This window comes from Oxyura jamaicensis, chromosome 1 (genome assembly GCF_011077185.1).
Source record: "Oxyura jamaicensis isolate SHBP4307 breed ruddy duck chromosome 1, BPBGC_Ojam_1.0, whole genome shotgun sequence".
Taxonomy (NCBI): Eukaryota; Metazoa; Chordata; class Aves; order Anseriformes; family Anatidae; genus Oxyura; species Oxyura jamaicensis.
In genome coordinates, this window is record NC_048893.1 from 90,416,522 (window position 1) to 90,488,242 (window position 71,721).

The 71,721-nt window shown below is 44.2% G+C and overlaps 1 protein-coding gene and 1 long non-coding RNA gene across 14 annotated transcripts in view; both read left to right on the forward strand.

Moving 5' to 3' along the window:
- Positions 1 to 7,004: 7,004 nt before the first annotated feature.
- LOC118160403 lies at positions 7,005 to 38,599 on the forward strand. Of its 3 annotated transcripts, XR_004747467.1 has the most exons (5): positions 7,005 to 7,436; positions 14,185 to 14,368; positions 32,296 to 32,414; positions 34,062 to 34,311; positions 35,611 to 38,599. It is a non-coding gene; the product is annotated as an uncharacterized LOC118160403 (long non-coding RNA). The 3 variants fall into 3 exon arrangements; XR_004747466.1 differs by having other exon boundaries at positions 34,062 to 38,599; XR_004747468.1 differs by lacking the exon at positions 7,005 to 7,436 and adding an exon at positions 8,737 to 9,527 and having other exon boundaries at positions 34,062 to 38,599.
- Positions 38,600 to 46,281: 7,682 nt separating this feature from the next.
- Positions 46,282 to 71,721, forward strand: part of BBX (BBX high mobility group box domain containing) — a 139,796-nt gene continuing 114,356 nt past the window's right edge. For 2 of the 11 annotated variants that reach the window (XM_035315074.1, XM_035315076.1), the window contains exons 1-3: positions 46,282 to 46,407; positions 47,655 to 47,657; positions 48,991 to 49,063. In XM_035315074.1, the coding sequence (XP_035170965.1) occupies positions 46,292 to 46,407; positions 47,655 to 47,657; positions 48,991 to 49,063 (192 nt within the window). In that variant the 5' untranslated portion in view covers positions 46,282 to 46,291. Of the gene's footprint in view, positions 46,408 to 46,803; positions 46,905 to 47,147; positions 47,273 to 47,487; positions 47,658 to 48,990; positions 49,085 to 61,930; positions 62,020 to 71,721 lie in introns of those variants that run through there. The other 9 variants (XM_035315082.1, XM_035315094.1, XM_035315080.1 and 6 more) reach the window with 7 other exon arrangements.

The following is a 71,721-nucleotide window of genomic DNA, read 5'->3' on the forward strand; positions in this document are numbered from 1 at the left end:
AAAAGACCACCACCTTTTTAGTTTCTCAGGGTAAAGGATACAGAATTACTCTGACCACAATCACCACTGAGGAAAAAAGGGCTAATTGCATGACTTGTTGCTGATAAATGTGTCTTAACTACCTGTACGCCTTCAGACTTTTTCCTTCAAAGAGGCAGAAAACACGAAAATTTTCTCATACAGCCCAGAATCCAAAACCTGACTGCTGTGGCTATGGGGGCACCCCGTCACGCAACCCACTCCAGCCAGCCCCGTGCTTTTTATTTAGGTTTTAGTCAGCAGTCCCATAACGTTCTGGCTGCTGTTCCAACATGTCCGCTTCTTAGCAGGATCTGAGAAGGTTCCGATGGCACTTAGGACTTGGAGCTCGAGATAATTCACAGAGGGAATTTCTGCCTGGTGCGTTTAAAGGCCGAGTTCTGCCAAACTGAAGTAGTTTTCCCTCCAACTCACGCACACTGCGGATGTTCTGACCTCTGGTGGCAGCACACGGGAATTACTGGAATTCCGATAATGGGTGTAAAAGACCAGAAAAAGAAACCCAGCAGCCGGTATCGGTGTGAGTGTAGGCAAAAATAACGTTTTAAAGCAGCTGGGTAAATGGACAGCTTGAATACCCCACCTTTTTAAAAAAAAAAAAAAAAAAAATAGAAAAGAAAATTAAAAAAAAAAAAGATCAAGAAAATAAATTTTCTGTGAATTTTGAAGAAGGAGGGTATGAAGAGTGAAAGATAAGGGAAACAGGCCTGAAATTTCCTTTGAAACTTGGATGCTTCAGGAGCACTGCGCTGATGAGGGACATGACCTCCGGGAGGAGAAGTGTAAGCAAGCCCACAGTCCCTCATCTGGGTTTTGTCCCCAGCAGCTTAAAATGACTACCTTTATTAAATATTTCAGCAAATTCTAATCTGGATCATGATAATGAACATTTGGCCTTTTTCTCCCCTGGGAAGGCCAGCTGACACCAGCTCTTGCTGGGGCTCCTGCTGCCCACGCAACCCTTCGCAGCCCTCGCCCAGCTCCTTGCCCGGCCTCCACTGCTTTGGGATGGCTTTGGGGGCATTTGCCCGCAATAGCTCCTGCCTGGGGGTGCTGTGACCCCCAGGGCCCCCCTTTGCCCAAGAACTTGTTCTTCCTAAAGGAAAAGAGCTTGCTCCAGAAAAAAAAACACGTCATAAATGCTGTTTGAACTATCCTGAGCTCTGGGCGCTGCCAGGCTGGTCTACAGGTTGCTGATGTTAATGTGTACAATTTCCTATATCTGCATGAGCTGACTCTTTAATCTGCTGGATCAGGCCTGCCTTGTCGCGGTGAAGCAGATACGCGTAGTAGGCTGACGAGAAACAGCTGAAATTTCATTGTTTGTGCCTAGTGGGCCTAAATGTAGGTTTCTGTAAGAGTTTCCAGAAAATTTTTAGCGATTTAATTGATGACGCTTTGTTAAAATCACTAACCAACGTTTTCTGCTTATCATAAATGCAAGGTAAAAATGCTTCAGATGCTCTCTCAGTTTCAGAACAAATCTACAGGGATAATGATTTGTCTGGCACCGCTACAAAATGCTGAAAATGTCAAATGCAATGACTTGTGTGTGCACGTGAAAAGTCTGCAATTACGAAGCAGGGTCATTTTTCGCTGGAAAGCACCAATTGCCTCTGAATAAATAGAAGGCATTCCTTCACCTTCTCTGTAGCACTGGGTAGCATCCATACCTTTATTAAAAAGTGTGTTAAAAAAATAATTTAAAATCTACAAGTTTTAAAATATGTGGATGCTTGTGGATATTTGGATAGAAGTAACAAAGACCTTTGCGGAAATGACTTAGAGACTACAGAGAACAGAGCTGTAAGTTACTGGCTGGCTTCTGGAGGTGTGCTCCTACTTCTCTGAACTTCCCAATCTTCTCATGGAGCTTAAATAGCTGGCAAGTCTGCCTCAGGCCCAGTGACCATAGAAGTGGCTAGTAAATAAACAAAGTGCTTGCATTTTGCCAGATTTGGGACTGCAAGAAGCCATCCTTGGCTTTTGGCAAGTCTGTCAGGTGACACTTGGACATACAACGAAATTGAGCAAATGCTGCTTCTATTGTCTGGCTTTTCCTTTGATTCCCTGAACTTGAATAAATGAATTATTATTTTTCTTCAGAAAACAGAACAAAAACTAAATAAGAGGCAAGTGGGGGTGCTTCCTTGGTAATGAAGTCTTCCTTTTGTGTTTTTTAGAGCAGTTCTATTTCCAAATACCCGTTCTGCAGAAGCTTTAAAGGCCTCATCTTCCAACAATGCAGTGTCCTCATTGATGCTGACCTGCAGCGGACCTCTATTTACCAAATAGAAAGATGCTAATTATTTCGTGTAGAGGCCTTAACGTGATTACAGCGAGCATGGACACTGTTTGTTGTTATAGCAATCTGAATTAAATTATGCTTGTGCCAGCACAATTAGGATCACCCCACGAGTTTACTGGGCTGGTATTTTAGCGTGGCATTTCAGAAGCTTGGTAAAAACAATGACAATTTCACTTTTGCACTGGCTAGAGCATGCAGGCTGACTGACTGAAAAGAAAAATTTCTTTAACAAATCCAGAGAAGGGCGTGCTGGTTTTTATGTAAATCCCAAAGATGATTTTCCTACCCCTCTGAGCATTATAATGCATACTCATAAAAAAAAAAAAAAAAAAAAAAAAAAAGCAACTGGAGTTAAAAAATCTAAGCTTACACCATGCCTTCCTTATTAAATGAATGCCTTTGCACCGTGGAAACTCTCATCATATTCAAGCCTTTCAACAGCAACGAGGTAATGAAGTAAAAGAGCCATGGCCAGGCACTCTGGTGGCTAGCATATGGGTGCCCCTCTGAGGCAGGGGCTGCAAGGGTCCCCCCAGGTGGCAGGGCATTTGGGGAAGGCAGATGAAAAGACAAATCTTGCAGGGTGGCCAGACCTGCCCTGCCTGGTCAGTGGTGCTGCCCAGGCCTGGTTCCTGCCCTGAAGAGCCCCAGCTACTTCCCGCAGACACCTTCCCAAAGGTCATTTTAGCACGACCCACTAAAGCAGCATATTGCATCAGAAGGGACTGATGCCAGCCTCAGCCAAAAGCTGCGAGCTACCCCAGCTGCCCGGTCATCCAGATCAGTGGAGTCTGGTGGTGCTACGCTGTGGTGGGTTGACCTTGGTGGGACCTCAGGTGCCCACCATGCTGCTTTCCCACTCTACCTTCTCAGCAGGACTGGGGGGAGAAAATATGATGAAACAGCTTGTGGATTGAAATAAGGACAGGGAGATCCTTCACCAGTTGCCATCATGGGCAAAACAGACTTGGATTGGGGAAGATTAATTCAATTTATTGCCAATTAATAATAGAGTAAGTAAGAGGCGTTGCAGCTCTTCAAGAACTGCTCCCACACGGCTCCGTACCACGGGGTCCATCCCCCAGGAGCAAACTGCTCCATCACAGGTCCCCCACGGGCGGCAGCTCCCCCCAGACCCCTGCTCCTGCGTGGGCTCCTCTCCACGGGCTGCAGCTCTGGCCTGGGGCCTGCTCCTGCGGGGGCTCTCCATGGGCCGCAGCCTCCTCCAGGCCACATCCACCTGCTCCAGCAGGGGCTCCTCCACGGGCTGCAGCGTGGAGATCTGCTCCGTGTGGGACCCATGGGCTGCAGGGGGACAGCCTGCTCCACCAGGGGCCTCTCCACAGGCCGCAGGGGAACTGCTGCTGCCTGCCTGGAGCCCCTCCTGCCCTCCTGCTGCACTGACCTTGGGGGCTGCAGGGCTGCTTCTCACTCCTCTCTCCCAGCTGCTGTTGGGCAGTGTTTTTTACCTTTTCTTACTCTCACAGAGGCACAACCAGCATCGCTCACTGGCTCAGCTCTGGCCAGTGACATTTTATTTTTGGAGCCTTTTGGAGCTGGCTCTGGTCTAATATGGGGCAGCTTCTGGGCTCTGCTCACAGAGACCTTCACTGCAGCCACCCCACTGCCAAAACCTTGCCCCGTAAGGACAATATATATGTATATGTGCACCTCTAACCAACAGGGGCCATAAACTCTTTTATTTTGCTGTACTTTCCTCAGAGATGCTAAGTAGCCTGGGCTCTCCTGGCTGGAACAGAACAGCAGCAGCATGACGATGCTTGAGCTGTGCCAGAAATGAGGCCAGCAGTGCACTTTCGGCCAGAAGCCATGACCTTGGGCCCTTGGTGGGAAGCAGGGCATGCCCAGCATTGGAAACCCTCTGCCAAACCTCATCAGACCTCCAGGTCGTCCGCTACCACCCCCATTCAGCATCACAGATGTGCAGATGTCTCGGCTCCACTCAGCCTGCACTCGTGAGGCTGTCCTCAGCGAGGATTTCTGAGAGGGCACCTCTACCAGCAGGTGCAGAGCAAGTGCTTCCCCCGCCTCCATCCTGCAACGAGACACCTACGCTGCCTCCAGGTTTTGTTAGTGATTGTTGGCACCGTGGCTGTGCGACAGTCTTTGTGTCTCCGTCTTGGGAGGCAATGCTGCACTATCAATAGCTTTATTACACACATGTTTTGGGAACAGCCAGCGGAGGTGAAGGAGCGTATTCTGCCTCCTTTCTGCTGTTCTGAAGGAAATTTTGTCAGAAGCTTCCTGAGGGGCCAGCAGTGCGTGCAGGAGCTGGAGCTCCCAAAGGAGGAGATGTGCCTGCACGCTGCTCGTGGCTGGCTGTGCTCCCAGATGGCTGTCCCGCGGGATGAGAGCCAGGAGGGCATCCCTGCCACGCGGCCCCACACCCAGCCCCTGATCACCGGCGGGGAGACCCAGGGCAGCCCTGACAAGTGATGGCAGGGGAGGGACGTGCGGGGCTGTAACAAATGATGTGCAGCTTGCCGAATCATAGAAATTCTCCATGCGCTCCGGGGAAAAGGTGTTCGTTTTTCACAGGAACTCCAGCGTGAATATCTCAGACATGAGGTTCGGCTTCTAAAAATGATGTTAGGCCTTCAGAGGTGCGATTCTCTTGGTGGCAGCAGCAAAGCAAGTGATGCGTTTAAAGCCTGCGTGGTCAGTACGACAGGAGTCTCACCGTAGCAGAAAATCACTCTGTCAGATACTTAGTGGGATGCCTGGCTGCCAGAAACACACAGTGAAGCAAAATGAACTGAAATCTAGGCAAATGCATTGCAGCCAGCAGGATGACACACACGTTTTGAATAATGCAGGTGCTTAAGGAATTTGTGTAACCAGGGATGGTAGTTTGCTTGTATTTCTAGCACTTTGCATAATTTGGTTTTCTTTATATATTCTGAAGGCAGAAATGAGCAATAGGGTCAATTCTACTGCACAGGCAAGAATCGCACATCTATCACATCGTTTCCAGAAGTCCTCTTGGAAATTTCCTGAACGTATGACCTTGTTAGCCAGGCCTTATATTCTCTAGGATCGTGGTAATCCACGAATGTAAAACAGCCTGTGAGGGAACCAGTTCATGGGGAAATTCCCACTCAGCTGAGCTCACTGATTTAAATGGTCTGAGATTGTCTTCAAAACTGGGAAAGACTGCAATAACAACAGAGCAGCAAACACAGCTTCCCTGGTTCCACCCCCCTCACAAACAGTAAATCGGACAAGGAAACATATTTAAATCATGCAATTGTAACGTAACCACCAGCATTAATTAACCTTTGTGAACTTTGAAAACTTTGTGATCATTAAGTAATATTTGCAGTTGGTTGTATTGGGGCTGGCTCGATGTGCTTAATCAAGTCTCTTCCCCAGACTGTCCACCTGGACAGTTTTTGCTGAAAAACAGTCGGGAGAAATCTTTTATAAGAAATGGGATCACAGCTTAAATGCATTCATGCAATCAGCTGTCAGTAAGCATCCTCTTCCATCCTCCTCTCTCTGTTTCACCCATGTGAATGGTGCCTGCCCTGCTACAGGGCACACCCATCGCTGGCTGGAGGCTCAGACCTGCTCCAGGAGGCTGCCCTACCACACGGGAAGCCCATACATCCCAGGAGAGCATCAGCAGCACTAACAAAACTGATTTTGCCCTTCACGGGAGTGATGACACCTACTCTGATATCTCCCCCCACCCTGGGTTAGTGGCACTACTCTCCTTGCAGTGCAGGGAGGGATCCTCCTGGACCCAAGCAGGCCCCAAACCCAGATTTCCAAGGTTTGCCTTCTCTGGATGATGGGTCCTCTCTGCATCCAGGCATTACCAACTTACAGCTGCCTGCTGTGCTTGGAGCAGGCGGTGGCCAAAGCCAGTCCTGTCCTTCAACAGCAGGAAGTCCAGGGAGGCTCCTTAATAATGACAGCAGCTGGAGAGAAGAGGGTTAGAACAATTATTCAAGCAAATAACATTTGTGGGGTTTGGGGTTATGTTTCTTTTTCCTTACACCCCAAAAGCAGCAGTCTCCCCTCCCTCCCAGCAGCAGCATTTCCCCCGCAGGTCTGCTCTCGGGGCGATGCAGTTGGGTGGCGGATCCACCTGCAGCGGGTGTCTCGGCACAGCAGCACAGGGGGGATATTCTTGCTGCCGGCAGCGGCGGTGACTGCATTTTGTCTAGATTCAATCTATGGATCTTAATATAGATCTTTGTTACGTTGGATTGAGTGCTGTTCCTGTGAAAGCTCTGCCTTTTGGAACGACGTTTCAATGAATTTATTATAAGAGCACTCATCAAATTGCGGGGGGGTGGGGAGGAGCTATTTTAGGAACCAAAACTGAACTCAAGAGATTTAGCGTAGAGCCGTCCTATAGGCACCTCCGAATTTAAAAACAAGAGATAAAAGTTAGGAATCGGGCTTCAATAAGAACAAATGCTAACCTCAGAGTGATGTTTGGCAGTTCCCTGTGGCCAGTGAAGACAACTCAGCGTAAACCCAGCCGTGTGAACTTTAGGAATAGCCCTTACAAGCTAAGCTTCTCTACAGGGCACGGGCTAAATGCAGTTGAAGATTTTATGGAATTAACATGACACAGCACAGAAAAGGTACGCATAACAGCCTGGCTTCCTTTTCACATCAGCAGGGCAATTTGTTTGAAGCTAAGGAACAAAACCAGGTTATTTCTGCAAAGGCCTCCTGATAGCAGTGTGGTCTAAATGCCAGCACCGTTAGTACAGCTGGGTGTTTTACACCAACTGGACTTTTCCTGTTCCATCCTGAAAGTGAGACGAATTATTTACCTGCAATTCTCGCACTGTCGGCAGGCACGGAGGCCGTGTCTCGGAAACAGGAGCTTCCCTTGGCTGTTAACTCTTCTCCCCACTAGATGGCCTGGATCCCCACCCATGGGTAGGAAAGATTTCTTCTCCGCACATCGCTCAGCTGCACCCAGCGAGCCCTGGCGCAGCAGGATCCAGCCCACCGTGGGGAAATGTGCTCGCTGCCAGCCCTGGGGGCACCACCGAGGGCGGTCGGCTAGAAACCCATCCTCTGCCTCCCGACCCCCCACCCTACGGTACGTGTCGTTCCACCTACGGCTGTCTGCTGACAAAGCGGTGCCAATCCAGAGGGTGTTTTGTTTGGTTTTGCTTTGTTTTCCAGGAAATTGTGTTGGGAAACTCGTATTCTGCACTTAAAGGCAAGGTTTTGTAGCACGCGGATATTTCACCCACACATTGCTGTTCCTTTAGTCACTGCGCAGGACTTCACGCAGCTTTAAGCAGATCTGCCACGCTGCGCAACAGAAAGCAGGGTGCGTTCTCTCTGTGTGTATGTACACGTACCCGTAGGTACCTAATGCAGGGGACGGTTGGACCAGGCGATCTTGGGGGTCTTTTCCAACCTTGATGATTCTATGATTCTAATGCCCTCCTTGCATGAAAGAGGACAAAAATATACGTGCACATACAAAAAGTATTCTCCTGCTACATTAATCTGTGAAAATAAGAACAAGAGATGTGAGCTCCTCTTCGTGCCCCAGTCAGAATAGGAGAAAACAGCCCCTTGTAAACATGCAGTGAGAGAGCAGGAAGAACTGGCACGTTTCAGAGAAAAAATGTCAGCTGTTCAGGAGTCCAGGACCTCTGATGTAAAAATGGGAGCAAAACAGCACGACAGCAAAATCAATGTTTGTTTTAGCTCAAAGAACTTGATTCCAGGTAACTTAGAAAAACTCACATTCCTGCATTAAAAGCAGAGACTTCGTGCCTAGGAGAGGAATCAAGCACTGAATGAAGGGAAAACTCTCCCGTTACAGATTTACAGCATGACCATCTCTTTGCATTACATCTGCGCTGCTCTCAACTATGTCAAAATCATATAGCCTAAGGAATCCATGTCCTTATGGTGGAGACATAAAATATGCATATGCATTATTAAAGTTGCATTACTTTTGTTCAATCTTCAACACAAGACCTTGGAGGCATTGTTGCATGGAAGAGCAAACACCAGTTTTGGTAGTTAAGGAGCATGAATGCTAATTCCCTCTCTGATACTCACCTAGCTTGAAACTTCAGCTATGTCACTTACACTGCAGTTTCCTTCCTTGTGAAGCAAGGAGGAAATAGTGGTGTGTTTGCCTCGCAGGGGTATATCTTGAATTGTTAATGGTTGAACCCTGCTTTGAATGCACAAGGTTGGATGCTCAATGGCTCTGCGTTTTTAAAACCCATGTCTTTTTCAAGAAGTCAGAGGTCTTTTTAGTGATTCATCTGGTTTTCCCTTGGTCACCAGTGTGACAGACTGTGGAGCTGTTCCCGGTGGACAGGAGGAAGGCAGCACACGGGCGCAGAGCATGCTGCCTTTCAGAGGCACACCGCGAGCACCCGTGCAGAACAGACCAGTGATGCATCCCGCCCAGCGCACATCGCAGGCAGTGGGCCTTGCACCATGCTTCGGAGGAAAAGGTGGACGTCCCCTCACAATTCAACCCATCAGGTGGTCAATATTATACTGTGGGGACAAGCTCTGCATTCCTGACCTCCTCTGTCACGCATGCCAAGACAGAAGATTAATGACCCCTGGAAGGACCAGAATAGAAGTGGTTCCAGCAAATATCAGTATTCCTCCTTCCCGTACTATATGGATCTGTACCTTAGCACAGACCAAAGCCACTTCTGAAACTTCCTAGAAGTGCTATCCAGAAGTATCAAAATCCTCATGCCAGGCTGCACTGTCAATGCAATGTGCTCCCATCTCCCTTCAGTGCTCTGGAGAGCTTTGTCCCTCTTCTTCATGGTTAGCATGCCGATGCCTTGTCTGACTCACATGTCCTGACAGAGCCATGGTGAAGTGTACTTCATGATGGTTAAGGAAGAATTGTACTTCATGATGGTTAAGGAAGAATAACCACCATCTGCAACCACCACACATCCACAGCACTTTACCCTGACCATTTCTATAGGCTCTTTGTCTCTTAAGCTGCTGAAGAGATGAATATCTCAGGTCCATCCAAGATGGGCAGCTGAGAGGTTGATGTATCCTATCATGGCCATGCTGTGGAAAGGCTCAAGACTAGGAATAAAACGTTGTATATGAAGGCAACAAAACAGACTGTCTAATGTGAGCTGTCTGCTGTTAACCAGTGCACAAGGAGCCTGAACGCAAGGTGAGTTGTTTTATAACCTCTGTGGAGCTGGTGCAGGACTGCAGCCTTTCACCCTCTCTAGCATGTGTGGCAGAGATCTCTTTTCTTCTTCAGTAATTAGAAGTGAGGCCTCAGAATAAAAAGCAATCAGGATAATACAGTTGTGGTACTGATGTCAGATGGGCATAACCCAGAGCACAAAGAAAGAAAGCAAGAGCACATTGCATATGAAGAACAGCAGTTCTCTGTGAAGTCATAGGACCGGTCAGTTGGTGGATTAACAATTTAACAACTTTAGCATCTGGTCCCACCAAACTGACTCTCCTGAGGGAAAGCAAAAAATAAAAGCTTGTGGTTTTTTTTTGCCTTTTTTTTTTTTTCTTTCCTGAGAGAGACACACTCTGCGATGGGGGAGTTCTTAGTATCAACTGAAGTATTGAACTATAAATGAATTATTGCTTTTCATGATCTCTCCCACACAACAAGAAATCCTCCAAGGCACCAAAATGTGGTCACCGGAGAAATGCAGTCTGAGATAATACACATGTATGGATCAGGGTGAATGACTGACACAATTGTTTCCCACATTCTCACGGTGCTAGGCTGTTGGAGTTTGGTATACCCATCCATACAGAAACAGAGTTGCGTGCAAGCACTCGGAGGAAAAGCAAATTTAATCTTTGACCTTTCTTTCTGAGATCATCAAAAGGTCAGCTTTTTTAAGTCTGGTTTCAAACACTGAGGTTCCTTTTAGGCTGAGAATTTAAAATTCATCCTGGTCCTCAGATTATACGGGAGAAAAAAAAAAAAAAAAGAAAAACAACTTTAAAATTTAATATTTCTGTCACAAAAAGGTCATTAGTCTAATAATTTATCATTCTACTTCATTTTCCATCTGTGGGACATGTAAGACATGAAACTTCTAATTTGGAGAAATAAGGGTCATTTTAGGTCACTAGTTCAATTTATTGAGCTTTAGGCAAGACATCTCTCAAAGGGGAGCAAGCACATTGGAGTCACTGATGCTGATTGTTGTCGTAAGTTAACAGGTCAGCTGCAGTCAATTAATAAAATATGAGCAGGCCCTGAGGTCCATGCAAACAGGAACCTCATCTTGAATGTGTCTGAGCACACATACGCTGAAGCTTCCACAGTAAATAAAGATTTGACATTTACATTACCATTTTATGTTAGGTTCCTCCGTAATAACACTAATTCAACAGCGTGCTAGGACCCAGAACCTGAAAATCAGAGTTGTCTAATGAAGACTAAAATCATTGGAAGAAAAGTGTCTTAAGGCACCACAGAAGGTGCTCTAGATGTCACATTTTCATAGAAATTTCCATTTGCTGAGTATCCAGTATTATCATCCCTTTCTCTTTCAAAAGCACACAAAGATCTTTTCCAAATGCAGTCCTTCTAAGAAGAGTTCCCACATTCAGAAACAAGAATCCCATGAAGTTTGTGAGGAATTTTGTTCCTGTAAACAACCTTAACAGGACAGGTGCTCAGAGGCTATGGCTAGTGATTAGGAGTTAGGCATAAGTACTGAAGTCTCCAGTGCTGTTAAGTCTCCTGCAAAGTAAAACTGGTATCAATCAGAGGACAAGACAGAGCTGATGAAATGCCTCTGTAATGCTGAGGAACAGCACAGTGATTGTGAAGCTGGTTTGGGTCAATGATTATGAAGTTCTGCACCCAGAAGTACATACAAATAATCGACATAAATCTTTAAAGCCCTCACAGGATCAAATTTGAAGTGGCCTAATATCAGGCTGACGCTTTCCTCTTGAAGAAGAGAATGCACTGGTTCTGAGCAGAAGCTGTAGGAGAATGCACTGGTTCTGAGCAGAAGCTGTAGGTGAGCCTCAAGTCATCTCTTTCCAGCCAGTCACAACGGAGCGGGTCACCATCAAAGCTTTTTGTTTCCCTTCCTCAAGTGTCCACCTAAAAAAGGCTATTTCTAGAACAGAGAAATGGAAAGACCAGATGAATGTAAGTGTTCAGCATCTTTTATCTTCTGCAAATTCTCAGGCAGAACAAAAATGTCATAGACAGGTCGAAACCCCCTCAGAAACTGGTACTTGAGTCAAAAGCCTGATATGTAACTCAGGTGAATTATCCTCAGCACACCTTGACAGAAAGTTGTCATTTCTCTCTCACCTACTGAATTATTTCTGATTAGAAGTTGGATTCACAGGCTGGAAAAGCAAAACTTACTGAAGAAAAAGCTGGGAGGCCAAACATCCTCTTCATCAGAACCTATGAAGTGTCCTTCTCTCATCCTAGCAGACGTTCTCTGTTGGCTTCCTAAAATATTCCTCCCAAAATATCAAAATGCTATGCATTTGCTCTTGCAGCAGCTACTCCACAAAGGGCATCACATCATCTGGCTTTCCTCTAAATTATCTCTACATGTTTGTCCTTTGACTGGGAGCCTCTCTGATCAGAGAGTGCTTGGCACATTTCTAACGTACTACTGATTAATTAATTGTAATCAAAGAGAGACCTGTAGGTACAGGCAGATTGCTCGCCTCCTTGGAGAAAACATTTCCTTTCTCACATCCAGTATCTGCAAATGAAACAAACCCCACAACGCCACCCTGCCTTTGTCATCGTTCTGTTAGAAAATTTACATCCAGGGGCTAAATGATGGGAAAGGCAGCGACGTGTCCCACCCAAGAGCCCTAACTCCCACCCCCTTCTCTGTTTCCAGCTGCGACTAGACAGAGCCTCACATCTGGACAGCCACCTGGATAGCCTAATCCAAGTGCAGAGAAAAGATCCATCTCTGAGCTATCGGGGATGCATCCTGGCGAGTTCCCTGCCATCTGTGGGCAGCACCAGCCGGGTGCTCCCCAGGAGCAACCAAGAGCACTTGACTCAAAAACAATTTCCCTCCCTAAAAACCTCTCTACACAAATAGCAGAAAAACAAAATCTAGTAGGAAGGAACAAAAGGAAAGAGGCTGAGGGGATGGGTTTAGAGGAGACTCCTTCACAAGCTTATTTTGGTACCGATGTTAGCACAGAGTGCTTCACAGGAGAAACTTAGGAAATGAAACTCGACGAGTATTACCTCTCTTGGAAGGTTTTTGGTGCAAAGGTACAATGTGGACGAATGTTGATGTTCTTCAGAATCTGCCTACTTCTGAGGCAAGCCAATAAAAAAAAAAAAAAAGGAAAAGGAAAAAGGGAAAAAGAAAAAAAAGAACCATCCTCCCACCTGTTGTAGCAAAGATTTTGACAAGATGGCAGGTATAGGAAGCTACTCATGGGAAAATGCTAACAACTGATCTGTGACCAGAACTATCCTGCATGACTTGGCCACAGCGGGCAGTGAAGCATGCTAATATGACACACTCGGCTGTGTGTCTTTTCTGCCCTTTGTGAATACTGAGTGTAACAAGGATATCTGGGGGGAACGGGGGAGAATCTAGTTTATTCAGATGAAGCAGCCTTAACATGCAGAAAGGCTGATGACTAATGCCGGACAAATTAATTTTGTTGCAAGATTTGTTTTATGAAAAGCCCCAAATGAACCTTTTAGTTTACTTCCAAAAAGTGGTGTTCTTTACTGACGGCGGGCTCTTACTCAGGGCATTCTTAGAAACCCCCAAATGATCAGTTTGGGGTTTATCAGTGTGGTTATTTTGCAGGTGTGGAAGAAAGGAAGTAAATAAAAATATGATTTGACATTTCATTAGTAATGCTAGAGATGGCTGTGCTCCTAGCAGAGGCAATGAATATTGCACCTGCTGGAGTGCAAGCAATAAAGGCAAATGCATAGCCTGCTCTGACCTCTAGCCTTCATTACCCAGAACAATATGCTGTTCCCTGTATCTGAAATCATACCAAGCTTGTGATAGCAGCAACCAGTGGCTGGATTTACATCCACCCAGCCAGAGTTAAATTGCTATGATTCAGCCACCTCCTTCCTTTCTCTCTTGAATATAACCTGTCTTCTAGCTAGACTGCTGCCTTTCCAGTTGGGAATAAGCCACTGTTTTAAAGAAAAAGAACTGTGTGGGTGGAGTGAAATGCTTGGAGGATATATGCTCTGCCATTTAGATTTTTTCTCCCTATTAAAGAACGGGTGCAAGAAAGATGCCAGAATCCAAAGCACAAACTCAAGTGTGCAACGGCATCTCTGAGCTTCTTTCTTGGTCTTTCAGATAACCAGACAGAAAGGGCAGAAGGCAAGGTTCTGGTTTCCAGACCAACTCCAAGCAGTCAGCGGTCACTAGTCCAAATATTTTAATGATAGCATATATTAACATTAAAGTAATATTCCTCTATAAAGAATGTAGCAAATCATCTAATTTACAGTGGTACAAATAAGATCAGACTTTGACCCCTGTATGAACATGTAATCAATTGGTGAGCTACCCTGTGAACAAAAAGCCATATCCCTGTACTTGATATTTTAAGAGATGATGAGAAAATGTTTTGTTTTGTATAAAACATAGTGCACGGGCTTGTGCAACTGTAGCTTGAAGGAAAGGTTACATTCACAGCACTTTATTAATAAGAACTTAATTTTTCTTCTGGTGTCTAGTTCTTCGCTTCAAAATAAGAGCACCTAGAAAACACTGTGTTGGTTGTGCATCTGGTGTGAGTGATAGAAGCTATTTCCCAGCTCCTGCCTCACTCAAGGTGCCCATATTTGTCTCTAACAGGACCAATGGTCAGCCTCAGTGAGAAGTGCACTGGGAAAAGCCAACGTTTGAGCCCACTGAACAGCCTCCATCCCTGGTTTCTCCTGGCAGAGAGAGTTAAACGCAGCTGAGTTATACTGTCTCTCTGCCCCTCTCAGACTGCTGCTCCTGTCCACACAACAGCACTACAGGATGTACCGTGATGGTAAGTCAAAAGGTGTTCATGATATGGCTGTCCAATGATATGGCTGAGCTTGTCTGGACAGGAAAACCAGCTTATATATGTGGAAATCTATCTATAGAGATACATAGTGAACGATAATACTCTGTGTCCAGTGATCCCTGTATCCCTTTGGAGATCCGACCACTCTCTGCTGGTCTCTGCTTGCAGGGCTTGCCCTCTCTCTGCTCCTCTCCTGGCCACCTCCCTCCAAAGAACAAAGCTTAGACTGCTGTGCCTGCCTGCCTGAATTAGTGCCAGTTGTGGGTGGAAACAGTTATCTCATTGACTTGGCTGCTCACACGCACACACTCATATGCACACACCTTTCCAGGATGCAATTCAATGTTCAGTGTCACAGAGGAAACTCGGATTAAGATGTGACTTGAGAGTGATGTCAGCTCTCTGGTCACGAAGCTAGTGAGGAGTAACCATCCTGGTGGAAACACTCCCTAGGTGCTGCACAGACGGCAGAGCCCTTCCTAGAGACATAAGGCATAAGCTTTGCTACCTGGCCATGAATTCAGATCCAAAGTTATTCTATCAGTATTCTGCTTTTGGCTTGACCTTGCTCTCTAATTCAGAATGGTATTGCGGGCAGTGAGGAACAGGGCTACCAATAATTATCGACAAGGCTGCACCTGAGGGTACCCTGCAGCATCACATTTATGGCATTCATCAGATGGGTGGGAGACATGAGCAAATGTGCTCAGCTATGAAGAGGAGTTGGACCATGATCCCTGTAAGCATGTATGTATGAGCTATGACCAGAGTCTGAGATGTGCCAGCAGCTGTCCCACCTCTCTCCCAGCCTCTTCCCTGCACAACAAATGGGTGGTGAAAGATGTTCAGTCAATGTGAACAACATTTTTGATGGTAAAACCTACCTAAAACAAACAAACAAACAAAAATAATGCTCAGCTTTACTCCTGAATCACTTAGCCATTTATGAAACTGTTAGCCTAACCAAACAGAACTCCTCATCAGGTTCCAGTTTATAACAGAAACAAAACAAAAATGTAAATAAAGAAAAAGAACCCCTTCCAAGTGCATAATGAATTATTTAGTTTTAGAGTGCAAAATGCAGGTGGGACATCTAATTTGTGGTGATTTTCAGTGGAAGTCAGCATTTCAGTGCCTTTTGAAATTTTCCCTCATAATTTGTAACTAAGAGCCTAGACTGTGAGAAAAGAAGTGTCACGATCATCTGGATAAGTGAACTAAATGGTCCGTCTTACTTCGGCACCTCTGCCGAAATTAGTCTGAGAAGGCTGGTTTGGGATCCCTTGCGAATAACACCTTTACTCTACAAAGCAGGAATAATGACAGTGCCTAGTCTTACATATCACTTACAATCTGTAGCACTCAAAGTACTTTACAAAGTACAGGAGTAATCCTTTGAATGACCTACTCAAATATGGAGCCAGGAGTTCACGATTTGTTCTCAAAAGAGGGAAATGGAAGTAGCAGCAATGTTCTTGTTTCGTCCAATTGAAATGAAAACTTTCCATTACACTGAGTAACCCTTATGTGCAGGCCTCGATGTTGCTCAAAATATGGTCAAGGTGGCAATCGCTGAGTCTGGGGGCAGCACTTAAGTACATGCTTAAAACCAGAATGCTCCCTTCACTGCTATGTTCACCGAAGGTGAATGTCCAGCATGTTTGAAGTGCTTTTTTGAACCATAAACCTCTGGGCCAAGAGAGAAACAAATTCCTGTCTCAAGTGAGCTTTGCAACCTGCTTTCAGATATATAAATCTCAAGGCACCTCATGTAATTACAGTTTCAAGAGCAAAATATAGGAGAAAATATCTTTAAAAAATGTTGCCGTCACTTCTGCCACATAGGTATTTATGATCTCATCTCTATCTGCAGGGTCAATACTTCCACCTAGAGGTGGCTTTCCATAAGAGTGTCAAATTTATGTTGATGCTTTTGTAAAGCCATTCATCAGAAATGAATGGTGTGGAGGCTGGGGAAAGCTCATGTCTGAAGCCGATTATTCCTGTCTGGCAGGAGTCCTTCCTTCCATTTTTTAAGTCGTGACCTATCATTTCCCACTGATTCAGTGACACTTCAGTGTTAAACCGGTGTACAGAATCAGTGCAAAACTTAGACGCAGATGCAAGTCTCTGGTGGCTTACCCAGTGAAACCAGCTGGCGGTTCAGAGGAACTAGAATTCTGACTGGTTTACTTTTAAGATCAAACCCTGTCTTTCTTGGCTTGCTGGAAGGCTAGGGAGCATTCTCACTCTTCTGTTGGTGATCACTCCTAAAGTCTCTGCTTGGAGGAGATGAAGTCGTCCCTCCAGCTTAATAGAAGACATCTGCAAAACTTTATCCTCAAAAAGCTCTTTAAAAGTGTCACATAAGGCCCTCTGCACAAACGTGAATTTTACAGAATGGTGTCACATTAATTCCTTTAGTGCACACACATCTCATCTCTAAAATGTCGTCTTCTTACTTCAGAAATTGTTAACAAAACATTTTTGCATTCAGGAGCCCTGAATCTGTTTTTGCATGTGTGTCTTGTACCCTGGTATAACTTTAACCATACTCAGATACAGTTACTTTAATTGCTGGCAGCTGAAGACCTACAATGGTTCACATTTATGTAATACTTCTTCATTTTTAATTCTTATTTAATGTATTTTATTTTTTAATAATTTAATAATGCATTTAAGAGTTGTGTTTTAGTACAGAGGCAAACTGGTGAGTGTGTTTAACAAATATCATTTTTTTCAGCTTATAACTTCCTTTTTGTTTTTGGAATGCAATTGACATTATATTATTCTGAATTATGAAAACCTTCAACAATTACATGGTTCTTGGAATATCAGGAAAGTTAAGTCTGTCAAAACCAAGAATGATGCCTTAGAGACAGTGAATGAAATCTTGATCATTGAAATCAAATGTACAATCTTATTTGATATCAGGGAAGCCAAGCATTTATTATGAATGACAATTACTCAGAAACTAGATGTGCTACCTTTGCAGAGGCATTCTACAGAAAGCTTCACATCTGGGCTTTACAGAATTTAATTGTAAGGTTTCTGAAAAACCTTGTTGGGAAATGTGCTACTGTTAGGTCCCTACACGTAAATCACCATTCACTTCACCCGAACGTACCTAGCGAAACGAGACGGGTTCCTGCCATTCTGTTTGCACACTTAAAATAAATTTCTGTCTTTGTGTTGGCTTCGCTGCTCGTGTTTCAGAGCTGCTGAGCTGGTTGATGAGCGGGTGGACCCGCTGCCACCCCCTAAGGCCCAACCGGTCTCAGCCCCAGGTGGAGCAGGGAGGCCCAGCCCCTTGGGGCTGCCAGAGCCAGGGCACACTCAGCTGAGGTGCCAGGAGTCCCCGCTCAGCCTCGTTTCAGAGATCAGGGTTTGGTTACTGCTTTCCTTCAGGATTCCTGGGTGAGTAAGTGCAGAGGATGTGGTCTGTTATCATCCTGATGTCTGATCTGTAAACTGGGAATAACACATTGCTTCTGCACCTTACGCTGTGCACCTGCCTGCACTGGCACACCTTGTTAGTTAGCAGCACAACATTAAAATCGACATCCTAAGATAGTTCGTGGCCCCTACACATTCATCATTTTAAAAGCATGGTGAAGCTGTGTGTGGAGAATCATTCTTCATATCTAAAGACGCTGCATTATTTCATCAGTACTAATCAGTGTTAATCAGACCTATCCATTAAATTAACAGATAAGTAACGCCCAGCTGAAAAGCTCAGCAGGCACTGGGGCTTTTTCCTCAGGCAGCAGAAGTCTGTGTATCGCAGCTCTGCTCTTGCTACTCTACTGCTGCAAGCTGCTACCAGCACCAAAGCTGCTCACCGCACCCAAGGCCAATGCAACACGCTCCCAAGCCACTGATGTAAGGTGGGTGAAAATGATGGGGCAGCCTGCAGCTGGGTGACTGGCTGTTTTCTGAGCACCCCAGCGGGGTCTTTCTGCCCTGGCAGGTTAACCTGCCATCGCTGACCTCAGCACTAGGAAATGAAGCTCTCCATATGAATACCAAGTGAAATCCAGGGAAAACTCCAGAAAAAAAAATCTTAGGGGTATCTGATACTACCTTTTGCACCTGCTGGCAGTTTGTCACTCCTCATCCATTAGACTTTACCTCAACCCAGTGACAGCAACAAACATTGGTAGATAAGCCATGGTTGATGTTCCACACTATTACACTGAGCACTGATGGGTACCACGGCCAAGTGACACAAGCCCTACAGACAGCAAGGGTGGATGCTAAGAACAGTATAGAAGGAAGATCAGTGCCAAAGAAATAGAGCAATTATGTTGTTCTCTGTGTCCCTGAGGCCTGTAGTGAGACAACTGAAGAGCCAAAACATTGTCAAGTCGAAGCCACCACCCAGGACTTAGATTTTTGTAGTGGTGGAAGGAGGGCCTCCTTATATAAAATATCTAACTGGATAGTCCATCTTGGGAGGAAAAAAAAGTATGATCACATGCTAAAAGGTTGCTACTATATAGGATTTTAAAATATTCTGTTATGTGAAAAGTAAGTTAATAGTTAACCAGCTAGGCCCACATGGTATGTTTGATAGTAGGGAAGGCATGAGTGAGGAAGATTAAGGGTTGTAGAAACACAGTCGTGCAACTATTCAGCTGATTTGTATGAATGTCCTGGTGTTTTTACCCATGCTTCTTCCTCTATTTTTCTGTTTCATTTTTTTTAAGAAAACATGTTGGATGCAATCCTGGTCTCTCTGAGATGAATGGAAAAGAACATTGACTCACTTTGTGTGGGCACTGTGGAAGAAAGTTTTTTTGGTTGTTTTTCTTTTTTTTTTTTTCATTTTCCTTCTTTTTTTTTTTTTTTTTTTTTTTCAGTAGGAACTTAAATAACAGGCTGGATGGACCAGTGTAGTGAAAGACGACCGAGACTGCCATGCAAAAAGTGGTTGGCGGTGTTGCGATTTTTTTATTTGTTTTAAGAAACTAGGGCAGAAAAAAATCGTAGGTGGCTTGCTACTTCACAGGGGGTTGGGAGATGGTGATGCGAGAGCAGCCATTTTGTAAAGCTGAACAAATAGGACACCCTGTCATTGACTAGTCACCGTGCTGAGCTGGGAACCTGGAGGGCTATGTTTTACTCGTAGATTTAGTGCCAAATAATAGAGGTTCATACCAGGAAAACCATTTTGCCTGCCCTGCATTCTCTGAGCCCATTCTCTATGGCTCTCTCTTTGCTTTGCCTTCTGGGACAATTCCATGTTTCTGACTCTGCTTCTCAAAGTACGGTTTAGATAGGAAGTCCTAAACTATTCTAGACCCATTCTTTCTCCCCCTTGTGAGCACACCGGTGATGTTTTGTCTGCTGGCTCATGCCATGTAGTACCCAAACGGCCACCCAGATTTTGGTGCTGTCACCTCTGTTCAGCCGTGTTGCTCTGCATGCACCGTGCACACAGGCATCTGGGCTTTACTCCTGCTGGTGTTGACTTGGACAAGTCCTCAGCAACATCCTGCAGCTGGGCTTCTGGCAAAATTGTATGATGCATTAACTGTCCAGTTCTCACACCATCCCGTTGAAATACAAACAATAAATAATGAATAGAAATGGCAGACATTCACTATGACTAAATGTTATCCAGACCATAAAACCCAAACAGAAACTACAAATAAATGTTCCGTTGCATAATTACAACGGGAGATATTTCTAGCATTCAGTCATGTGAAGTAACATCAATAAAAAGAGAAAATGCACTCTAAAAAATAAATAAATATTTATTTGAAAACTGATAATTGAATAACAGTCTCTTCAAGAGAGGCTGAATATTTACTGGTTAAACCAACAACCATGACTTGGCTGAGCCACAAGCTAAGCTGCTGAGTAGGTGATGTGCTGCAGGCAATTTATACTTTGCTCTTAGCCCCAGTTTTGGATCATGATGCTGTCTGTAAGCCACTGGCTGCAAAGCACTTCTTTGCACCAACTTTGTCCAGCTTTTGGATAGTAAGAGGCCATACCTTCCTCATTCATTGAATGAGAAGAAATTTGTCTTATGTTTCTGATCCGATGCTTTCCTGACACCCAAGGAGTGTGTCATGCAGCTCCATCACACAACTTGATACCCATCCACAGTCACCACAAGAATAAGGGGACATCTCTGTTTTGGTCACTTAACCTATGTGCATTTTGTTAGTTGCTCCCTTCCACATCTAGCAGGCTTCAAGAGAAACAAGAAACAAGCAGCGGACTGGATTAGAGCTTGTGACGAGGCTGAACTTGGCCTGCTGGAAAATATTACATTTTTTGGAATATACTTATATTGTGACAATTCACTTGTACTTGACCAAGGTGTTTTGCCTGGCCACAATAAGAGTAACAAACTTGTATTTATTTATTTATTTATAATCAGGGGAAAATAAATAAATAAATAAATAAAAACACTATTCACCCCTGAATCAACACTATCCACCCCTGAATTACACCAACACAGTCTCTTTAGCTTAACTGCATTAACACCAGAGCCCTCCTTCACTAGTAAGGTCAGCAATCATATCTCTTCAACTCCTAGCATAGAGTAGGGTGCACTCAATTTATCTACTTTCCAGCAAGGCATCTTCCAAAAAATAGTAGATTTTTATCATCTCAGCTAGAAGAAATGTAATTCCTTATCATAAAAGATAAGCAAGCCTGTGTCTTAGAGATTACTGCTGAGATGAACTCTGCACTTTAATATAAATAAATATATTTCATCCATTTTAAAAAAAGATGTGGGAAAGATCTATAGCAGTGTTAGAACATTATACCTCTGTTGACTTCAGTGGAACTATGTTAATTTGTATCAAATGTACGTCTAGCCTTGCATCTCCAGTGCTTTCTTCTCAGACAGAGAGTAGAAAATATGTGTGGAAAGCACAAGAGGTAACACTGGAGATCTAGTCCCTCATACTAAATATTAGACAAGATTACAGAGATCTTATTTCTAATGGTGTCTACAGATTCCTTGGGAATATTTTTTATTTTCCCAGTTTGGGTCAGGTCTGGGTACGTAGGATTTAGATTGTATATTTAAGGGTCCTGATTCAGCACCTAATTGTGCTTATCAGCTGATGATTTGAAAGGGGCTGAAGTCATCAAGTAATTGATACCTTATCTGCAAGAAATTATTCTCTTGATAGAAATCTCTGAACAATACAAAACCAACTATTATTTTTGGAACTTTTAACTAGAGACAAATGCATCCTAGAAAGAAGGCAGTATAATTCCTAGTGACAAAACCTCATAATTCAACTGTTTCATTCGGTTGTAATGATTTACAGCCTTTCCCCTGGAGAAGGCTTTGTGAAGTGATGAGAGTGGTCATAAAATGAAGTGAAGTGATACTCTCAATTAACTGTCCTGTGCCCATTGGTATGTGCCCAATAAGAACTTGCAGTTATGTTGTGTTACCTTTACACAACTAGTAAGGTTTATCAAATTAAGATAAAATCACTTCCTTCTTCCCAAGGAGACAATTTTTTGGCTTTTTGCCAAATGTTTAAGGCTGTGGAGCAGAGAATAGAGGACCACTTTGGACACCAAACCCCATCGAGTGCAATCGCAGGCAGCCTGATCTGGTTGTTGTCACTGCCTGCCTATTCCACCTCCTGTGCAAGGCTGGCTTTTTCATCTTACCACTGGAAATCTTTGATTCACAAATGCTCTAGGATAAGCACTGAGTCTGACAGAATTCTGCTGTAGTTCAGTGGTGAATCAGAGGGAGGATCGGTAAGAAATATTTTTTTTGATTGAAGGGTACAGCATCATGTTTTGAAAGAAACTTTAGGAAGATAACATGGAGGGTGGCTGCCCTCACCTGTCTTCCCAGAGTCCTCAACAGCGACAGCTGTAAATCAGAAAAGCAAGGCCAAGGGAATGGTGCTACCATTTCTTTCTCTTTGAGAGCAAGAAATGCGAGGTCTGAGTTCCCTTTTCCTAGAGAGGTGAACGGGATGATTTCAAGTGTAAGTGAGGAAACCTTGGCAGTCTAAATGAAAGGTGTAGGGATTAATGTTTGAGAAAGTCAACCAAACAGACTAGTCTCACTGTCAATAAAAATAAATGATCTAAAACATTAGTTAAATCATGAAGAAAAGAGTACTCCGAGCAAATGGGTCTCAATAAAATGCTGTTCTGGAAATATGAAATTCCGCAAGTGGTTTTGTAGAAGAGAGCACATAGTAAACACAACCATAAATCGAAACAGTAATGCAAGTTAAGACTGAGTTAATTATTTTCTGATAGAAAATCTATTATGAGTACATTTAATTCTTGGGCAAAAACAAGCAAATCTCTTGAGACAAAGTCAAGCTCCCCTGCACATGCATGTTACATAACAACTGTGCAGATTATCTGAAGGCATTTAAAAAGCAATTTGGTAATTTGCTTTAATATTTTCAAAATCCTGCTAAGGTTATTTTCTATGAGACAGGAAGCTGAAGGACAGTTCCCTAGTAAATTACCTGTTTCTTTTTGTGGGCTCTGGGCCAAATTCAGTGGTGAACTTTTGTGTCATTTAATGTGCACATCAACAGCTTCCCTCTGGTCTCCTTTACAGAGGTAGTTCTCCGGTGTCACCACCCTAGAAGAAGCAGAACAATTTCTGGAGAATAAATGGCAAGAGAACCAACAACTACGCAAAAACTAACTACGGAGCATTTACATAGGACAAGACTGTACTTCCACTGCCACAGGGACAAGTTCTTATTTTACATTCATCTAGGTCTGGGGTTGTTTGCCTGCCATTGGATCAGCTGTAGACACAATGTGAATTCAGTGGAACTGGAAAAAAAATTGATCCAAAAGATTAATTCTTGCCAAAACCATGATATGGTTCAGGTACAGGTGATTACGTAGACATTGATGGAATCAGGAAGATGCCTGCTTTGTCATCTGTTACTAACTCTGCTCTTCCATCTCTTCACTATACCCATGGCATTCACTTTGTGCAGTCAGATAGTACAAGTTCTAATTTGAAACTTATATATTTTTTTTCTGATTAATTTCTGATCAGCTTGATAATGTCTTTGGTCATCTGGTCTACCACCTCTCTTTCCTACATTTCATTGCTTTTCTTCGCCCCAGAATTTCTGTCTGAATTTCCTCGTACCAGAACAGAGTGTCGGTCTGAAGTGAGATTCATCTCCTGTAACTTCAGAGGCCTACAAGGCATAGATATCTACATCTAGGCGAGTTTCTCTTTACAGTCAGTGAAGGGAAACAAGCACTTATAGGATGTGATTCATGTGACCTATTTTAGACCTACTTTAGATGGAATGAATCACAGCCTAGACGGGCCTATTTTTCCTTCCATGGCCTGAAAGGGAGCCTGGAGTGACTTGTTCATTTGTGGGTATCTGCAGTCTAGATACCTACACCATAGATAGATATAGACATAATATCAGATGAATCCTACCTTTGATTGAAAGCCTCACTGGAATGGCAGCTTAGCTTTCCAGCAACCTAACACTTACTGTATGGTGAGGGCATTAACTACTTCGAATTTGGCTTTCATTAGTATTCAGACCTTCTTCACTCCCAAATATTCTTCATTGTTAAAAGGGAAATGACTGTGTCTTTTGATTTTTTTTTTTTTTTTTTTTTTATTATTGGTGCAATTGCTTCTTAGATATGCCTTTCCTTTTTACCTTCTTCATTCTTTGTTTTAGGAGTGCTGCTGATAATAAATACTGAATTGAAAAGAGAGAGCAAAAGGAAATCTTAATCTTTCACTAAGAATCTGATGAAAAACCCTCAGATAAAGTCAGAGAGATGCTGGCTTGGGTGTCTCTGTTAGCTGTAAGAAATTTGTGCTGGAGTGTTGATTTTCTGTTCTAAACTACAACTTCTTTAATAATTCTTAGTCTTGTGAGAATAAGAGGGCAAGGCTATCCATGTTTTCTTATGGTTTCCCATCTTCTGAATCCTGAACTTCTTGCTTAGAGACACATCTTAATGTAGCATTTATTTTCTGTATCTGTAACCTTGTAACTGTTTGGGGGAGCAAAATGTTTATACTCGTGGACATAAATGCATCAAAGTTCAATATTATATTTCACAGTATCTAAACTGTGTTGATGATGGAGCCCAAAAAGCCTTCAAAGAATATGAGAAGATAGCGCAGCAATATGATGAATCATATAATATCCCGAGTTGGAAGGGACACACAAGAATCATTGAGTCTAACTCCTGGCTTCACACAGAACCACCCAAAAATCAGACCCTGTCTGAGAGCATTGTCCAAACCCTTCTTGAACTCTGGCAGGCTCAGTGCTGTGACCGCTTTGTAAACCCTTTTGCCATCTCCCCATGGATGTCCAGCAGTCCATGCACAGCATGACAGAACTCTTGATCCTGTTTCCAGGAAACCTAGCAAAAAACTGTTATGGTAGTCTAGGAGTGCAAGGTCTTGCATTTCTCGTTTTTCTACCTTCTTTCCTTCTTATCTAATGTGCTACGCATTGTCCTAAGTCTTGTTTGAAGTTCTGTTGTGAAGTCACTTCTCCATGGGCTTCTCCCCCCTCCCTACTCCTACTCGTAATAGCACTGCTAATAATAAATGGTAACACTGCCAATAATGAACACAGGTTAAAGCCTTTTAGTAAAACTAAAATAATAAACAGAGCCTAAATCATATCTTTAAACATAGCTGTAGTTTCATTCACTACCATAAATTTACACTTGAATGACGGAAAGAATGAGGAGTAGAACTGGAAAGGAACAGATTTTTTTTTTTCCCACAAAAATATTCAAGATGTTAAGGAGTATTCATTACAAACCAACATGAAATCAAAGGAACTTGAATTTTCCTGCAAGAACAAAATTTCCTAGGGAGAGAATGTTACTGGGTGAAAGGGAAGGTGTCAGTCAAATTTCAATACTATTTGCTCCATTTTTTTAAAACAGAAGGTGGTTCCAAAATACACTTTTTACAGCAAAATGTGAAAAGACAGGATGTTTTCTAACTGAACATCTGTTTCTTCAAAAAATTCCATATCTCTAATGCAAATATTTTTCAAAAAAATATTTGAGCAGGCCTAGCCAGGAGAATTTTTTACAAATGTGAAGCAAATTTGAATGAAATTAAAATTTACCAAGAGTCACTACATAGTTTCAATCTTACTTAGGCCTAGTAAGTATTATTTTGTTACAGATAAGGGAAGTAAAAGGAAGTTCACTTTTCTCTGTGTTCCTCAGGTTAATGAATTATATAGTTTCACTTACTTAGTATGGCAAAAGTAGGCTTTTGGGGGTTATGCACTCAAAAATACGTACAGCTTATAAGGGTGTTTAACCTAAAGACAGCCCAAAAAGCAGCTATGAACAAATTGGCAACAGAAAGTTTCTTTCTGGTGCTTCAGAGATGATTTGGAGCAACCTCCAGGAAGAAGGTAAGGGAAGGAAATCTATCTGGTGAAGTGATGCATTAATAAAAGGGATTGTATGACCTGTTTGCCTCTGATACAAGAGAGTTGGACACAGATTTTTACACAAAACTAAGTGATGAATGCATCGGTTAAACCTGCATGATCAGTTTTGTTTCCTATAGCCTTCAAAGTACTTTCTCATTACCTAGCAGTGCTTCCAGCAGACAAATCCTTGGAAAAAAAAATATATAGTTAAGACATTTAAACATGGGAGGAGAGGAAAAGATGGGTGTGGGGGACAACGTGCATCACACGCTCTGATTGAATGCTTCCTCTTAGCTCTAAACCATCTGAAGAAAAAAAAAAGACACAACAACCTATTAAAGTGGAAATACAACCCATGGAATAGAGTACTGGCCTAGCTCCAAGGAGAGCACGGTTCACTTCTAGTCTTGGTTTGCTGGACAACCTTTGCTGAATCCCTTTATCTCCTGGTTCCTGAGGTTCCCCATCAGCAGTGATCGTTAGTGTTGATGATTACAACCTGTTTCTTCAAGGGTTTTGAGATCTATATGTTTAAATTACTGCATAAAATAGACATTATTACTTTGCCACAAATATAATGACAGGAGACTTCATTGTATACTTTATCCAGTATGATACTGTGTATGCTTATTTCTACATGGCCAGCAGGACCTGGGGTATGCTTTTTAAAAGTATTTAAGCATTAAACACTTAAAGCACCTTTTTTAAATATCAGCCTCAGCAATCTCAAAAAGAAGAAAAAAAAAAAGTGAAAAGGCAATCTAAATTAGAGTGAAACTGCTCAGGAATTCTGAAATTTAAGTGCAAATAGATATTCACCAAAAGTGACAAAATAGCCAGTCTTTGATTTTTAGATCACTACAAAGTTGCAGCAAATAGTTTTGAGGATGTCCTCACTAGCACTGGTGTTAAGACCCCCAGTGTGCTCTGAGTAAAGGAGGCTCACCCACAAGAAAATTCATGATGGCATTTCACAGCACTTCATTTTTTATAAATAATGGGCTGCCTAGAGCACAGAGCTGAACACTAAGCCACATGTCAAGAGTTCTAGCCTGAAATTAACCGCCACGCTATGTACTGTAATTTCTATCTCTGGCCATTTGCTTTGTAAATTTTCTTTCTAAATTGTGTACCCTCTCCCTAGTCAGAGAGCAACACATAGCAAACCACCAGTGTTAGGATACGCTCACACAAGGAAATACTGGACTGACCACACTTCCCAGGGAAAATAAACCCATTAAAACTGTCTAATTTTGCAAAGGCTATGTTAGGGCTCCAGATTATTGCTCTTTACCTGGCTTACCTAACCATTTACCTTGCCTGTTTTCCCATGTGTTTCGGGCTTAGATAGCTCTCACTGCAACGGGCCTTATTTTGCAGGAATGCAGTGACTATGTTACTAAAAGTTGGCCTGGCACTAATGGTTGGCATAGTCATGACCAAAATTTATTTTGGGACGTATCAACAGATTTGGAACAAGCAAAACCTAGAGTGTGTTTGACATTGTTTCAATGAATTACTGAATGACTGCTTTACTTTTGGGTAGAAAATAAATTCTTATTTTCTTTTCTTTAACCAAATTATTTTAAGCTGCTTTCTTTTTATTAATGAAACAATAACATGACCAAAAGAAACTCTCAAAACCCGAATAAAATGTTTTGAGTGATCTCATATGAAATATAATTTTAATATAATTCTCTCCAATTTGATTTTTTTCACTTACTACTATTTTGTGTTTTGAATGACAAACAAACCCGGCAGTGGTCAGTTATAAGACCTCTCACACTCCCTGCACAGTCCTGCAGACCGATGATACCAACCCGTGGCATTTTATATCCGCTTCTGTTTGAACAAGTACAATTAAAGGGCAAAGTGAGATACAAGGCAGTGGCGTATCAAGCCTTTTGTGTTTACGCGTCATACCTGTGCACCGTATGTACAATTTCGTCAGTCCAGCGGCCAGAAGTGACACAGCTGTCCCCTAGAGGCAGTCTTGCTTTACCGTATCGTAAATTGGGATAAAGTCTATATGGCTAAATCCATGCTGAGGTTGAAACAGATTATCACAGAGTACTTGGGAATTATAACTGACATCAGTGTAATTTCTCCTACTCACTGCAGTAAGTTGATTTAGGTACAGCAGAGAACATGGCCTACAATTATTTCCTGTTTATGAATTTCCTATTTGTAACTTTTTGCCCTCAGAGACAGCCCAGAGCATATTTAGAGGCTTATTAGGTATCAGCACTAGCAAGCTAACAGCCATAAATTCCATCAATTGTTCATGTCCTAGAACAAAACTCACTGCCTAAAACACAGTATTTAATATTTCTTGTGCTCCCAGCAAGCTTGTGTCAACTTCGGTCCCTTCCTTTTAGAAAAAGAGAAGGTGTGTATGGTGGAAAATGTGTCAGAAGACTTTGGTTGACATGAAAGGGCTACATCATCTTGAGCTGCAGACATGCAACTTCATTCGTAAAATGCATGAGTAATTATGTGGCATAATTACATGGTCTATCCAGGTAATTGCATGCGAAATTGAGCATGGTGTCATGTGCTAATGAGGTTTACAACTACACGTACATTTTTGTGTGTGTGATTGCATTGATTAAGATATTTTAAATCTGCTCTAATAGTAAGGATTATCCAATTGTGTGATTTAAACTACTCCTAGCAGGATGAAAAGTGTACCACTGCAGAAGTTTAGCATGAGGCCTTTTCATCACTGATATTTTTCAAGTGGAAATTGAATTGGGCTCTTTCTCCTACCACTGTTGGTTCAGTTACTCTACAAAAAGCTGCCTAGGAAATCAGGAAAATAGCTGAGGTCCTGCTACCGCTGTCTCATGTCCATAGGCTGTGTACAGAGTGACAGATACAGTGTGCAATGTGCAAGCCGGGTGTTTGGCGCTGACTTATCAGAGCGGTATACAGATGGTTATCCTATTGCCTCAGGGAGGGAGCAGGAGGAAGGCCTGGTAGACCTGCCCCAGTATGATTTTTTTCCTCAGGCTGTTGGGGAGGATGTCCAGAACTGCTCAGAAAGCTGCTGCCCTTCCTATTTTTGTACTTTTTGGAGCCCCTGGGTGAGACAGGGTCGGCCTGAGGCTAGGTGTTTCTGCATAAATCTGCAGTAGTCACCATCCCCAAAGAAACTGCAGCATCGCCTGCTTCCTGGTGGTAGGATGCACTTGCAAAAGCAACTACGTTTCAGAGGTCTTCCCCCCTATAGCAACTGTAGTGCTGTAGTCCCTACACATAACACAACCAGCAGTCATGGGCTGCATCCCTGCCCATGCTGAAACAGCTGTCCTCCTCCATGCTCTCCTTCCTCCCATCTTTGTACGCTCTACTATCAAGTACTGGAAAGCAGAGGAAGGTCCACTGTAGCAGAGGAAGGCGACGGCTGGACAAATGACCCTCCTGACAGGAAAATTATGCCTGAGGTATCACCCCTGCGATCCTGCTGTCATCACCGTCTGTGGGTATGGTAAGGCTGAATAGTCCAGAAGAGTAGGCGGGGAGAGGTGTGCCTGACCAAGGAAATTAGAGACTTATTAAATGCTCATTTACAAAGGAAGGTGAGATCATACCGGAACAGAGCACCTGGCCTTTCTTGCAAGTTTATAATACTGACACCTGCTAACATTAAAAAAAATACCCCATTAGGAAAATTATTTCACCCACACTGTCTTGCAGTTGTCCTTCCTTTCACTGAAAATGACACTCTTTTCCTACTGGCTACTGTAATAGTGGAAACAAGCCTAAAATGTGAGCATAATTGAGAACTCTTTTGTATAAAATTATCTCATTCAGACATACTGGTTCTAGGAAGTCAGGCTAATGTAATGATTATGGTAGGAGTCTAGAAGTCCAAGGCTGCTATTCCTGATTTGCCTACTGACTTCTTTTATGACTTTAGAAGCAACTTAACTTTTCTGTGATTCATCTCCTTCAGCTGGAAGATGGATATGATAATGTTTGCTTATTTCAATTAAGTCTTGAGTGGCGTAAAAGGGATTAATTAACCTCCATCAGACAGACAACTTAGAATGGTAATAATGCATAATGTTAATAATACCTGAGTAACCCTAAAATGAAGAGTGGGGAGGTCTTCCTAAAAGAAAATGCTGAGCTTTAACTAAAAGGTATGAATAGAAAGGACAGACTCTGAGTTTACGAGTGAGAACAGAGAACCTACTGAGCCATCTAGTCCACTCTTGACCAAGACAAGCTAAAGTTTGTATATTTATTTATCAGTGAACTATGTGTCTTCTAATTCCACCTTGGCTTTTATTTCATTCCAGTCAGTTGGGGGATGTTTACATCTGCTCTTACGAAAACCCATTCACATCTCTCACTATTTCAAATTAATTAGCCTGTCTCGAGTATATCCTCCAAAGTCAGTTCTTTAAATACCTTATACTGTTAATATTTTCAATACACGGTGCTTGCAATCATACCACCTTGCCTAACAAGAGCATTAGATTTGCTACCTGCTCCCAACTAGCATGGCTATTCTTCCAGCACAGGTGTCAAGAGGTTGCACTGTTAGTTCTGAAATCCTGGCCTGGTGTTCTTTAGAGATATGGAGTAAATCTCTGTAATTTGCCTGAAGATAACTGAAATACATCAGTCTACGATAGCTGAGGCTCTAGCCCTACCATAGTCTCTGTAGCTCCCAGTGGAAAGCACAAATCTGAAGGCCTTTAGGCTACAAGATCCATCTCTTTCCACGAGTGGGTCATGAGTAAGTGGTGCTCCAAAGGTAAAACTTGTGACTGCTGGTGTGCATTGCCAGGTTATCATGTAGGTTCGTTCATATTTTCTAAGGACATTAAGGCAATTTTGTCACTGCGTTCACAGGGTTGTATCTATAATCAATAGAGCCTAGACTTAGTGCTGTTTGGAAAAGTTGCAAGCACAAAGACAAGCACAAGACCATCATTTTCTGTGTGGTTGACCACTTTCACTCTCATGTCATGAGTAAGTTAAATAATACTGGAACCAAAGTATTGCTGAGAGAAAACTCACTTATCAGCCCTCTTCAGTGGAATGACTGTTCGCTTCTGTCATTATAATAAACCTTCTATATAATAAAACAGACTGCTCCTTCCTCTGTGGAGAAGCTATTCCTCTCCAAATATTAGCTGATTTTAATTAGACCCTGTAGGTCCCCCAGTACACCACAAGGTCTCATTCATTTGTAACTTCCACAGTTTTCCTTGGTGTGTTTATCACAAATAAGGTATTAGTGGTATTTTAGCCTTCATGGTAAATGCTTGTTTCGAAGTATTGCGCCTAGGGAACTTGTGGTAACATTTTCAAAATCACCTAAGAGCCCAAGTTCCACTTTCTACAACGAGCAAGGTGCTGAGGCTCCAGCTGAAGCAGCTCACAGGCAGCCAGGCGGCCATTTCAGTGCAGCCTATGCAGCAACTGCAGCCTGGCGTATACAGAGGTGCAGCCGTGTCCCTTCTCTTGGTCACACCGGGCTGCTGAAGAGAAATGCTCATAGAGCCTTCTGGATGTCTCCTACCTCATCTGCATTCATTCAGGATCCCTATGGCAACTACAGCAATTGCTCACTTGGAATAGTCATCTTAGGATGGTATTATATCTTTTTTTGAAGTGATTTAGCAATTGAAAGTAAAAGAAAACAGTAAAACAGCATTGATGACCCAATAACTCTATGGAGACAATGTACAACTACTTAAACAGACCAGAAGATGTCCAAAGACTGCTATTGAGTGGAACAACTGGGCTCAGCAAAAAAACAACAGCCTTTCTCTTGGGCTGCTCAGCACTTTTCCTTGGCACTAATTAGAATGGGGAGGGGGGGAAGTAGCCTTAAATCAGAAGGAAACCTCAAAAGTTACGTTTAGGGAAGGAGTAGCTTTTATTTAGGTCAGTGCTTCTGAGGTCTCTAATTTCCAGCATCATTCTCTTGAAAGGATTCTGCATCTGTGAAGTGAAATTCTTTCTTACAGACTCTAAATGGCAATGAAAATTATACAGTGAAGGAGTCAGTAAGCATTGGGATATATTTCTTTTCTCCATCTGATTATTGCTTAGAATCCATATCAAATTTTGACCAGAGGTTGTTGTAGGAGTATTGGTTTCATTCAGTTACTGCAGAGGTGTTATTTGAACTGTATATCAATAAAGCTTTGATCGGTATGAGGGTGTTTTTCATGTCTCCATCCACAACCATTTCATGGAAAATGTCTGTTAAAATTCTCAGGCCTTAATGGTTTGCAGAGGTTTATGGTGTTTCACTTTGAAGATCCATATACCACAATCTCCAGGGTCAGCAAAGGTGGAGTCAGTCATATCACCCCAAGGCCTCTACATCATGTTTAAGTCTATTTAATCACTTTTAGCGTAAGATTTTAGTGATTAGCAATACTTGCTTTGAGCCTTATTTTGTTCTTTCGGAGTAGATATCAAAAACTACTTATGTTTTGATTTTTTTAGATGCAGTTTTCCAAAGTGATCGTGTTTGGATTGCCACATTTCCATTGCTCTCGACTCCAGTCAACTCAACTTTCAAGCTGGATACTTCAATGTGTGAACATGCAATGGGTCACAAAATTGTAAGCTTAGCTTAAAGGTTGGGAGATTTTTAAATAGAAATACGTATATGGGTTTTTGGATTTCCACGTGAGTCACAATTAAAAATCTGAAAAGAGAAAAGAAACATATATAGATATATATATACTTTAAAAATCAACATATGTTCAATTAAATTGTATTTTGCAATGAGGTCAGCCTCCTGCTTCAGAAGCTTTCCTGAAAAATATAGTTGTGTGGATGAATCATTTTAAGATTCAACAGTCAGTGGCAGTTGACAGAGGCTTTTCATATGAAATATTACACAACCTTATGAACATCAAAATTATATGGCAGAAACTGTTCTGTTGAGTGCTACAGTCACTTTCCCAGGATCAGATCAATACATTTTCTGTCAAGGAACAAAATCTTCTAAAACAACCAGATTTTTTTTTTTTTTTTTGGTAAGAAAATGTTATTTTTAATACAGCTAGCTGTGTAAGTCTATAGCAGTACAGATACAATCGCTTCTTATTGAAGAAAACTGAGGAGGTACTATACAGTACATTTTCACAAACTCACGTCCATAACGCAGAAGTGCCTGGACATGCTTAGCTTTTCACAGAGGTGCATTTATTTCAACAGGACAGATCTCTGCCTGTAGAAGAAGCACATATGCTTGGTCTTTTCAAAATCACAGTCTTTGGTTCTGATCATACAGGCAACCATGAAGCTCCTGTAACTTGGCTAAATCCTATTTTCTACGCGTGCAAGGGTTGTCTTGACAAACGGCTCTCAGGGTATAGCCAACCCCCGGAAACATTCTGCACGTGCATAGCATAGGTGGAAGTATAGTTAAAGACATTACCTTATTTGATCGCAGTGGATCTAGCCACAGTTGCAGATTTGTTTTTAAAGACTCATTATGTTGTCTGCAGTTCTTTAAGCACATTTGGGACATTCAGAGTTGCTTTCAGGGGGTATTAAGACCTCTTTCTGTATGAAACAAGATGAAGATAAAGAAGGGGGTGAGATTTCTTTGCTTTATAAGAAATTAGAATCATCATTTGAAGTCATGATTCAGTCTTTTCTGTTTGCTAGGCCTTTTCTTCCCATTCTCTAGCAGACAATGTCCCAGTGAAGGTCAAGAGTTAAACAGTAAAAATAATTGGTTTCCTGTGTTGGGGAAGAAATAATGTCATCAGACCGATAGTTGTAATGATTGTAGTAAGGTTGAAGAAATAAAATAGTTATTGAATTTTGTCTTTAGCTTGGGTTGAAGAATGTGTTCAAATGTGTACAATCTTGAGATTAGCTGAGGCAGAGATCCTATAGAGCTTAATTTATATCTTGTGGATAGGAAAACAGTGTTTTTTAGGTTCTCTGTTGTTGTAAATATTCATACATAAAAGCTAAGGGGAATTGTGACACCACATAATTTCAGGCACCTAGGTACACCTGGCATAAGACAAATTCTTCAGAGGCCGCTTATAGACAATGAGGGGAGCTGAGCAACCACCAGAAGAAATCCAGAATGATTCTTGGTCCAAGAGGAGCCTGTTTGTCTTTGGTAGTTAGAGTGAGAGGCCCTGAAAAACATGCACAAAGTTTTGCTTTTGTCTCTGAACTAAAGCACATAACTGGATAATAACTGCATAACACTGGCTTTGTTTGTCCTTCATCTCTTGCAGCAGGCTTAAGATGCCTCAAGGCTGTCTCTTCTAACAGAGACTCGGGGAAATGGAGTGAGGGCCACAGAAAACTTTGTGAAGCAACTACAGAAGTTTTCAGTGCCTGATAGCTCAAGGGGGAGTTTAACAGAAAGTTAAGGCTTCCAATGTGCATCTCCACCTCGGTGATGTTTACCTGAACAATACGGTTCTGAGAAGACACCCTCCTGTTTCCTGATGAGCTGTCATCAGCTATATCACTTTCCAGCAGGTAATCGAATTTGAGTAGATGTCTTGCTCAGTATCTGAATACGCTCTTTCTCCTCCAGCTAGGAGTAAAATTCTCTAACAAGGATCAACGGTCTAGACCAAAGCTGTTTATTGACCTTCTGCTTGCACAGCAATCCCTTCAATTTCTTAACTATCATGCAGACTCTCGGGAGGCAAGGAAAGGTACATTTCCCTTTTCTTATCAGATGTCACAGTGGTACCCTGCCACTGTGAGTGGTACCCCATTTTGGTGTCTGGGTGACACAGGCCACACTGTGGGACATTCTGTCCTCCACTGGCTCACACTTCTGCTTGGATTCTTGTAAGAAAGAGCAGAAAAGAAACAAGTCTTGAGATTTCCCTCATCCAGGGATATCAGGGACACCATAGCTCACTGCAAGCACCCTTGGACAAGTCTGCTCTACCGTGTAGTTTTAGCCCACCTACAGCTCAGGAGGCTCAGACTGGGTCTGGTAGGGGTGACTATCCCCGTCCTGAAATTTTAAGCAGTCCTGTGCTTGGTCCCAGAGTGCCAGTAAAAAAGAAATATTTGAGCTAAATTTTAATTCAAGTTCTCTTCAACCATTTGTTTTATCAAAGCTGTGAGGCATCAAGCTTTCATTGTCTCCAGCCAAGAGAGAATGTAAAATGGCCCCAACAGGTGCTGGGAAGAAGCATTTCAGAATCAGCTCATAACTCAGCAGACACAAAGTAAATGTATTCAATAAATACTTTATTTTGACACATAGTACGCATTCGTACTTTAAGCAAATACTATAGCCAAAGGGATGCTTACAAAGAGATTGACACAAAAGAAATAGCAAAGCATAAAATTATCATTTTCCTGAACAGAGAGATTTTTGTACTTAGAATAATTTTTATATTCCTTATTGAATGCCATTCATGTGCTCTGTACAGCTGAGAATCCATAGCCAGCCTTGGGATAAATATTTTCAGAGTCATTTAAGAATTTGGAAACTAAGGCCCATTGACAGTCAGTAGATATTAGGTGCTTTTGATGGTGTTACCTGTCTTCTGCAGTCCACAGGGCTCACTGTCTAAACCCTTGAGGTCATTAAGAGACTTTCCATTTAGTTCAATGGTTCTACGGTAGTCCTGCAAAGTGCTGTGACCTCTCTAGGAGGAGGCAGGAACCTTTCTGGAACAAGAGATTCATTTGGAATAGGAGAGAGAGTTTAATTAGGGTAATACAAGGTGTTTTTAAGTAGGCAACACTCACTGCTGCAATGCAAACAGCAGAGACTAGAATAGTGTTTAACATGTATTTTGACCTTTCAAGTGAACGACAAAGAAAACCAGTGAAACCAACAACCCCCATTTGATTCAAACTGCTGCAGTCTTCACTCACACCTTAGTTAGGGAAAACTCCAGTAATCTTTGGCAAACCTGAAGCATTCAGTCAAGATTAGCAAGGAAAAAAAAAAAAAAAAAAAAAATGACTCACCTTGTTCTCTTCTGTCTACTCAAATTTGAAAGAATCTGGGCTGCTTGTTGTTATGAAACCCAACCTTGTGTGGATTCCAAGCTGATGAGCATGAGTGTCTGAAAATATCAGAAAACTGTGGTTTAGCAAGAGAAAGAGAGAGTGAGTGGAGGAGCCATCCTGTTGATTTTGGAAGGAGTGGCAAAAGTTCCACTGACTTCAGCTGGGTACGAGCCAGGCCCACCGGGCATAAAACTCCACTTGGCATCTCTTCCATCTTCCACACACAATACTGACAGGGGTCCTACAGACAAAATCTAATTGATTGTGGCACTCAGACATCACCCCAAAATTGTTCCTTTGTGGCAGAATTTATCCCCATGTAAAGATTCAGCATGAATAGGACTATGAGAGACTTGGATGGTGCATAAACCATGTTTTGTTCCTCTGCATAATTGAATTCCACCCTTGGAGAATACGCAAGGAAGTCTGCTTCTAAATGGTTAGTTTTCTGTTACAACACATGATGGATGCACGTTTTCAAAGTATTTTAAAGGCATGTATGCATTATACTAAAGCAAGGTGTTAGTTCGATGGTGCTGGGAAATGAAACCTTGGATTTAGCCAGAGATAAGAAATAACCCTTTAATTATTTTCATAAAATCTTCGGTTGAAACACAGATGCAGCAGGATCCTGTGGCTTCATCAGCCCCCGACACCACAACTGTCTCCTAACAGCCTTTCAGAGTTTAATACAGAAGATGAAGATCAACTGGATGTGAATATGGAGCTCCATGTGCTGAGAAACGGTGAATGCTGAGCCAGTGCTAGCATCCTTGTCGTATTATCTCAGCATCCACAGACAGTGAGAAAATGAGGGCTTCTAGAAGGTAATTCACCTGAGGAATATGACCTTTATCTTATTACTATGCTAAAATATGACTTCACCGTACATAAAGTGGACTAGGACAATTGGCATACCTATTGATAATGAGCCATCATGATACTGAAACACTTGAATGTTGTAGATTATTATTCTCCTCTTCGTTTCACACACACACACACCTGTTCAGAATGAAAATTGGCTAGCTATACATTTACTAAATTTCTCCAATAACACTGAAGTTTTGTAGAATAAAGCAATGAGTTCCAGTGGCAACATATGTGCTCAGCTCTTGCCATGAGATCGAAAGCAGACAATCCCTACAGACCCCAGTGTGGGGATGACAGCCTGACAAAATCACACCCCATACTTACTTTCGTGTCACTGTAAAAGCTCTGAGTAAAGCTGGAGAATAAAAGAGATCAAAGCATTTTAAATAAGCATTGGTATGCTAACAAAAGCTGCACTGAGGTCTCACCAGCTGGGTCTTGTCTTGGGAAGATGCTGAATGGTCTTAATGGGGAAGGTAGCAACCACACAATTTTCTTGGTGTCACAGATGAGCCAAAATGCAACAATACCCTTGGAGAAAGTGCATTATTATTCACAGTAATGGGAAAATGCCCCAAAGTATCTGGGTCATTTCATTAAACCACTGCAGTCAATTACATAAAAAACTACTTTGGGGGAAGGATTCTATACCTATTACTGGACTTAAACCGTAAAGGAGTACGGATGTGAATGAATTAAGTTTTCCTTTGTATAAAAGCACTACTGATGTTGTGTTCAGCATAAGGAAAAATTCTGAAACAAGATAAGTAAAAAAAATAATCTAATGGGAAAAACAATGGGAGCATCAACCGTCAGAGAGTGGGCAGAGTGAAAAAACAACGCAGAGAAAAGATTAAAAGAGAAGCAAAGGTGGTAAAGAAGAAGATAAACGAAGTGCCCCACATTCCAATCTGACTGTGCCTTGGAGGATAAGGGGTATTCCAGCCTTTCAGGAGATGGCAGAACAACTCAGCAGAAAACTAAACACAGAAGCAGTCACCAAGACTTTTTCTCCTGTGGGCCATGTTTATAATCAGAAGTCAAAACAAGTTAATATAAAGGCAACAATGACAAAAGAAGTACAAACAAAAATCCCTAGCTTACAACCACCTTCCTCAGAAGCAGAGTTTCAATGCACAGTGTCATTCCTTCACTCTCATTTTCCTAGAAGTTATTTTCCTATAGGACTCTGGACAGATTGGTCCTAACCTGAACTTCAAAGGCGAGGTGCTCGCTCCCTAGCCATTCTGCTATTAGGAGCTGTGCAGGTTCATAGCCTCCCAGGCACACACTGTGTCTAAGTGTTGAATGATTTAGAGGCACTGATGTTCAAAGCCGTTCAGCCAGCCACCAGTGAAACAAGGCTGGCCCACCTCGCACCATTTCGAGGCCATTGCTGCCAGTTCCTTTGGATTAGCAGCAACACTTCCCTCAGAGAATTAATAATTGTAAAACATCTGGAGTTACTGAAACTAGCAGATAGCTAAAATGATTCTTGTCGTAGCTGCCAGTATCTTTTTTCCAGTCACAGCTGATATCCAGTAGATCAGTCCACATTCCATGTTCATATGTTGCATATTTTAACGGTGTTTGATTGTTTCCCCTGCCCTATTTTGGAAACAAGATAAAACATTCCTGAAAGGGGGTCTCCAATTAAATGTTCAAATCTGTAAGGGATAGATGTTGTAATACTCGTGCTGTTTCTTATGCTGAACAATAATTTAGGAAAAACCGTTGTATTAGGGTGTGTTCATCACCGTGTGCATGGGAAGAACCTCTCAAACATACCGTATGAGTGTACATTTTCTGTAACTTACCCCTGGCAATAACCTGTGTTCAGACATCCATGCTTACCCCATCTCCATGTATTTAGCCGTTTCTGCTTATAAACTTGTATAATGCGTATAATGAAGCTCAGTCCAGTATTCACTCTGTAAGTATCTTAACAGGCAGGTGGGACTGTGAAAACCTGTTTTGTGTTGGTGGGCATTAACTTAGATCATTGTACCTGCAGAGAAAGTGCTTGCCAACACGTATTACAGCTCCACAATCTACCCTTACACAATCGGGTTCTGCCTGTGTGTGGTTAGAGGCCCTGCAATGAAGCATTGCCATTTCCCTGAAAAGGAGAGCTGCATGTGGAATTAAGCAAAGCTGATATTTTTACCCATACAATTTTCCTCTTGCCAGGAAGCTGGTTGGATTTTGGTTTTGTTTGGTTTTGTTTGTTTGTTTTTATGAGAATGTCCGTGGAGGAATGTTATTTCCATTTAAACTTTTGTTTTAATTTATTTTGGTAGTAAATGCTAACACTTCAGTGAAGATAAAGATGCTGCTTGGTATATGTTGCCCAAGAAATATGAAAAATTTCTAATGAAATGTATTCATTTGAAATTGGAAGGTGAAGGGATTCCTGTCAACCATAATGTGAAAGACTATGAGGATTTGTCCTTAAGGAAATAACACCTCCCACATCAGTTAACACTCTACATGGTAAGCAAAGGAAACAGAAGAGGGTGCATGGTCACAGTTTCTCCTCCACTCATCCATGCATGCCTGTTACACCTGCATGTGTGGAAGAAAAGATGCTGAGCTCTGAGCTATACCAATCCCATACAAACAGCAGAGTTTTGTGAAACCCATGCTGACTGACACTGATGTGGTCCTTTCCAATAATTTCAGCAGGGTTTGGTACAGGACTGGGTCACACAGCACTGCTAACTTTGTCAATCAGTGTGTGAGGGTAGACAGGGAATGCTTCACTTTTTAATTTTTTTTGGATAAATCAGCATCTTATTTCATGAGTTTTCAAGAGACTGTGCATGCGCAGAGAGTTTTAAATGCACTTTTTAAAAAGTTCTTTGCAGTTGACTGAGGAATTGCACTGGTGCAGGACCGAATCAAGAGCATGAACAAGCAAGGCTGAGTGCCAGTTTGCGCACAGTTCGGTAACAGTGAAAACAGAAAACTGAAAGCATTGTAAACATTAAAAACACTGAACTCATTCTGTCACGAGGACCAGCTTTGGGGGATTCCTGAGCCAGTTCACAGGGTGCCCATAGAAGACAGAGATGTTTTGGGGTTTTCTCTACAACAAGGCTGGGGAAAACTCCGTTTGATCTCCCGTTTGAGCACCATCTTTCAGCGTAGCTTGGAAATAATTGTTGTTCCTCCTTGTGCCTCAGTTTTCTACCTGTAAAAGAGACATAATAATACCTACTTTCTCACAAGTTGGAACAGCAGTGAATGCATGATGACAACAGTTTGGAGACAGTGAAGTAAAATCCACAGGTAGGCACCATGGGTGGGAAAAATGGGTATGGGACTGGACACTGAGGCTGAACCTCCATTGCTACTGGAACAGAGTGAGGCTTTGGTAAAGCCTAAGGTAGAGGCTCCTCTTCTCTCTGTCTTAGTGGCTCACGCTTGCAAGGGCTTGTTGAGACCTTTAGGTTCCCTCACGCCCCGCTAAAGCCAAAGCAAAGTCGTCTTGTGCTGTAGCAGGCAGGGAACAGTCGTTGAGTGAGCAACTCGCTGGTGGTTTCCCCTGCTCCGGTCCTGCTCTGCTGAGTGACCTTCCCACACTGCTCCGCTCTGTGGCCAGTGTCAATACTCCGCCTTGTGAAGTTATCTGTCAGCAGTGATGGGGTGGCTTTGCCCCTAAGGGAATACTAGCTCCACCCACACCAGCAAACATCATACACAATGTTTCATCCTCAGATAAAAATGGCTTTGTACCCCTAAAGCTTGAATACCAGAAGTATGTTCTTGTTCCTGAAGTATGTGGCGACAGGCTTTCACGCAGATGGGTCAGTGAGGGGCAGTTTTTGTTTGGCTTTCAGTACTTTGCGTATCCACTCAGAAGCACAGTGGAAAAATGAATAAATAAAAATAATCGGAAACTTGAAAGCTACACAAGCAAATGTACCAACCAATTCCCTCAGTTCCAGCAACACAAAATTAGGGTGCAGCCCTGGTTAACTGAGAAATCTGAGACTTGGTCTGCAGTCTAGCTGTTGCCATCTGTACTCCAAAATAAGAGATCCTGACAAGTACTTAGAAACTGGTGACAGCAGGAAAATATCCCCCTCTAGTCAACAAGTGCTCTGTCATTGCTATTCACACTGTCAAGATTTCCCTCACTGATTGTTAAGTTTTGGAGTGAGAAACGTGCCTGAGCACAAGGCTCCAGCTTCACAAAGAAGACAGGGAAGGACAGACCTTTGAAGCCACACCGACACTTGTTTCTAGGCAGATCATCTGGAAGAGCCAAGATCTTGCAAAGGCTTAACCATATGTGCATGAACAGCTCCCTCAAAGTTGATAGAAGTGTATATAAACCTCCCTTTGACCAGGACCTCGGTTGGGATGTAAGGTACTCTGGTAATTTCTGAAATAATGCTTTTGCAGAGATGAGAAAAGTGGAGTGGAAGCAACAAGTCAGCCTGGAAATTTAAGACTGAAGGGGAAATGATTATTAAATTAATCTAAGCTCTGCTGAGAATGCACAACGTGAGTTCATCTCGGTAGAACTTCAACACAGTCAAGTATTTAAGGTTTCTTTATGAACACCCAGCACAGACAGTAAATCTCACCTAAGATTTCTGCATGTCTTCCTACAACTTCCATTTGAAAAAGAATGCAGGCAGGGCTATACAAACCACCAATTTTACAAAGCCCAAAACATAAGCGTTTCCTTCTTCCTCTTTTTTCTTTTTTCTTTATTTCCTGGAAGGCCTTAAAATCCATCCAGTTTTGTTTCCCTCCCTACATCATTCTTCTGAGCTAGTAATTTTCCTTCTAAAAGCAGTTCCTCAAAAAGGGAAGGCTAGATAAGGTCCCCTGTCTCGAGGCTCCACTGGACAGGATGCTGCTTCTCTCTTTGCCAGGAGCTGAGCCAGGGCTCCTTTGTTGCATCCCCCCATGACTACCACCTGAAGGAATAAACCACTGATCCCTGCCTACGAGGCCTTCCCTTGTAGAGATGGACGAGATCACACGCAGTAAGTCTGTAGTGCTCCGTACTTGCCTAGATATAACGAGTTAAGAGTCAAATACCATGCCTTTGAGTGGCTCAGTGACTAATGCATGCTCTTGTTATTTAGGGTCAAATGGTCACTTGCATTGTTTACTTTACAAATGGTAGCAGCACTGTGCTGCCAAAGAAGCGTGCTGTGGTCTCAAAGCCGAAGGAACTGCAGGCATGGCAGCAGAGCGACGAGACATGTCTGCAAAGCCCAAAAGCCATGAGCATTCGGGCTCACACCTCGTAGGTGCTGCTCTTCTGTTGGCGTAGCTGCAGGGAGCTGGCACTTCTCAAGCACGGGCTCAATGACATCCTCTTCAGTTAAGCGGTGGACTTACCAGAATATAAATGTTTTGCTGCTTGGTTGTCCTTGTTCTTCTAGAGAGAAGGACATACATATTCGTGAGGTAGTTCTGGAGTCGCTGGCGGTGTATTGGAGGTTGGAGGATTGATGCTACAACAGAGCTGTCATTTCTTTAAAGCACCCTGAACGTTCATAGAAAGGGGAAAACAAGCAAATAAACAAATTAATGTTTATTATAATTCCAAAAACAGAGGTAGGAAAAAGAGGCCCTTGGGTGGCGGAGGGAGAAAGCTGCTCAGTATCACTGAAATGTAATAAGGGGCTAGCAACCTAAAACTGAAAAAAGACTTCCAATTACATTTTATCCTAAAGCAGTTAAATAATATTGCAGCTTGCATGAGAGTCAGAGCAGGAACTGTAAGGTTTGAGAGCATGGGGCAGAGGGAAGGCTGCAGTCCTTTGGCTCAGCTCTTCAGAGGGACTCTGTCAGTAAGTCTGAAGGAATCCCGCTTTACGGGGTGTGTGTGAGTGATAGACCCGCGGCTCTCTAGCGTGTCGCCGGCTTTGGAAACCAATTTGCTCACACTAGACTAACTCAGTGGGCTACATAAACTCAGGTGAGCAGGTCTGCCCTGATTTACATGTATTTTGTAACACAGTGCTCTTGTATAATGACAAGGAAAATCTCCTGAGTTTAGAGCTGAGCTGGCAGTTGCTTTATCATCGCAGACATCGCATATTTCACACGCGCCAGTGTGCTAAGTAGTTAACATATACTCGCTCAACGCACACCTAAATGTCTTGCGGAATCAGAAGCGATCTTTACTGAAGTGATAGGCTCAAACAGGTCTGGATGCTCTGGCTAACCTATTACTTCTGAACCAGGAAAAAATGGTAATAGCTCATGCAGGTGTAGTACTATTTCACTGAAGAAGGGAGGCACTATGAAAGAGACACATCAGAGCATCAGAGAAAGAAATACATAAAGCAATGCACTGGAAGTTAGAAGCCCAGATTTGATTCCCAACTGCTGCTGCCATACTGCGAGATTCCTGGCAAGTCAATTCACCTGTCTGTTCCCTTCCTGCCCTCCTGTCTAATCTGTTAAACAAACTGCTGGCAGCTCAGGTCAGACATTGCTTGTAGAAGCTAACCTTGCAGTAGCTGGTTTTATCAGAGGGTTGCAGTTGCTACTGCTCGACTAGTAAAAAGAGGCATAAAAACAAGGAAAAAGTTAATAGGAGACAGTGGGAAACAGGCACACAGCTAGACAACGTTTAGAAACAGCACCTAGAAATTACACAGAAGAAAATATCCCCATGATTTTAATGTTGTGAAATAACAGGAGTAAGGAACAGGAGCGAAGAAATGCAGTCCCCTGTGGAGAAACCAGCAGAAGAAGTTGGTCCTTTCTCTGGCTTCTGCTGAGTTCTCGAGAAACTGAAAGTGTTCCTAAAAGGGGCTGAGGTGGGAACAAGAACTTCCTGAAAGCGTGGTCCTTGAAGGATGGCTAATCTGCACTGATCCCATGGCTCCACTCCTGGTCTAAAGCGGGTAAGTCTGAAGTCTTTCTCCAGCTTTAGTTCAGACAAAAAGCCTCCTCCCTTTGGTGCTTGTACATAAATCGCTATTAATGTTACTGTGTTATACAAGTGCATCAGGGAGGAAAATAGGCCCTCTAATGCATTGTCCTGCCCCAGTGTTTTTTAAACAGAAGGATGCCACGCTCCTCCGTGGGCTGCGGGTGGGCACAAGCCACAGGGAAAAAAAAAAAAAAAAACCACAGAGGTGGGACAGGCTCCGTAAGGCTGCATCTGCCTCACCCTTTCCTCCCCGTGCTTCTCCCCAGGCGGCGTGCAAGGCTTAACGCAGATGAAGCATATGCTCCCAGAGTTGCCTTATGGCCTTCCTCCCCTGCTCACATGACAACCGTCACTTGTAGTCAGCCATGGTAGCAGCTCAAAGGGATCCAGGGCCTGCAGGCTCAGGCTGCAGCTGGCTACTCCGAGCTCCCTCGTTAGTGTCTGAGTGCATTCAAGCTGGCTGTGGAAGCGCACATCGACCGCAGCTACCGGTGGTCGGCCCCGCTCCGCAGCCAGCAGGTAGCTTCTGCCAGGGGCAGGAGGAGGAGAGAAAGTGTTAACCGAGGGTCAAATGCAGGCCCCCCACTGCCAGTGAGCTCCTCGGCAGGCCCCAGGGGAAGGGAACAGAACAAATCCTGATTACTCTCATTTATATCAATGCTATCCTTTTCCCCGCTGTTATTAAATAACAGCGAAGCGAAGGGAAATATGTTTTCTCCTTTTGACAGGGCATAGACACGTGGACACTTTTGTCTTTTATGTTGTGCCACGGATTAATTAAGAGGGGGCACGCGTTTGCGGGCAGGGGGAGGATGCTCTTCTGTCACGTGCGTGCAAAACAGGCGAGTCCAAAGGAACTCAAGCAAATGCCACAAACGTGCAACTTCGAAGCCCCGGATCCAGCTGCATGGGCATCTGCTTTATCTGCGCTGAACCACACCGACTGCAGCAGAGCTCTGGCTGCATACAGGAGTACGTGTGAGCAGAGCACAGCGTAGGGTCGAGGCCTCATGCTTTTAAACACCAATACCGATTACACAGAAGTGTCAGCAAAGCGCCATTCAACGACACAAGTTTCTGCAGGAAAATCTGGAAATGCAGCTTACGCAGAGTTTGAAGGCAACCAATAGCCAGCAAGCATTTTCAAGATTCTTCTAATTAGTAGCACTGTATATCCATTTTGCGTGGCTGTAAACAACTACATTGCATGCAAGGCGTCCCTAGCTTGACCTCTCCTCTGACATGGGCTGTAAGGGCATCAGATGTCACAGACTCCTGATAAAGGAAAAATGGAAGCGTCCTTTAAAATGACCTTCTCATACACTAACAGGCACCTAAATCACGCACATTGTCCAGTAGTTACCTACACGGGCAGGACTGTAGCAGTGAAGAGGTACGAGAGGCTCCGTGGCGTACTTTTATTAAAATGAGTAAAAGAATCCAAGAAACAAGGCATTTATACCAAGAAGGAAGAAACTATATATATACCATGTATGTTTTAACTGTCCGGCTTAGGCCTCTGACTGCCAACTGCTTCTGCGTACTGCAAGATGCTGCTTACCTACAGCTGCTAAGCTCTTCACAATCCATGAACGATAGGAGGAAAATCTGCCTAAAAACGAGGCCACCTTTTCATATGTGACCAATGAATTGTGTGGGCCTTGGCTTGCCGCTGTCCCAGCCTGACACCTGACATGCACCTGACTTCCAGAGGACGGATGCTCAGCTAACGCTGGAAATTAAAAACATGAGGTAGAAAGTATTAATTACAGACTGTGTTTACTGTGATATTTTTATGTTATTTGGGCACTGTTATTCCGCCCCGCCTTGCAACAAGCAAGGTGGTACGAGCTCAGGATAATGTCTCACATCTTCACAAAAACCGCGTGGGCCAAGTTAGCGACGCGGATACAATTCTGTGCTGTAAAACCAGCTTGTGCTTCACTGCATCACTTTATTCAGGCATTGGAAATACCGTTACACAGTTATTTAACATCGCTCTGCTGTAAAGAAAAAAGTAGGAGTAAACAATGGGAGGATGCTGAAGTCAACAGTGCCCAATGGAGAGTGCTCAGGACGGGGAATCTGTGGAATAAGCTCCGCAATACCCTCGGCGTTGGGTATGTGAAGAGGGAGAGGTATTTCTCTGTGCTGTGGAAGAAACGAGCTGTGTTTCAGCGGTATTTCTGCCCCTCGCTGTCATGCCAACTGCAGCCTCAGGTCCGAGTCCCACCCGGAGGCAGCGGCGCAGGCAGCGGCGCTTCCACACACGCCACGAGAGGGAACGCGGCGTGTTTTCTCCCTCGTGAAGTGAATGCTTCGTGATGAGTGTGCCCGGACCCCGCTGAACTTCACGGGCACGCCGGTGGCGGTGCGGGGCGTGCTCGCGTCGTGCCCGGCTCCTGCAGCCTGAGGGGAGCTCTCCCCGCCCGGGCTGCCCTCACGCTCCGGCTGCGGGACGGACAGACGGACGGACAGAGACCCGAGCCGAGCTTTGTGTGAGGGAGCGTGAGCGGCCGTGTGAGGCGAGGAGTGTGTGCTCGGCGTGTGCACCGCCAGTGTGTGTGAGTGTGAGTGTGTGTGTGTGTGTGTACCAGCGGCTCCCCGGCGGGGCGCCGCGGGTGTAACGGCGCCGCTGTATGGCTGCCGGGCCCGTCCGTCAGCGCGGCGGCCAATGGCGGGCCGCCTTACATGGCGGGGGGGTGTTGTGGCGCTGCCCGGCTTGCATGGCTCCGCGCGGAGCCGCGCTGCGAGCCGGGGGGGCCGCGCCGTGCGCCGGGCCGGGGGGCGCCCCGAGCCCCGACCAGGTGAGCCCCGGGCCGGGGCGCGCCGCCGGGGGATTCTCGGCGGCGGCGGCCGGCGGTCGGTCCTGCTGCCTGCCTCCGTCCCTCCTCAGCCCTGCCCGCGTTGGAAAGTTTGGGCAGGGGAGGACGGGTGGGTGCGCGGCTGCCCGGCAGGGAGGGCAGGGGCGCTGCGTGGGGAGGGGGGGCGAGTCGCAGCGCGGTGCATCGCGTTAAAAAACAGCAATAATAGTAATAAGAATAGTCAGAAAGCGAGGGGAGAAGCGCAGGGAGGAGGCAGGGGTAGGCCAGCCGGTGCCAGGCTGCGCTGGGAAGCAGGCACCTCTCGCCGCCGCCGAGAGGCAAGAGCGGCGGGGAGGAAGGGGAAGGAGGAGGAGGAGGAGGAGGAAGGCCAGCCATCGGCGGCCGCTCGGTGCCCGGCCGCGGGGGGACCTGCCGGGGACATCGCGGCGGGCGGGCAGAACCGAAACTTCATCCCGAGGGGCGAGCGGCTGCGCCCCGCGGTACGGGCTGCCGGGGCGGGGGGCAGCGGGGGGGCGAGACCCTCGAAACGGAGCCGGGGGGAGCCGGGGAGGGGGCGCGATCCGGCCGCCGGGAGGGGAACGCGGTCGGGGGGGCGATCCGGCGCCCACCCGGACACGGAGAGCGGCCGGGCTCGGCCGGGAGTTGGGCTCCGCGTTTTCCGGTAGGCAGCGGCGGAGCCCCCGGGGGGGCGGCCCCGGGGGGCGGGCGTGGGGGGCCGGGGGGTGTCGGTAAGTTTGGGGCGGAGAGCCGCCCGGCTGCCTGCCTGCCTGCCTGCCTGCCTCCGGGAGGGAGGAGGAGGAGGAGGGTGGGAGGCAGGCCTCGGCCGCGTCAAGTCGTCGCAGCGGAGGTAAGTTGTGACATTGGGTGGTCGCGATGACAGAAAACTTGGCGGGGGCCCCCCCGGGGAGGGGGCCGCCGCCTCGGGGGGGGGCTCCGGGCGCCGCCGGGAGCCGGATGGGTGCGCGGCTGTTATTCGCTGCTGCGAGATCGGGTCGCTGGTAAATTACAGAAAGCAGCAGCCCTCCTCCTCCTCCTCCTGCTGCTTCTCCTCCTCCTCCTCCCCCCACCCCCGCCAGCCGCTTCGCTCTTCCTCCTCTCGGGTTTATTTGCAATGTATGAAACTTGCATGGCCGTGGGGAGAGCCGATCCGGGGTAGGCTTGCGAGGAGGAGGAGGAGGAGGAAGGGAGGGAGGGAGGGAGCCGCGTTAATCCCGGGCGCCGTGCGGCAGCAGGTTTGCGTTGGAAATATCGGCAGCAGCCCGCCGCCGGGGGAGGCAGGCAGGCAGGCAGGGAGGGAGGTAAAAACGCAGCGATGCGAGGGGCACCGGCGGGCTGCCAGGGGAAGGGCCGCGGGGGTTTAACCGCGCCGGGGGCGGATTCGCCACTTTTTTTATTATTATTATTTATTGTTACGCCGAGGGAGGCCCCGGCGTTGTAAAAGTTGTTGTTTTTGGCGTGGGTTTTTTTTTTGTTGTTGTTGCTTTTCTTTTTTCGGAGGTGAGCGAGTGCGTGCGGGAGGGGAGGCCGCCAGGCCGGCGGTGGTCACTCGGGCCTGGGGCGCCGAAACCATTGCCCGTCCTGCCGGTGACACGTCCCGGTCCCGCGGAGGGGAGTGCGGGGGGGGCCGGCGCCCGTGCGGCTCCCCCGGCACCCGTGTGGCTCCTCCGGCGCCGCCGCCTCCTCCTCCTCCTCCTCTTCCTCGCCGGTGGCAGCGGGATGATGGCCCGGGCCCGCGGGGAGGAGGAGGGGAGCAGCGGGCAGGGAGGCGGCCGCCGGCCGGAGCCCACCGGGAGGGCGGCGGTGGGAGTCGGGGGGAGCCCCCCGCGGCCCGTCCCCGCCCGGCCGCCCCCGGCAGAGTTTCCCCCCCGGGAGGGTGAGGTTGGTGCGGCGCCTCGCTGCTCCTCGCCTCCCCCCTCAAAGCAAGATGGACTCTCTCTCGCCTCTCCTCTGCCTCCCGCACTCTCTTGCTCTCCCCCTCTCCTCCCCGGGGCTTGTCAGCCGCCGGGATCGACATTTTGCAACTAAGGCGCAAACTTGATGCTGACCGGCAGCGGGCTGGGGGCGCCGCCGCCGCCGAGGGGCGTGCGTGTGTGTGCGTGTGTATGCGTGTGTGAGAGAGACACAGAGACCCTGCCGGGAGCGGCGGGCTCTCTCCATGTTTAATACCTTTCCTTCCCTCCCCACCCCGCAGCCCGGATGCCGGTGGCCCTGCACTTCGCACGGGCGGCGGCGGCGGCGGCCTGGGGCCCAGCGCCCTGCCGGTGCCCCCCCGCCGGGCCGCGGGGCCCTCGCCGGGACTCGAACCGGCGGCCGCGGCGGCGCCGGGCCCACCCGCGGCAGCGGCGCCTCTTTTGTTCGTGCCCCCCGTGTGTGTCCCCTCACGCACACCCCTTTTGTCCGCCTCCCCTCACGCACGACCCTCCCCGAGGGTCTTGCAGGGGGGCTCGGGTGGCGTGGGGGCTCGGCGAGCGCTGGCCTCGAGCGGTGGGGTCTCGCCCCGCGCTGGGCTGCGATGCTGTGGAGCCGCGGCGTGCTGACGGTGTGCCTCTGTTCGGTACTTTATAGGTCACTATCACATGACGAAGGCGTTGAGACAGCTTCATCTTCGTCTGGCTGTAATTTCCATTTGCCTTCCTGGGTGAGTACTCTGCTCTCCTCGGTACGACGGGGCTCCTCTCGCCGTTACGTTATGCCTGCGGGATGGGATGCTCCTTTGGGTCCAGCCACCTCAGGAAGCACCTCTGCTCCCGGTGCTCGGAGCCGCTGCTAGGCTGCAAAGTTGGTCTGAGTGACCCCAGGATGAACGGGCTGTACCTACTCGGATCTCCCCTCGCTTCTTCCCTCTTCTTTCTCTCCTCCTCTTTCTTTAAACCTCACTTTGTAAAGACGATCAGTTAATTGACTTGGGGCTAAAGTTTCAAGCCAAAGTAACGTTGAAACATGCAAAGTGCGATGTGGAGGTCAGAAACTCGCTGAGAATGTGAAGTCCTCTTAAAATTCATTGGTGGGGAGAAAACACAGGAGAAATCAACAATTAGAACAGATCATGGGAAATCTGTAGAGGTTGAGAATCAGTGAGAAGTTCAACGTCACCGCAGTACGACTACAACAGGAGTTGGTTCAGTTTTCACACGTAAACAGAGTTAATTAGAATTCCATCCGTACCCTTTCTGCGTTACCGTTTTTTCTTTTGGCATTGATTAATGCAGGTACCTATCAGTCTGAAAGACAAATCCTACTGACTGACTTACCAGTACTCCTAAGCTTTTCAGCACACAGCTTCTTCTTCTGTCTGTATGCTGTGGAAAAGTTTTAACGCCTTTTGAACAGTTTGGCACTTTTTAAACCGAAGTGGACATGGTAATCCAAACGGGAGACTGTAATTTTGAGGGGTCACGTTCATCGAAGGCATAAAGTGTGTGCCATGTGAAGCGCTTTTCCTACAGGCGCCCATGCTGGCACTGAACTGCTTTAGGCCCAAAATGGGGAAGTGGGAGGCAATAAATACATGTAATTTTTTTCCTGGTAGTTTAGTATACATAGTTGAAAACAAGACAAGACGTGTATTTGGGGTAAGCTTAGCCCTCATAAATGCGAATGATTAATAATGTTCTCCTGACCTTTTCTAGTCTGTATATAGGAGACACAGGATAAGTGATGGTCCCAAACACGCTGGCTCAAAGGGGACCGTTGGGAGCAGCTGTTCTTCTGCGATACTGTGGCTGCAAGCCTATTCCTACGGCTGGGGTAACCACTGTGCAGAGGTGGCTCAAAGGAAGGGTTCTGCCTGTTCTCCAGCTCCTGGAGAATTGCACCTAAATTTCAATTTTCCAGATTTTATGGGCAGCGAGGTTGGTACGTGTAGGTCTGAGGCTATAAACAGCAAATTAAATTACCGAAATTCTTTATGACAGACTGGTTGCATAGGAGAATATTGCTTTCTGGTTTATAGCATTGCTGACATCAAGGATCGTGTTCAGAGTAGAGTAATTGATGCAACAGTTTTTACAAAGTAGGACCACTCTTGGAAATTCAAAAACTGGCTGACAGGCTTCAAACTGTTGTTCAGAGCTGAATGTGAACACACTGATTTTTGGATGTAACTTTCTGCACTTTCAGGTAAGAGTTAGATTAGAGGGCTGTAAGTATTGGGGATTTCTTTCTTTATTTGGAGTATTAGCAAAAGGTACCGAGCAAGAACACCTCGTGGACCTTGCCCCACTCAGGTAGTCTCTTCAGTCATTCAGCCATGTAGTGGCTTCAGCTTTGGGTGATGGAGCCTTTTGGATGTGTGGGACTTTAATCCTAGAAATGAAGCGGTGGTCATAATCTCCCTGCAGCTTCTAAGAAGTGCAAACCTCAGTTTTGCGCACAGTGCTAAATGTAGCTCTTGCCTAATATTGAGCTGTCATGAGCAAATGGCGAAGAAGAGAAGGGTAGAGTATCTTTTTGAAGAAAAAGTCACAGTAGAAGCTTTAGAGGAAGCTGAGAAGTACATTTCCTCATAGCTTAAACGTAATAAAAATAACGTGGCTATTTAAGGGGCGAACAGAGTTTTCAGTAGATTTGTCCACACCTAGAAACTTCCATTTACTGTAGGGGGCTCTTATTTTGGGAAAAGTGAAGACTTGTTTTATTACACAGTTCTTAGTAAAGTAGCTATTCATGAAGGGAGTTCAGTAAGTCAGCCTTGGCGTACACGAGAGGGCTGGATTCTGGTCTTGGGTAACATGCACCAGGTGGGGTGCTGGTGTGTCGCAGCCTAGAAGGGGGAGATTCACTTGGGAAGGGGCCATGAGAACAGCTCAAAAATTGGCCACAGCCTCAAAAGTTTGTTGCACACTACCCCTCCTCTCAGCATAGCGAGCTGATAACTGTTTCAAAGCAGACACACAATTTAGGGAACTTTTATGTAGGTTTTAGTGTTGGGGTAACTTCAAACACTTAAGAAACTTGCCCTGGATGCTTTTGAGTTCTTGGGGGCTCCTCGCTGTTAATCCAGCACCTGCAGGACTTCTCTTGGTTTCAGCAGGAGTTTCCTTTAGGAAAGTACTGTAGGAGTGATGGTGAGAGGAATTTGTCCATGTTTATTTTCCCATTCAATGGAGAAAATCCTTTCTCTTTCATAGCTGCTGTGTGTATAATTAGAGATATTAAATGTCACATTCTCCACATAAAGTATTGGAGGTAACTATGCATTTACATTTCTGTTCCATCCAGAAGGATTGTAATGCACTTTATTCATAAATTAGCGGGTCCATGGCTTGCGATCCTATAAGCATGTGAACATCCTTAAACACAGGACTAGTCTTGTTAAATTCACTAATACGATTGCTCCCATTCAGAACTGAAAGTTACTCCAGGCTGCTGCTGCTCGTGGTCTGTGGGCTGAGGATATGCAACGTCCTGGCACAGGGCTTGTAGCAGAGTGTTGTGCAGGAAGGAAACTTTGACCAACTGGACTGGGGAGAAGTACTCTTCCATCACAGGTGGCAGTGGGGAGCAAGCAGGTGAAGTAGGCGATGTGTGTGCACCCTCGCACGGAGGCTCTGCTGTAGCATAAAGGTTGTAAACACACCTCCGGTGACATCCAGGCAGCTGTGGGGTGACACGCTGCCTCTTTGGACAGTACGGTGCACGTATGCTGCTCAGGACTTCAAGTTTATGTGAGTCTGGTGGCTCCCAGATGGAGGAAGATGCTACAAATAAAAGCTGGCACTGAACTGAAACTCTAGTCTTAACTTTGGGCTGCCACAGACTCTCTTGTCACCTCTGGCAAGTGATACAGTTAAAACCAGAGGCTGCCTTCCAAGTTTTGGACCCAACTCAGCACCCATGCCTTGCACGAGGGTGGCCCGCTGAAGCTGCTCGTGGAGCCAGCGGCACTGCCGAGGGCAGCTGGAGGCTTGCAGGGTCAGAGTTTACTCTTGGAAACTCAGCCATATGTCCCTTCTCCACCTGCAAATGGAGACTGATGATACTTCCCTGTATCATTAAATCATATGGTGCCCATATATGGGAACAGTTTACCTGAGCGAATTAGGTTTGTTTTAAAGCAGTATGAATAGTGCTTTGCCTTGCTGTAACAATTTATGCTTTCTTTATTACTTAGGAGTCTGTAAAGCTGGCTTGACATAATAGTCATGTGTATTTCAAAATGCTTCTTGAGGAAAGAACAGTTAAAAAGTCAACTTTCTTCTGTAGTATTATCTTTATTCCTTTTCCTCCTGCTTTTTCCCCCTCATTCTGGTGGTGTCATTGTCAAAAGATTTTTTGTTCTGATTTACTTCAAGAGATCGTTAGAACTGACTTCTGTTTTTTCACTACTGCTGCAATTTTTTATTTTATTTTTTTAAAGATTGGTGATAACGCCCTGTTTCTATCCGAGAGCAGTGTGCTGAGCCTGGTACTAGTGGCTGCATGTGAATTTCACAAAAGACTCCCACAGCTGTCACTATCCTTGGAAGATTTCAGAAGGGGCAAGACCTGAACCAGCGTAAGGGTTACTCATATTTTAGGAGTGAATTGAAGGCCTGCTGTTAAACTGCACTGCTTTAAAATAAATAAATCACACATTCATCTCTGAATGGTGTTGTTAATAACTGGCAGTTGCAGGCATTGCCTTGTTCATGTGCTTGTGTCCTGTCTGGCAAAGTGCATAAGCCACATCATGCACCCCAAAACAAGGAACAATCACTTTTATCCATGTTTTAGGCATCTGAGATACCTCAAACAGTGAGGCACTGGAGGCTTGCCTGCAGTCACTTAGCAGGTTAGCGTGAGCAGGGAATGCAATAAGAACAACTCCTTGGTTGTGTCCTTTCCCTTGGTGCGCGCTACCTCTGAACCTTTCCTAGTAAATGCTTGTCTTGACAAGTGAGTAGTTTCACTGGATTCTCTGCCAGTTGGGCATCTCTCGTTAATACCCAGCTTCCTTCATAATGCTACTTTAAAAACATAAATTAGAGTGGTGTGAAGTTGCTAATTGTCGATTCAGTGATATTTATTGACAGGAAGGCCTAAAGTAGAAAGAGAGTAAAGTAGGAGGAAAACTTACTTGGAGTTTTTGCCACTTAATGTGGTATTTAAGCCATTGTGTATATTACACTATTTAATGCTGACTTCTCTGTGTTAACTTTATATTATAAAGGTATTGTTTTTCACGGGGATTTGTTTTTAAATATGCGTTGGTCTGAATGGTTCTTTATAATTAGATCAATATTCATAATCTAATGCTGAGTCACAGTTAACTTTCTTATGGAACATACAATTGACAGAAGAGGCTGCTCTGGCACTCTGGCCATATTTTGATAAATAGGGTAAGTTACCAATTTAAACTCTTATTTCTAAACCCAGTAAACACATTCCGTGCTGTAAGATTTTAAGATTTGCTGAAAACAAGTGTTTCACTACTGTGAATGTGAGTTGGCTTTGATTTTAAAATAGAGCTCTTATTTGAAGAGGAAAGCAAACTTCACTTGGTGCACAAGTATAGACCTAATTGTAGTATTCTCACAATGGTAGCAGCATTTTATTATTTTTAGTAGTTATAGATGTGATTGCATAAAAGATGGATCGACAAAGAGGAAAAGCATGTTTTTGACACTTTCCTGTGTTCCTGCCTTTTCCTTTGTAGGACGCAAATGCATAATGTAATAGCAAGTCCTTATAAGCATGGACAATTCAGCATGTGAAAATAAACTAGCTTCAGGCATCTCTGTGTACAAAGAAAGCTAGTACAACAAAAATTCAATTTTTAGCGGGGGGAAAGAAAGTTAACTGGATTTTGTGAAATTACACTAAGGAAATCACTTGCTTAGGAAGTGTGGAATTTTTATCGTCAGTCTTCCACCTGGGTGTTTCAATGTAAATGTTTTTAGAAAACGTGGAAATCGCTGCAAGTAAGAAACGGCATTTTACTGACCCTTTGTGGTACTGAGGGTCTCCTTCAGCAAAATTGAAAGAGATTCAGCGGACTTCTACAACACGGGATCCACAGGACTTAATTCAGGTGGAAGCTGTCTTGACAAGAAGCTTAACAAATCATGTCTTCACCTTCCCCAGCTGGTTGAGGGGAATGGCAAGGTGCTTCATCCCTGTGTCTGCTTTTTGTCTTTTTTTTTTTTTTTCTGAAGGCAACACATACGTAGCAAACTGTTGAGGAGCCTGCTCTGAGACACTGCATCCACGCTGACCCTGCGCCCTGCCTTGGAGTTGCTCTCCTTTCTCCCCATGTTGGAGTAGCACCAGGAAGGTTTCTGCCATCCACGTTCTCAGGAGGGACTTTTCCAGGGCCAGGCGCACACATGAAGACTGGCTCCTTGTCAGTGCTGATGACAGATGAGTTGGCCCATGGCAGGATTCAAGTGAGGAAAGCTAAAACCTGCTCCGGGGCCCCTGTTGGGCTGGGCCATGTCTTGGTGACTGCGCTGTGCGGCTGAGCAGCACCTTTAGCAGGAGGGGGACTGCTTCATGTACTTCACTGCTGCTTGGCTGGTGGCTTCAAACCCATACCTTTCAGTTATTTCCCCACTATGTCTTTTTCTGCCAGTTATGTAAGGATTTTTAAGCATGTGCACTGTCAGAAGTCATCTTTCTTCTTTTTTCCTCTTCTTTCTTTTTTTCCCCATTTGTACCCACGTCCTACACAGACAGGAATTATCTGACAGCGCTTGCGAGAGCTCTTGGGAGCGGGTAAGGCATGGCACGTGACGTGGTAATAGTTGGGATTGGCTTTTGCAGTAGTATAGTAAGTCTTCTGACTTCTATGAAACAAATTATCCTAGGTTTTTGTTTCAGTGTGTGACAAAATGTGTTATTTTGTGGTCATCAAAGCAATATTTAAGAGTACGACGTCGTGAGAGATTTGGAAGTGAAGCTTGATAAAGAAAACCTTGGTAGAGAAAGGAGGGAGTGAGGGAAAATTTGATTTCTTATCTCTTTCCATTCTTTTCAGTGTGAAATAGCTCCACAAAAGGTGGCAGAGCTGAAACATGGGGTTATTCAGCATTAAAACCCACCCGTGAAAGTTAATTGGAAGTTGCTTTTTTTGTTGTTTCGTTGTTTGTTTTGCCAGGCCAATGAAAAGTGCGCTATTGTGGCTGGTCATGTTTGATTTGCTTTCCACGAGTTTCCTTTGAGCTATAGCAGATCTATAGTGAGCCGCATCGTGCTGGTATTTCTTTATTATGTTTTCCTTATGGGGTAAAGCATGGGGATGGCTCTGCATCTCATCCTTAGTCCCGCAGCTACACCTGTGCAACCGTATTCCTGAACAAAAAGCAAGAAGCAGAGCTATATCAGCAACGTGCACCCCTTCACAGATCTGCCTGAGGTTGCTGGTAGCCTGCAATTCCTCGGGAAAGCTGCAAATTTTGCATTATTCTTAATTATTGATGTGCAGATAGTCCCGCCAGGGTCACGCACCCGGTGCACTTGGTAATCAGTGCACAAGCTTACGGGCAGTCCCTGCCTGGCGGTGAGCACTAGAGGAAGGGCTGGGAAGAGAGGCAGCGCTGAAATGAGCAGAGGTCTGCAAGTGGGAAAGGGGTGGGAGAGCCTCAAGCGTGAGAGCACCGTTTGGTAGATGTACCTCTTCTGGACTTGCACAGTTACTGTGCGAGTGTGTTTGCTTCCCGAGTGTGTTACGTGGCTCAGCAAGGAAAGCGTTTTGATGCACTGCAAAGCAGTGGCTGAGGAGTATAGATTGGGAAAGAAGTAGTGTTATTCTTTCTCTTTGCAGAAGGTTTCTTTGTACCCAGATTTCACGTTATGTAGTGCAAACTGCCCACCTGGCTCAGTTCTTGAAATCGGTGAATGCTCTGCCACAAACTCATGAGTTGCAGCACTTACTTCTTGTTCGGATGTCTGATAATTCTTTTTTTTTTTTTTTTTTTTTTTTTTTTCTTTAAGTAAAATGTCTCTATTTGTATTTCTTCCTTCTAATTTGTTTGGGATACTCTCTCATACATTGTGCTAAACATCAGTCATCAAGGGCTCGTAATGCATTTTGACACAAGTGGGCAAAATTGCAGCATGATCCGGCACTGATTGTAGAGCTATGGCACAGGAATTAATAAGAAAATAAAAATAGCATCATTAATTTCCAGCTGCTTTTGGAGAAACAGGTGTTTCTAGGGGGAAATTTGGTGTCTGCAAAATGAAGAGTGACAAAGCTGGTAGTGAATACATTGAAGCAGGTAACTGTTCAGAATTTGCACCCTCCGTTCCATTGATTGGAAAGGTGTTCCAGTGCCTACAGAGTAAACAGAAGTTCCCGTGTCCCTCACTGAAGGCTGTTGGACTAATTAAGGAGCACAAGCGTCAGAGCCAGAGCAAGGGGAGGAAGTCTTCAATTTTATTTATCAGTATAGAAAACCTTAAATAAGGGAAGTAAGGCATGGACGGCTGTGTGGAACTGTTGGTTGAATGTGTCCCTTTCCCGTTAACCCAAAAGAGAGCTGCCTGCACATGTGTCAGAGGAAAACTGTTCTCAGCTGTTCCCCTCGATATTAACTCAGTATTTTCCTTGCACCTCAAATACCTGCCTGCCTCTGCATTGCTGCAGAGCACCAAGTGCTGTCATGGAATAATTTCTATGACTAAAGATTTTCTGAGCAAAACCTGGTGTTGCAAGAGCCCTCACAGGGCTTGGATGGTTGGCTTCATCCACAGGAAGCTATCAGAGGAGCCTGGACATGTGGCCACGGACTTTGCCATCTCCACGTGCATCGCTGCTCCTGCAGGCTGCCCGGTCATTCAGGTGAGAGCTCCCAACACCCGCCAAGTCTTCCTGGCTTGTAAGCAGCGTTGGAAGATGCTGCCCCTCGGAGAGACACGTACGGAGGACACTGGTTATGTATCCACACGTGGCAGTGGACTCCTGGCGGTGTCGCCAGCCTGCGAGGCCACAAGGATGCTGGAGCTGCTGCGAAGAGCAGGCAGGCTTTGTCTTGTCCGAGGGCTGTGCTGCTGCTCTCTGTGCCACGGCGATGTGGTTCCTGCGTGCGGCCCTGGCTGGTCCCACGGGGCTGCCTGCGGAGTTTGTTGTCGCTCTTCGTTAAGGGAGATGGACGGCAGGGAAAGGCACAGTGGAGGGGAGGTGGTTGTTGCAGACATCTCCATGCAGGTCCGGTCCCCCTGCGAGGACAGTACCTGCTCTCTGCCAAGGATGCTGCAGAAAATCACGGTGTTTTTGGAGCACTGTCAGACTTTGCAGACACTGATGCTCTGCTTCAGCCCTGCTCAGGGCAGGCGGAGTGAAAGTGGGGAGGTTTTTGCACCCAATTGTCCTGGCTTTTGTGAGCCCCTGGGTGCACACTTAGCCTTGCCACCGTGGTGCGTTGGCATTCCAGTTCTCTCTATTGAACTGATTTAAATCGTGGCTGTAGTCAGTCAGCGCTTGGTTTAAATCAGTACTTTTAATCTCATTTTGCTTTGGTATTTTTGTATTTGTTTTCTCAGAGGCAATCTCTATTGGTAGATGACCGTTAAAATGCGTTGCTAAATATAGCCTTTACACTAAATTTGGCACTTCTTTTTTGTTAGTTCAGAGGCTGCAGTGTATGCCCGCACATTTTCTAAATTATTACATGGCTTACATGCATTTATTTAGTTTGCAACTGTTAGAAAGTTTTCCTTTAGGATGTGACAAATCATACTTCTCTTAAATTGTGGCCCTTGAGTCCTGTTTAAGGTAACACGTGCACAAGCACACACGTGCACACACACACAAGTTAATGCAAAGAGTGTTTGCATGTAATGTTTTAATCAAGGTATTGTCCTTGATAAGGTAGCAGATTCTGATGTAACCAAACCAAGCTTTTAGACCCGGGAAATCTAAGCCCTGTCTGTTTTGCTTTCTCAGATGAGGTGGAAAACATGCTTTCTTGCTTTTTCAGTTCCCTGTAAGTTTTTCAACTTTACCCCAAACTCACTTAAATGACTAACCTGGAGCAAAGACATTTTCTATACAACTGCAGGGTTAGTCACTGCTTTCAGGTAACCTAGTTCTAAACCTAATTCTGGTTCCTGGTACTTTGAAGACTACTTACCTGTTCAGTATTTGAACTTTATCTACAGCTTTGAAGTCAAACATCTATAATTTTAATTCATTATGAATTGAGTTATAGAACATTACAGTAGAATTTAACATTTTTTTGTTAGAATGTAAAGATAAATTGCAATTAAGCATGTCTTACTCATATATATTCAGCATCAGTAACATCTGATTTAAATTTGAGTCTGATTTCTTTTTTCAGAAAGGATTTTAAGTTATCTGTTTCTTTTAAGTTGAATATCTTTTCTAAGACAATTTCAGCATCCAATAGCCAAAGTTTCTGCTTGCAATAACAGATGTATCTTCCCCCATTAAGGAACGTAGGGTAACTCACTAGATGACACTGTGGCTGTATTAACTGGGCTTTTTTGTTTGTGGGAGCTGGACACCACTGGCTTCTAGCAGGTACCGATCAACAGATACTCAGCTGTTTACACAGATACATGATTCATTTTTTTTGAAAAAAAAAAAAAACACAACTGAAATGATTATTTTAAAATTGCTGTGGCAGTCTCCTAGATTGTGTGGCATGTGATTGTGATTTTAATGGTCAAAGGAGGAGTTTATAACTTCCAGGAATGATTCTAGCACCACTGCTGTCCAGAAATGAAAAAGTGAAACCAAGTTGGTTGCTGAATCCATTTTGCTCAGCTTCTGTAATGTATTTGATGAAGAAAGTGATTTAAAAAAAGAAAAGTAAATGTCACAGAAACTCTGTGGGATAGCATGGGTAAAGAATTCCAACCGCCACCCTACCAAAATATTAATAGCATCTTGACAGAGTCAAAGAGCTTGATAACATGTATTGACTCTGCAGCTCCACGGTGGTTTTTCTGCAGCAGGGGAAGTGCGTAGCAGTATTTGTGACTATTAAGGAATGCAGAATTAGGCCTCAGGTAGCAGAAGGGTTGTGCTCAGAAATGTGGAGTGTACCTGAGGCCTGGTGGCACAGTTATACAAGCTATTTGTATACTGTAATGTAGCTCCCCCCCACCAGGAGGAGGAGTTATATACTTCAAGAAATGTTTTTTATGGCCTTCCTTCCTCAGCGCAAACAGGTTTTGTGATCTTGTCTCTGTGTCCTGTTTTTCCATATTCTTCTGTATCAGTGCATGGGGTATTCCGAGTATCAACAGTTGTGTTGGGGTTCTTGCCTAACTAAATGCTAACGTGTAAGGTTGGAAACCTGAATAGCAATCAGAAGAAAATTGAAGCGGAGGTCAAAATGCTATTGTAGGTCACAAATGTTTAGAACAGCCAATGAAAAAAAAAAAAAAGGAATGGGAAAATTACTGAATATTACCTACACTTTTTCATCAAAGAGCATGCCAGAGTAAGATGAATCACTCATCCTGAAAGGGTCGTCGTTTTCATTCTCACATGCGTTCGGTTCGAGATCAGTAAGGAAATAAGCAGGCACGCGTTTTAGGCAACTTTTCTTGTGGAAGCTGCTTATTGCTGAAGCATTCATGTTTTATGAAACTGCCTTGAAACAATTAGCTCTTGTTTAGCATAAGTGTTTTAAACAGAACACTTTAGTAATGTGGCTGATTTTATAGTTATTGCATTTCCTTAGGATTGAACTAGTCTTGTTCTAACTTGCTTTTTTCCTCCCCCCTTAAATATGTGAAATGCTGAGGCTTTCTTCCCTTTCAGAAAAGAAGTATTTGAGCCAAGATTTCCTCAGGAGAGCTGGTATCTTCGAGGGTGTTCTGCCAGAGATGTCTCAGGGAAGCCTGTTCCTCACATGTGCCCAGTGGTGCTTTCCTGGTGGCATGCGCTGAAATGGGCTACTGGTCAGGCTAAAAAACCTGGCTATAACATTCACCTCGGTCTGAATTCTGACTCGATGCGAGTTCATGCAGTTGCATCGAGGCCGTTGGAGCAGAGCTGGGCTGTGTTTGTCACGGAGATTCTGGCAAAACCAGCTAGGAGCACTGTGTGCTTAAAATGTTGCTTAACTACTTTGGTAACGCTTGAGTGGGAGAACGAGACACCCTCACTCCTCTGCGGTTCTGTTTTGGAGGGGGAGAGGGTTTGGTCCTGTCACTGCAGACGAGGCTCTGTTTGCAGGAGCCGTGCTGCAGCAGGGCCGACCACTTGCTCTGAGTTCAGTGAGAAGTCTGCTGTCGACTTTGGTGGACATAAATGTGGATTTGGAACAAATGCCTTCACAGATCACATTGAAGAACTTATTCTTTGAGGGTTGTCTGTACTTCACCTGTATAATGATACCAGTTATTGGTGTGAATTTTGCTGTAGCACAACTGTGGGTAAAAGTATGAGCAGGGATACAGTAAACTTGGAATGAAGGTACCGAATGCCGTGATAACTTTTTCAGTCTTAGGGAGACCAAAACAAGCTGTAAAATCCCTTCTATAAGGGCCTACTTGCATTTCTGTGAGTTTGCTTTTCGGCCTGTTAAGGTATGCTGGTATAACAACTGGCATAAAAGTGACGCATGGACACAGATACATCCCTTGCTAGGTGCCCACTACTGTCCTGGCCATTGTTCTGCTATAGCTGAAGCAAGACTTGACAATCTTAGATTCTTGGTATAATGCGTGAATTACACTCAGACGGTGTTAGGGGCAAAGAAGAGTGATCTTGGAGTGACTGTCTAGTAAAATGTGCCCCGTGCACTGAACGAACTTTTTGGAAGTATGACCTGGAGCATACGCAATACTGTATCTAATACAACTCACTGTTTAAGTTCAAATATTTTCAGAGGGAAGGGTGAAAATGCTCTCTGCTTCTGCTGCTTCTGCATTTCTACTTTAGTAAGCAAATGAAAGGTTAGCGCTTCCTTTCAGGATTCAGGCAGAGAGAAAATTGTGCCAATAGAATGGGGGGGAGAGGGGAGGGAAAGACTAGTTACGCAGTTTTACCATTAACTTGCTTCGTGATCTCAGGCAGATCACTTCTTTCTTTCTGTTTCTATGTTTACAAATTGGGGTGGCTATGGCTTTGTCCTTTGTAAAGTGTGATGCTATCTATGGATAGAGAAGCTGGATACTGAGTAGCAGAACAGAAAGTAAAGAAGAATTGTCCAGACTTTAAATATTTTTTGTTTGTTTTTCGCGATATGTTTTCTCCATAATGAGGTGAAATAGCAGCTACATTGATAGAGCTGTTTTCTAATACTTAGAGGAAAACTTTACACTGAGGCTTAGTTTGGTTTAAAATCTGTGACGATTTTTGAAGTCTAGAAAAGATGTTTGCTTGCCTCTTCCTCTAGAGAGTTGGACTACAGGTTGACTTTCAGCATTTCATCCTACCAAAGAGTCAAAACACTTCACTTTCTGACCAGATATATAAATGGAAAAGGATTGAAGAGTGTAGTGTAGAACACACATGGTGTTGTCATTTATATATGTTCTTATTTTGCTAATCAATAATAATTAGGAGATAATAACACTTTGCTGTCATACTTGTGTACTTTTACAGGCATCAGCTCACTACATTTTAGAAACACTTCAGAACCAGAGTTACCACCCCCATTTTGCAGATCGCAGAGTAGACCCGGGGATGTTCAGGTAAGACCAGGGGATGGCAAAACTTCTGAACTTCCTGGCATTTTTGACATCACTGTAAAATTTATAACACCAGCTACCTCTTTGTTACTAAAACATCTGCTCTATGTGTGCACACCGTATTATTTTTCCATACTGATTTGGGGGTGTGTGTGGGGAGACAGTGAATTGTGTCATCTGTCAAATTCCAGGCTTCCTGGCTAAGAATTTGCAAACTCTTAGCAAATCTGCTTGCATCCAGCTTCAGTATTCAGAACTGTTCTTGTACGTCCAAGAATTTGTGTTGCATGATAGAAACTTAACCTTGTAGGCGAGAGTCTTTGGACCTGATGTTTTGTTCTTCCAGCCCAGGGTTTCTTCTGAACTCGGTGCTGTATAAATACTGCCCACCGTACTTCTCACTTTGAAAGTGACCTTGCAAGGATGTATGAGCACGCTCTGTGGTCTGAGATGTGTGGAGGTGGTAAAAAAGGATTTAGCTCGTGCCTGGTACCAGCATAAAATGTCCTACTGCTCGAAAGACTTTATTAGGCCAGGCTTGGTCTGTAGTTAAATATTTCAGTGTGTTCAGTCCAGCTGTTCCTCCTGAGCTTCCTGCTGTAAAGGTGGGCATAGCTGGTCTGGAAGGAAGTGGGGTTCTGTAGGAGACTTTGTTGTTCAAGTCCCAGGTTTGCATTCCTAGTTTTTAGCAGCAGTTCACTAACAAGCAAGCATAATGACTGTCTTTTCAAGCAGATTGAACTGAGAATCATTGTATCTTGTGCTTTCTTTTCTTAGGCTAGTATTGTTCAGAGCTGTGGACTTTTGTGCCAACCTAGGGTTTTAAGTGCGTTCTGCTTTTTAGTTGGCACTCAGTCTTGAGCATAGCGGAACTCGATTTCACAGAAAACTCCTTATACCTTGTTAACCTGATTTCAAATCCAGCTGTCTATATGCTGTACTGTGAAATAAAATAATGGAAAGAAAATCAGTAAAAATTGGTGGGTCCTAAGAAAGGTTTTCCTCATCCTTGCTTTAATGTTACAGTCAGCATTGTCAGGTTTTTTTAGCTGCTCCCAAACGTGAATCTTTTAGACTGAGTTTTTCCTTTGTTGGGTTTATCCTTAAGACAAGGGTCATGTAGGGTTTTCTTCTGAGGGCGATAAGAGAGAATTACTATTGTAAAAATATTTATCTTCAAGAAGAAATAAGGAAAAACACCGTTAAAAATAAATATGAGGAAACAGCCTGTCAGTCTTACGGAGGTTGTTCCGAAGACTGTTGGTCCTGATTGCTTTCCAAATAAATGACTTTTATTTCACAAGTACAAAACGCTTTTTCATTGTTATTTTTTTTTGTTTGTGGTATGCATGTGTGTGTAAGAATTCTTCATTTGTGGAGACGACCAAGATCTGTGTATGCTTGGTTATTTTAGGGCCTGGTCCGGCAGTGCCCCTGTAATGGCAGTCCCCTAAGCTACTGCAGTTGCCGGATTGAAGCCTTAGCTGCACCTAATCGTACAGGGACCTGATCCTGCACCAAGACACTTTGGCACAAATTCTTGGGCATGTGTACACTTATGGGTAGGCTGTTGTGGCTTGGCATCAGTGCAACAATTGGTAAAGATGGATCTGATTGTGGATTTCAGTTGATGAAGCAGCAAGGTTCCTCTTGAAAATCTAATGAGACTTGTTATGTACAGAGGCTTGTAATTTCCGTAACCTGAGTGATTTATTTTTTTTTAGTGATACTTCTCAAGAAATACAGATGATTACACTCAGAACCTTCTTCTTTTCTCCTTAAAATATAAGGTGAAACAGTTGACACTAAAAGGAGATAAATAAGGGTATCGATTAAAAAATAATAGTGGTAAGTGGTCCAATGGCAAGGATTTTTTTAAATACTTCTTTTTCTAGCTATTACATGAATAAAGTAACTTATTTAACTGCTTGGAAAGTTTCCTCAACTAAAGTGTGCAAAAGTATTGTGCTTTTGCAGAAAAATAAAAATTTCAAGAAAAAGTACAACAAATCTTAGCCTGGTAGATATGGAGAAGTGTTTCAGGTAGGAACCAGGCTGAAGCCATGCCATGATGCTTCCTTGACCTGGCCCAGATGCTGCTGGCTCCTTAGAGATCTCGCAGGTTTACGCAGAGTTAATGCTGGCTGGTTGTCACTGCTGGTGTTCAGAATACTGTGGACAACAGTGAGAGCTGAAAATAGTCAGAGACTTCTCAGTCTGCTGCTGCTTGCACGTGCTGCTCTTGTCATTGCCAAGACAAGGACTTCTGGTCAGGGCATGAGAAGTGTCTATGCTGTCACCGTTTTCAAACCAACCTGTGGAATAAGGTAGTAGCTCAACTCCCTGGTACTGCTTGGAGTGTCTAGGCACGTAGGGATCTTCCTACTGCATTGCTAATCTTGAAAAATGTAGGATTACTAGATAAATAGAATGGAAACGAGAGGATAAGGCAGTCACCAACATTCACTTGCATCAAAGTGGAGTTTCTTGTAGAGTCCCGTTATTTTTCTCTAGTGCTTTCTGGTGGTGTTGAGAGACTTGCAGTGCGTGTTGGATCTGAGCCCCTCTGGTGCTAGAGAATGGCATTGCTTTTTCTCTGTAGCCAAGGGTAAGAAGGTGCCTTAAACATGTGTCTGCAGCTGCAGCATGAGTGGTTCAATGGCGTGGTACTCCAGAGCAGGGAAAGGGCTGAACCAAATGGCTCGTGACAAGGAGGTGTCGGTATTCCTAATGCTTGGAGCGAGGGGAGAAGATAGATAGAGGTGCCTGGTCTGTTCTGGCAAGGTGTTGGCTGTATCTCACCTCTGGGGTGCACAGAGTATGTCCTGCAGTCCTCATCTTTCACAGAGCTCTGTTCCATCTGGATTTCCTGGAGTGGAGAGCGGGATGCATAAGGACAGCTGTGAGGAACATTGTGGTGTCATCCAGGTGCAGTCAGAGCACAGGCACAAGTCAGTTTGAGAAGGATCCTCAGCCTAGATGTCGTCAGAGATTGTTGCAGACACTTCCAAATTTGGACTAGTAAATTAATTGTCAGGCTATTGGGACTTTAAAAATATGTAGGAGGAGATAAAGGGGGAGGAATATCAAAGCTATCAGAGACAACCCTGCTGTTGAAGTTACCAGGGAAGCTTGTGAGGTTGTAAAACTTTTTATCTGAGAGCACACAATTTGTGTCCCTCAGGTATGCTGTGCCAACTTGATTCATTGCCTGACAATCTGTCATTGTTTCACTCTTTAAGAAAAATGCATTCTGCTTATGGATGAAAGGGGACATTCCTGCTGCATTTCCTTTGGCTATGGGTCTGTAATTATTGTTCTTTGGTTTATTTATGAGCTATTGAGGCCTTTGCTGAAGACAATTTGCTTATGACGTCAGAAAGCTATTCCTGTTTTGAGTCTGACAGTTTTTCCCCTTACTAGAAGGAAGTCCCGAGGAGTTCAGTTTTCTACAGTTGGCATGAAATACAGTGTGGTAAATCTCCACCAGGTTCAGAGAAGATATCTGGGAGGCATGTGGGTGGTGAAAGTGCTCCTCGACTGTTCTTGCATTTCTATGCATCAGTTACAACTCACGTAGGTCTGAGAACAAAAAGGAATGGGTTCACTGGGGTTGTTGATTGGGTTCATGGATTCACATCATCCATGCTTTTCTTTGCATTTTCCTTTTGGTGATCTGGAGCAGCAGGTGTTTTGCTTAAATAGAGAACCTCACTTTTGCTCTGTCCTTTGCAACTGCTGTTGTCTTTTGCACCTCCTTGAAGTTGGTGTGACTGGTCACTTATCTTGAGCGGCTGTATACAAGGTATAAGATGTGAGGATGGAGACCCAGGGATCTTCACCCGCTTTTTCCTGCATTGAAAAAGTTCTCCCGTTCCAGTTCTTGTTCTTCTTTGGAGAACGTTAGTAGTTCATGAAGTCCTCCACATATGGTAGGGCATGGAGGGGAATGACAAGGGGGAAAAAAACATTAATGAGAAATGAACTGTCAACTTGCAGTTAAGTGATCACGTAGAATCAGATCTTTTGGGAGAACTGGACAGGTGTCATTGCCATGTTAAAAGTTAAGCAAATATGTAATTCCTTATAAGACTAAGATTATTACTGGGTTTCAAAATTGCACCTGACTACATGGATTTTCAGTCTAAATTCATATTTCTATGTGGAATCTATTTCAGATATGTGAAATTTACTGTTGGTGACAAGTATTTGATCATAGTGTTATTTTAAACTTGGATGGATCAGCAAAGAGCCTATCCAAAACATAGGATTCTTGACAGCTATTTAAATATTTAAAACACCCTCCATGTGATTACTAGATCCAGCAGTTCAACTATATAAACAATGCTAGAAATAATGAACCAGACAATATTCAAAATAGCATGCCTTCTCCATAAATATTTCTCTCTCATTTTAACATTCGCCATGGTGAAACTCAGGGAAAGTAATTCCTAAATGTTTATTTGTTTTCACTGGCTTGCTGCTGAAATAGGCTTTCAGGGAAATCCATGGAGTCCCACAAGGTGGCAGGAGCTAACTGTTCTACACCAGAGCTCTGGTCTGAAGGAAAGTCAAGGTAATGAATCGATTTTGCCACTTGCATGCATTTGGATCGTAAGCAATTTAGACCAAACTTCAGAAACCCAGCTTGCACTTCTGAATAATTTAGGCAAATGGATAAGATTCTATCCTCAAGAACATTCCTTCAAAAAAAAGAAGTTCAAGTATTCTTTCCATGTCAATAAGAAGGACCTTCGTTTTCACTTGGTGCTGCTTCTTTGCTTGTAACGTGCGTCGTTGCTGCAAACGGAGAGTGGGCTTGAAGCCCTGCAGCAGCAAGCTGGCATATGAGGCTCGCAGTTTAACAAATTGGCAGTGAGCATCTCCGGCACGCAGACTCACCTTGACATGATGAGGATGTTGATCACGAGGACAGACACAGCAGCTGGGGCTGCAGGACTGTGCAAGTGAAGGAATTATTTGCTGCTTTAATGAGGCCATAGAGATGTTTCTCTTGGAAACTGAAGAATCAAACCAGCATTGGAAATATCCAAGTGTGGGGATTACTGGAATTCATGAAAATAGCGCATCCTAATTAGTGAGACTGAAGGCTACTATATAGTGCATCAGGCTGAAATGCAGGAGATTTATTCACTGCCTTTCACTGCCCCAGTCCCCTGGAGTTTTTGTTTCACCTTGTCTTGCTTTTGTTTCCATGTACCTGCTGGTCTGCTCTCTTGAAACACTTCTGTGATCAGGTTGTGAGAAGCACCACAAAAGAGAGGGGTTAGTCAAGTATGTCTCGTCAAAGATGTAATTTGAGAGCCCTGTGGTTCTGTACTCACGTTAGTTTAACCTTGCACTCTAAGTTCTAGGTCTCCCGTTGTAGGATTCCTCTGGCCTGCCTTAGAAGATAACCAGTGAACTTCCATGTTTTTAGTAGGCAGAAGTAACAGTTAACAGAACAGTTAAGATGAAGCAGTTGGCCCTGATCCATTGGACAAGACTAGTTTTGAGACCTGTGAATCTCTTGATTTGTGTTGAGATTTTATACTCTTTAAATCTGTGAACGCCCTATTTTTATTTTTGAATGAAAGGACAATTTTTCTGTATTGGCCAGGTACCTTTGGGAATTTGGACAACCCCGTGTCTGTGGACAGGCAATGAAATTCAGTAGGGCTACGGCAAAAATGAGTACAGTTAAGAAAGGTACCTATTAGACAGACACTAGGAGTAGAAATAGTTCAACTCTTATATGAAACTTCAGTTTCTTCTTTCCCAGTCAATTTCATGTTGCTATGCTGTAGGAAAAAAGTAAATCTAAGTGTATGTGATAGATATGCCTGGAATAGCCACCTGAGATGAACTGAGTGAAAATTCTTCCATGCCTATGAAATGGTGGTGGTGGGGGGTTGTTTTTTTAATTTCATTTTTTATTTTTATTTTATTATTATTATTTTTTTAATATTAGAAAAAAATTAAGAGCCTTTGGAGTGACTTACAGACTTTTTGCACTAAAATGTAGTAAAATTGGCCAGTAGAATCCCTACGCCTTGTTTTACTGACTGGGGGACACAGGAGAAGATGTAGAGGTGAATGTTCTTTGCAACTGTCATAAAGGAGTGGCATATGCCATTATCTTGCCAAGTGTTGGGGCTTCAGAAATACTTCTTTCTATGTTCCAATTTGCAGGAATGCAAGAATTGTAGGAGATTATTCAGGTCTGTCCTAACAGGAAATAACTTCAGTGAATACATTCAGATATTTATTATTTCAAAGTGAAAATGTTGTGATTTCCAATGGTTGCTCTTTTCACCTGCCTTGCAGTTTGAAAAAAAAAAAAAAACAGGTCTTAGTTTCCTAATCATTATTTTAGGATGTTTATGTAAATAATTACGTGAATGTTCAGCGTTTGATGAACATACTGTTGAAATCTGTGATACGCAGTTGAAAAGGCGTATGATTTAAACAGTTGCATGCCAGTAGGATTGGACTGATTTTTCTGTTAGAACTCAGGTGGAATGACTATCAGCTGTGAATTATTAAGCAGTTATTGCTTATTGAAAGAAACGTAACTACATTTGTCACTAATGCTTTCTGAAATTTTCAGTCATGCAAGTGAGATGCTTTGTTCCCATTACAATTCAGTGAGAAGCAACAGATTGCTTATGCTGACTTGAAATACTCACGGGAAAAGAAACACCACATACCTGTTTGTACATGTGATGGAAGAAATCAGTTTTAAACTAAGAGATCAAGGTGTTTGGTGTTCAATAAGGTTTTAAAATGTTGTTCCTGTATACCACAACCCTGTGGACCTTGATGGGCTTGCAGGGTGTATGGTATTGCTGCATGTTCAGAGTTCTATGGCGTGGTGAAGTTTGAGCCCTACTGGTCTTTGTTCATAGAAAGCCAGTGGTTGGGGCAATACTGGCATCAGAAAGAGCAACTTTAATTTTATCAGAGTGAATACAGAAAAAGGCTGCAGAATATATATATACCAGCGTGTCTGAGTGGCCAGAATGGTAGCTTCCCAGAGAGCAATAGACATTGGGTGGTGTTTCTCAGCTGTGATTTAAAGAAAAATAAAATAAAATAAAAAATCACAAGAGATTTCTTCTTGGTGGTGTACTTAACTGTTAAAATAAACTGGGTGGCCTGATAAAGATTACAGAATGGTTTGGCAATTGATTGCTCTTGCTGTGTAACTCCCAGTTAATCACAGTGTTATTAGCGGGAGAGGTGGAGAGGACTTCACAGGACGTGTGCCTTGCCAGTGTAAATATATTCTTCCAGGAAACCCAGGGTCTTCCTTCCATATCTGCCAAACTCTGTCTTTAAAGTCTCAGCTATTCTGTTGATTTTAGTTAATTTGGGGACAATTGAAGTCATCCCATCCACTAGATCCCCTACCGAGGTGCTGAGTGCTTTCTCTTCTCCCTGAACTCCTTGGGAATGTGGGGCATCGCTGGCTTGTGTTAAATGCCCGACACAACTAAGGAGTCCAGCCAGACAAACAGGCAGATACACTGCCTAGTTATTGACAAGGCTAAGAGTTTTCTCTGTCCCTCCCAAGTGTGTTTTGCAGTCGGTTTGAGGAATTTTGAGATCTAGGCAGTTGGCTGTGCAGTACCCAGGGTCTTTCCAAAAAGTCAAAAGACTGTTTACTACCAACTTTTTGGAAGCACCTCCTTTAGATGTAGCATTTTCAAGTCCAACCTGGCATAATGTCAAACCCTAAGGGTACGTCTACATTGCAGACTGCTGTGTTGTGTAGTTTACCTGAGTGTGCTTTAAATAAGGTAGAACAAGCATCAGAAGTGGTTTGGCAGTGATAGCACGGAGCTCTGCGCCTGCTAATTTAACTTGCAGTGAGTAAGGGTAAATCAGCTCACGCAGAGCGCTGGGATGCTACAGCTGCAGCTCCTTGTACTAGCTTAGTTTATTTAAATCTGGTTTCGGTGTCTAGGAGCATGGGGCTGCTGAAACCACCAGGAGTCGTCGGTGCCATTCCCTGGTGCTTGGTGCCATATGCACGTTGTGGACGCCCCTTTAGGATGCCAGATCTGGTTGGGCTGCATGAACAGCTTTCCCTACCCTAGCAAGTTGCAGATCCTGTTTATGGATTTCTTTTATAACACTGGGTGTTGAAAACAGTACTTTCTCTTGGGAAATTATTATTCAATTAACTTGGTATTTATTTTGATATTAAGATTTGTTGTGGTTATTGAAAGAGCAAACTCATTTGGGATAAGCTCAGATGATCAGAGGGCCTGTTCCTGGGTTTTATAGGAGTGGGGGTAGCAGGGGAGGACCAGTGCATTTCCTTTGGTGCTCAGCCTAGAATTTTTACTCTGTTCTTCCACCTTTCCTTAAAGAAGCCACAACTGGAAACGAAAATCCTTAAGAAAGCATGCAAAATACAGAATTCAGTCAATGCTGCAGCTGAGCTACCTGCATTTATCTCAACTATCAGCAGCAGAGTGCCAATCGGTGTAGTGTCTAGGAGGTGGTGTTGCCACCTGCTTAAACAGATCACACTGGTCTTCCAGTGACTTGAAGGAAGTCAGGTATGTCCATGTAACAAGAAGCTGTAAATGTGGTGATTAAATTAGTAAGTGCTCCAGCTGTTGGGACAGGCCTTGTGTTCCTGCAGCAGCATAAGCCTTCAAGGCTGTGTATAGCATTCCTCTCCCGCCAGTCTTTTGCAGAAAATGTAAGATTAAAACAAATAAAATCACTACAGCATTTAGTGTGCTGAATATTCATAGTTGGGAAATTGTAGTGTCCATGTGTTTTGTACACCGCAGTGGTCTACAAATGACACTGTTAAGTTTGCAACCTGCACCTACACGCAATTCGAGATCTCGTTATAATAGCAGGATCGCTTTGACAACAAACTGAGCACTGGGGAAGGTGTTGAACTCCTGCAAGCTGCTTGTTAGAGCAGTCTCTTCCATTTCTCACTTAAACTCAGCACCGCAGCCAGCAGCTGCCCGCACCCCCGGCCTTCTCTTGTGCTGCACTGGTGGGTCCAGGGAGCGCTTGGGGATTGAGGCAGAGGTTTAGGATTGAGGCAGAGGTTTAACCACAGCAGCCAGAGGCTTTTCCATCTCACGTGGGCTATTGTACCTCTCTGGGACAGGTTAAAATGTGCGTACCCTCTGTGGCTGCTATGTTTCACAGCATGGGGTCTTCATGTAAACAGCCATTATTGTTAACCTCTCTTCCACTTCAGGAGTGCAGGAGAGGTGCAGGAATAGGAGAACTCGTCACTGGCAAGCCAGTATTTTACCCTAACAACTGGAGCGTGTTTTGCTTTCCTGCATAGATCAGGGATGTAGTTTGAATCTGTAAAGCATTACATCCTTTGGTAATGGGAGGCCTGGCTTAAACCAGTGATTTTTCTTCCTGCAAATCAAAACCAAAATAACCTTTAGCCTTTCCCTAACTCGCAATACATGAATGCTATTACTCTGCTAAATTTATCCAGGCAGGTAGCTAACACGCAGACTGGTATCTGCATTCCTTGTGTTCAGGCTGGAGTGGCAGGAGGAGCCCCACCCCTCATCTGTGGTGTCCCACAGATGTGTTTTAGGCTTGAATGCAAGAAACCTGTATGATTTTCCTTGATGAAGAGGTTTGCTGTATTTGGGCGTGCACCAATTCGTACTTCTCATAGGACTTCTTCACTTGTGATGGCTG